The sequence below is a fragment of the Pongo pygmaeus genome, chromosome 1 (assembly GCF_028885625.2).
Source record: "Pongo pygmaeus isolate AG05252 chromosome 1, NHGRI_mPonPyg2-v2.0_pri, whole genome shotgun sequence".
Classification (NCBI taxonomy): Eukaryota; Metazoa; Chordata; class Mammalia; order Primates; family Hominidae; genus Pongo; species Pongo pygmaeus.
In genome coordinates this window covers 220,242,320-220,312,482 of record NC_072373.2, presented here as the reverse complement: position 1 = coordinate 220,312,482, position 70,163 = coordinate 220,242,320, and the positions used below count along the sequence as shown (strand labels likewise).

The following is a 70,163-nucleotide window of genomic DNA, read 5'->3' as shown; positions in this document are numbered from 1 at the left end:
CAGCTTCTATAAGCAAGGGAGCAACTGGGGCAGGGTCTGGCCTTCCAATTTGATGGACCCAGTAACTCATTATTTGCCTAGGAGCCTGTCTCCCCATCTTCACTATGAGCCAGCAAGGGCTGGGACTGCCTGCTTCTTCTCTGTGACCCAGCACAGAGCCTGTCTCATAGTAGGTGCTTATTTAGCATGAGTTGAGTGAATAAACAAATGAATCTTTTGAATTTCTATATTCGGCTGGGCGCGGTGGCTCACACCTGTAATCCCAGCACTTTGGGAGGTTGAGGTGGGAGGATCACGAGGTCAGGAGATCGAGGCCATCCTGGCTAACACGGTGAAACCCCGTCTCTACTAAAAATACAAAAAATTAGCTGGGCATGGTGGCGGGCGCCTGTAGTCCCAGCTACTCAGGAGGCTGAGGCAAGAGAATGGCGTGAACCCAGGAGGCGGAGGTTGCAGTGAGCTGAGATCGCGCCACTGCACTCCCGCCTGGGCAACAGAGCAAGACTCCATCTCAAAAAATTAAAAAATTAAAAAATAAAAATAAATAAATAAATTTCTATATTCCCCTTACATAGCACTTGGCGCGTAATAGGTGATCAATAGGTGTTTGTTGAATGAACAAATGAATGAATGAAGTGGATTTTCTTCTTCTCTGGATCCCTAATGCCCAGCAAAATTCCTGGCACAGAGTAAGTGTTCAGGACTTGTTGAATTGAAATGACAAACTGAAACCCCTGTGAGGTAGCCCTGTCTGGTCCAAAGGGGACTTCTGTGATGGGCTGTCACTTAGATTGGCCACGGAGCCCCAGCCTCAGCATCCCAGCAGGGCTTGGGTTCTGGGTGCTGTGGCCACTCTCTTCCCACCTCCACCCTCCACCACGTCCCAGAGTGGGTGGAGCCTCCTCTCCCTGGCACAGGAAGAGGTGGGTCAGAAGCAGGAGGGAGAGAACGGAGGGGCAGACAGATGGACAGACAGACACCACTGCGATGGGCCTTCCCCGTAGAAGTGGCACGAGGGCTCCAGTTGGCATCTCCGGAGGCCCCTCCCCTGGTCCCTAGGGGTGTCCCAGTGGAAAGGGCTCCCCTGAAGGCCCCTGCCTGAAGGCCCTTTTTGCTTCCCAACCCTCAGTGCACTCAGTAGACTGGGGAGGGGGGCAAGCAGAGGGGAAGACAGAATTCTTCCTGGCAGTTTAAAGAGTTTTGGCATTTTCACGAGGGCACATGTAATATTTAAATTACTTCCCCCCGGCACGCCCGCATGCCTGCCTTGGCTTCCCAGGTGAATTTGTAGGCGCTGAAATGGTCTAATTTCCCACACAAGCCATGTCAAATATAATTTGGGTGCAAAGTTGGTAATTATACGTAACATCAGTCTGATGTTAAAAACACTGAAAAATTTAGCAAGAAGAGACGACTGGAGAGACAGAAGTCTGAGGCCCAGCCAGGAAAAGGCAGGCCTGGGCCCCACCGAAGCCAAAGTCTTTAATTAATAATAGCATGTTTTCAGGGACTCAAAGGACGCAGGTCCCCAACTGTCTGAAACTCCTTTGTCTACCAATTACCAGCTTTTGGGGAGGGGAGAGCCAGGGAGGAAGTGGGCGGGGGGCACCCAAATCTTGGCGGAGAACTGCCGGGGTTTGGGCGGGGGCTGCAGCCCACCTGTGGGCCAACGTCGTGTGGCCAGGCAACCCCACCCTGCTCCTCTGTCGCCAGAGACCAACCCTGATGGGCCCAGGGTCAGGGAGGAGGGGCTCATCCCCCTTGAGTCTGGGTCAATTGTGAGGTGGGGGTGAGCGACACTGGACTAGAGGCCAAGCAGTCCCAGAGGTTCAGAGGGTCTGAAAACTGTGTCCGGGACCCTCTTGATTTAGGTGATGCCTTTTTCATCTCTTTTCAAAGAACTCAATCAATCTTTTTGTGAAGACAGGAACCACATATTTCTTGTGAAGACAAGGACACGCCCTTGTGTCCCTGGCACCTGGCACATAGTAGGTGCTCAACAAACATTTGTTAAATGAATGCACTGTGCAAAACAAAGTCTAATCTGTCCTCCCCTGCCCTGTGTGGATGGAGTGAGACCCTCCCCCACCACCACCGCCTGAGGAACAGCAGAGTAGAGGTCAGAAAGGTTAAGGGGCAGGCACAGAGCCTGGAGTAGAACCATGATTCCATACTTACCAGTTACCAAAACTCTGCCTCAGTTTCCTTGTCTATAAAACGGGCACAGGAATAGTTCTACCTCCTAGGATCACTGTGAATTCTGAGTGGGAGACTTCGCGTGAAGCACTCTGAACATTCCCCGGCAGGTAGCTCGTGTTTTGCTCCAGGAGGTGGATAAGGTGCAGCTTTGCAGAACAGCTCCCCAGATGGGGTTTCCAGAGGCTGTGGGAGGAAGGACAAGGAGAGAACAAGCAGCCGGCAGGGCAGAGGAATCTGGAGTGAAGAAACACGTGTCCAATGGTTGCTTTAGTAAAGCTTCTGCTGTTGGGGGTGTGAAATGAACCTTCTTCCTTGATTCCCAAGAAACCGTCAACAAAGGCTAGTTGCGGTGGCTCACGCCTGTAATCCCAGCACTTTGGGAGATGAAGGCAGGTGAATCGCTTGAGCCTAGGAGTTTGAGACCACCCTGGGCAACATGGCAAAACCCTGTCTCTACAAAAAATACAAAAATTAGCCGGGTGTGGTGGTGCACGCCTGTAGTCCCAGCTACTCTGGAGACTGAGGTGGGAGGATTGCTTGAGCCTGAGATGAGGAAGTTCCAGTAAGCCGTGATCGTGGTGCTGTACTCCAGCCTGGGTGACACAGTGAGACCCTCTCAAGAAGAAAGAGAGGAAATAGAAGAAAGAGAGAAAGAAAAAAAGAAAGGAAGGAAGGAGAAGAAAAAAGAAAAGAAACAGAAAGAAAGAAAGAAAAAAGAAAGGAAGGAAGGAAGAAAGAAAGAAAGAAAGAAAGAAAGAAAGAAAGAAAGAGAAAGAAAGAAAATTGTCAACAAAATCTCCTCTTCTCTCTTGTGCTCACGTTATAGAATCATGTCTATTTGGGATGTGTGGCTTCCAGGCGGGCCAGAGCAGGCACAGATGAGACCGGCGAGGTGGGTACTATCATTTTTTGTGTATTGTTGATGTGAAAGCGAGCCTCAGAGAGGTTCAGTGGTGTACCCACACTTCACACTTTAGCACAGCGGGTTTATCTTCAGACGCCGGGCTCTTAACCCTCTGTGTTCCACTGGCAGATTCTGCCAAACAGTAACAAAAATAGTAGCTGGCATGAAGCACTTATTGAGAGCCAGCTGCCACACTAAGCCCTTCATGTGGTTTAACCCATTTCATCTTCTCAACAGCCCCGGGGCAAGGGGGGTGGTACTATTTCCTATCCCCATTTTACAGATAAGGAAGCTGTGGCCCAGTGGGGTTAAATCACTTTCCCCAGATCACAGGACATGGGAAGTGAAACAAAACCCAGGCTGGACCCCCAGCGCCCTTAACTGTGACGAGATCACCTCCATCCGACCTTGCCCTTACCCTGCACCCCTGCCCCAGCTAAACCTCCACACTAGGGTTCTGAGCCCTGCACACTGGAGGCATCTGAGGACCTTTGGAACCACTGATGCCCCCCTGTGAAGCGCTGTAAGTGCTGCCTGGGTGTTGAGATTTTTTAGCTCCCAGGTGATTCTAGGGTTGGGAGTTTGGAACATTAAACTTACCCTGCTTCAGCTCAATTCTCCAACTGCAGCTCCAACTGCAATGTGCGTATGAATCTCCTGGGAATCTTGTTAATGTTCAGGCTTTGATGCAGTCGGTCTGGGCGGGTCGAGAGCCTGGGATTCTGCATTTCTGACAAGCTTCTAGGTGATGCTGCTGCTGCCGTGGTCCAAGAGCCACACTTTGAGAAGCGAGGCTCCAGATCAAGGGCTCTTGAGTTTGCTTGCACATCAGAATCTCCCATGGAATTTGAAAAACCACAGATGCCCGGGTTCCAGCCCAGAGATTCTGATGTCATTAGAATAGAATGCTGGTGGTTTTCAGGCCCAGCTGCACATTCAATCAGTTGGAGGCTTTGAAAAATTACCAATGCCCAGGCCACATTGCAGACCCTTGAGAATCTCCAGGGTGGCACTGGAGCCCCTGTATGTTTTTTTTGTTGTTGTTTTTGGTTTTGGTTTTTTTTTTTGAGACAGAGTCTCGCTCTGTCGCCCAGGCTGGAGTGCAGTGGCATGATCTCGGCTCACTGTAAGCTCTGCCTCCCGGGTTCATGCCATTCTCCTGCTTCAGCCACCCGAGTAGCTGGGACTACAGGTGCCCGCCACCACACCTGGCTAATTTTTTGTATTTTTAGTAGAGACAGGGTTTCGCCGTGTTAGCCAGGATGGTCTCGATCTCCTGACCTCGTGATCCACCCGCCTCAGCCTCCCAAAGTGCTGGGATTACAGGCGTGAGCCACCGCGCCCGGCTGAGCCCCTGTATTTTTTAAAGTACTCCCGGTGATTCTAATGGGCAACCAGGGTTGAGAACTATAGTTTTGAGGTGCGTCTCACATAGTTCTTGTTATAGCTAAGTCCCGTAAAATCCAAGCCCTGGTATGCTTCTTCAAGGGGTTCAGATTATTGGGTCAGGGGTGAAACCAAGGAACCAGCATTCTTTTTTTTTTTTTTTTTTTTTGAGACGGAGTCTCTGTTGCCCAGACTGGAGTGCAGTGGCACAATCTTGGCTCACTGCAACCTCTGCCTCCCGGGTTTAAGCGCTTCTCCTACCTCAGCCTCCCAAGTAGCTAAGACTACAGGTGCCCACCACTGCCCCCAGCTAATTTTGGTATTTTTAGTAGACGGTGTTTCACCATGTCAACCAGGCTGATCTTGAACTCCTGACCTCAAGTGATCTGCCCACCTCAGCCACCACACCCGGCCTGCCAGCATTCTTCTTTCTTTTTTTTTTTTTTTTTTTTGAGACAGAGTTTCACTCTTGTTGCCCAGGATGGAGTGCAATGGCACGACCTCGGTACATTGCAACCTCCACCTCCCGGGTTCAAGTGATTCTCCTGCCCCAGCCTCCCGAGTAGCCGGGATTATAGGCATGTGCCACCACGCTCAGCTAATTTTGTATTTTCAGTGGAGATGGGGTTTCACCAGTTTGGTTAGGCTGGTCTCGAACTCCTGACCCCAGGTGATCCACCCACCTCGGCCTCCCAAAGTGCCGGGATTACAGGCGTGAGCTGCCGCTCCCAGCCCTGCCAGCATTCTTAACACACTTCCCAGGGGATGATGAGGCAGTGGGCCTCAGGCCATAGGTCAGGAAGAGCTCCTCTGTTTCCTCATCCTCAGCCCCTCTAAACCTGCACCATCCACCCAGCACACACCCCCCACAGCCAGTGGGGCTATTCACACACCTCCCCACAGCCAGTGGGGCTATTATGGGATACCCATGTGGGAGAAGAAGGACATGGAGGAAAGACCAACAAGGACCTGGCCCAGGCCACAGCTACCTGTCGCCATTGGTGGCTGAGCAGGGCTCAGAGGTCATCTTTGCCCTGGGACAGGCAGGGAGGCAGGACCGTGCTTCCAAGAAAGGCAGTTGGGGAACAGCAACTGGGAACCAGACGAGAGGTCTCCTGTCTATCCAGTTCCTCCCACTGGCTCCCTGGGCCACCCACCCAAGCAAGTCAGGACAACACCTCCCCTCCATGACTCTGTTTCCTTATTTTGAGAATAAAGAGAATAATCTCGCCCCACCTCACCTTGTATGCATTATTGTGTTTTTGTTTTTTTTTTTTACTTTTAGATTAAAGTAGTAACTGCTCAAGGCAAAGAATTCAAACAGATCAGAAGCATGTGAAGGGAAGTGTCTTTTAGAGATCCACTGATAATAGTTTCTTGTGTGTGGTTCCAGACAATTTTTTTTTTTGGCGTGTACAAACATGCATCTGTATATACTTTTAAAAAAATAGGATAGTATATATCATTGCAATTTGTTGTTTAATTTAGTAATGTATCATGTGTATCCTTCCACAGAAGTCCGTAATGATCTATCTCATTCTATTTGAAGTCTGCGTAATATTCCACAGTATGGAGAGACCATATTTTATTTAGCCATTCTCCTACGGATAGACATTCTGGTTGGTTTTCATTTTTTTCCTGCAATAGACAACAATTCAATGAACACTCTTATCCTGAATACTTCAGCAAGTATATACAGAGGTAAATTTTTGGAACTGGCTTTGAGACTCACCCCCGACTTTCCATCTTGTTTTATGAGAGATTGACAGGCTGGAGTCTGCAATATATACGGATCTTCAATGAGAAGTGACAAGCTGATGACAATCAGGGCTGCCACGGATTTTGCACCACAGTGAGAAGGATTTCAGGTAGAAACTGATCAACACCACCTGCGTCATTTCTATGATCACCACCAGCACTAACCCCAGCATCGACTTTAACCTCTAACTCACACGACTGTTCCCTCCAACCTCACCACCTGCACTGGTGCCATCCCCATAACCACCAACACCACCATTTCCAGAGCAGTCGGTGTTCTCAGTTGCAAACAACAGAAGCCATCCTGGTTTAAGTGGAAAGGTATTATGAAAGGGTATTAGGGGCCGGGCGCGGTCACTCACGCCTGTAATCCCAGCACTTTGGGAGGCTGAGGTGGGCAGATCACGAGGTCAGGAGATCGAGACCATCCTGACTAACATGGTGAAACCCTGTCTCTACTAAAAATACAAAAAATTAGCCGGGCGTGGTGGCGGGCGCCTGTAGTCCCAGCTACTCGGGAGGCTGAGGCAGGAGAATGGCATGAATCTGGGAGGTGGAGCTTGCAGTGAGCCGAGATCACGCCACTGCACTCCAGCCTGGGCAACAGAGCGAGACTCCATCTCAAAAAAAAAAGGGGGTATTAGGCATATCCCTAATATACCAATATATATACCTAACATACCACTATACTAATATGGTATATTAGGTATATGCCTGGAAAAAAATATAGGAGAAATTCTGTAAGAGCTTGGGTTAGGCAAAGGTTTCTTAGAACACAAAAGCACAGACCATAAAAGAAAAAAAATTGATAAATATAATGTCATCAGGATGGAAAAGTTCTGCTTTTTGAAGACACTGGTAAGAAAAAGAGAAGGCAAGTCACAGATTGGGAGAAAAACATTTACCAAACACATATCTGATAAGAGACTGGTAACCTATATATAAAGAATTCTCAAAACTCAAAAATAAGGAAAGAACCCAATGAAAATATGGTCTAGCCTAATAAAAATATGGGCTAACAATGTAAATAGACATTTCACCAAAGAAAATGTATGATAGAAAATAAGCACATGAAAAGATACTCAGGCCAGGCGCGGTGGCTCACGCCTGTAATCCCAGCACTTTGGGAGGCCAAGGCGGGTGGATCACCTGAGGTCGGGAGTTCGAGACCAGCCTGACCAACATGGAGGAACCTCATCTTTACTAAAACTACAAAAAATTAGTTGGGCATGGTGGCACATGCCTGTAATCCCAGCTACTCAGGGGGCTGAGGCAGGAGAATCACTTGAACCCGGGAGGCGGAGGTTGCAGTGAGCTGAGATCATACCATTACACTCCAGCCTGGGCAACAAGAGCAAAACTCCAGCTCAGAAAAAAAAAAAAAGAAAAAAAAAAAGATGCTCAACATCATTAGTCATTAGGAAAATGAAAATAAAGCCACAGTGAGATACCACTACACACCTATTGGGATGGTTCAAATGAAAACTGCAGGGTCGGGCGCAGTGACTCATGCCTGTAATCCCAGCACCTTGGGAGGCCAAGGCGGGCGGATCACCTGAGGTCAGGAGTTCAACATCAGCCTGGCCAACATGGTGAAACCCCATCTCTACTAAAAATACAAAAATTAGCTGGGCGTAGTGGGGTGGCATGTGCCTGTAATCCCAGCTACTTGGGAGGCTGAGGCAGGAGAATCACTTGAACTCAGGGAGCGGAGGTTGCGGTAAGCTGAAATCGTGCCACTGCACTCCAGCCTGGGTGACAGAATGAGACTCCGTTTTAAAAAAAAAAGTAGATAATAACAAATGCTGGCAAGGACATGAAGCATGCAGTGCCAGCTGGAACTCTCATACATGGCTGGTGGGAGTGCCAAATGGTGCAGCCACTTGGGAAAACTGTTTGGCAGTTTCTTACAAAGTTACATGTACTTTGAATGGAATCATATCATACGTGACTTTTATGTCTGGCTTCTTTCACTTAGCATCATGTGTTCAAGGTTCATCCAAGTTGTAGCATCTATCAATACTTCATTCCTTTTTATGGCTGAATAGTATTCCATTATATGAATATACCACAATTTGTTTATCCATTCATCCACTGATGGACATTTGGGTTGTTTGCAGTCTTCGACTATATGAATAACACTGCTACAAACATTCACCAACAAGTTTCTGTGTAGACATGTCCTCTTTTCTCTTGGGTATATGCCTAGTAATGAAATTGCTAAGTCATATGGTAATTCTATGTTTCACTTTTTGAGTTAAGCAGCCAGTCTCCTGTGGCTGCTACAGTGCCATTTTACATTCCTATGAGCAATGGATGAGGGTTCCTATTTCTCCACATAGTCAACACTAATTTTCCTTTTAAAGAAATTATAGTCATCCTAGTGAATATGAAATGGTATCTCACTATTGCTTTTTGTTTTTGTTTTTGTTTTTGAGACAGTCTCACTCTGTCACCCAGGCTGTAGTGCAGTGGCAAGATCTCAGCTCATGGCAACCTCTGCTTCCTGGGCTCAAGTGATCCTTTCACCTCAGCCTCCTGAGTAGCTAGGACTACAGGTGTGTGCCACTATGCCCAGCTAATTTTTGTATCTTCTTTGGTAGAGACGGTGTTTCACCATGTTGTCCAGGCTGGTCTCACACTTTTGGGCTCAAGCAATTCACCCACTTTGGCCTCCCAAAATTCTAGAATTACAGGAGTGAGCCACACCTGGCTTCACTATTGTTTTGATTTGCATTTACTTAAAGACCAGAGATGTTGAATATTTTTTCATGTGCTTTTGGCCGTTTGTATGTCTTTTTTGGAGAAATATCTATTCAATTATGCCCATTTTAAAATTGCATTGTGTATCATTTTGTTGTTGAGCTGTAAGAGTTATTTAGATATTCTGGATATTAAATCTCAATTCTTTTTTTTTTTTTTTAGAGTCAGGCTTTTGTTCTGTAACTCAGGCTGGAGTGCAGTGGCACAATCATGGCTCACTGCAGCCTTGAACTCCTCGGCCCAAGCGATCCTCCCACCTCAGCCTCATGAGTAGCTAGGACTACAGGCACACACCACCATGCCTAATTTTATTTGTATTTTTTGTAGAGACAGGGTCTTGCTATGTTGCCCAGGCTGGTCTCAAACTCCTGCCCTCAAGCGATCCTTCTGCCCTGGTCTCCCAAAGCACTGGGATTACAGGGATAAGCCACTACCCAGCTTGGACTCTCAATTCTGTTCCAATGGTTTACATGTTTATCTTTATGCCAGTACCACACTGTTTTGATTACTGTTGCTTTGTAGTAAGTTTTGAAATCTGGAAATGTAATCCTTTGTTAGGGCTGAATTGTGTCTCCACCCCCAAAATTCTTATGTTGAAGTTCTAGCTCCCAGTATACCTCAAAATGTGACTGTATTTGGAGATAAAGTCTTTAGAGAGGTAACTGAGCTAAAATAATTACATTATGGTGGGACCTAGGCCAGTTGGAGTGGTGTCCTTACAAGAAGAGGAAATTGAATATAGACACGCACAGATAGAAGACCCTGTGAAGACACAGAGAGAAGAGAGCCATTTGCAAGCCAAGGAGAGAGGGCTCGAAAGAAACCAAAACTGCCTGACACATTGATCTCGGATTTCAACCTGCAAAATTGTGAGAAAATACATTCTATTGTTTAAGCTGCCCAGTCCTGCGTTACTTTGTTATGGCAGCCCAAGCAAACTAGTATATTCCTCCAACTTTGTTTCTTGTTTTGACTATTTGGGGCCTCTTGAAATTCCATATGAATTTAAGGGTCAGCTTCCTTATTTTTGCCCCAAAAAGACCATTGGAATTTTAATAGGGATTGCACTAGAATCTGTAGATTGCTTTGAAGAGAATAGTCATCTTAGCAATACTAAGTTTTCCAATCTGTGAACATGGGATGTCTTTCCATTTAATCAAGTCTTTAGTGTTTTTCAGCAATGTTTTGTAGTTTTCAGTGTACAAGTTTTTCAGCTCCTAGGTTAAATTTTTTTCCTAGGTATTTGGATGCTGTTGTAAATAGAATTGTTTCTTTATTTCCTTTTCAGTTTGCTAATTCCTGGTGTATAGAAACACAACTGATATTTGTGTGATGAGCTTGCCTCCTGCAACTTTGCTGAATTTATAGCCCATAACTTACAAATGATAAATTGTAAATTTCAGGCTGGGTACAGCCACTCATGCCTGTAATCCCAGCACTTTGGGAGGCCAAGGCAGGAGGATCACTTGAAGTCAGGAGCTCAAGAACAGCCTAGCCAATATGTTGAAACCCCGTCTCTACAAAAAATCCAAAAATTGGCCAGGCATAGCGGTGCACACCTATAATCCCAGTTACTTGGGAGGCTGAGGCAGGAAAACTGCTTGAACCTGGGAGGCGAAGGTTGCAGGGAGCGGATATCTTACCACTGCACTCCAGCCTGGGTGACAGAGTGAGACTGTTTCAAAAAAAAAAAAAAAAAGTAAATTTCAAATAGCCAGTTGATTCTCACAGAGTGCTTCAGTTTTGCTAAACTCATGTAACTGGAACCAACCGGTGGCTGCAATTGACAAACAAGTGCAGATCCAATGTGAATGCTGGTTGATATTTTACTTAACATTAAAGAGTAACAATTAAAACCACCGGGGCTGGGAGCGGTGGCTCATGCCTATAATCCCAGCACTTTGGGAGATTGAGGTGGTTGGATTACTTGAGCTCAGGAGTTTGAGACCAGCCTGGGCAACATGGCAAAACCCCATCTCTACAAAAAATAAAAAACTTAGCCAGGTGTGGTGGCATGTGCTTGTTGTCCCAGCTACTTGGCAGGCCAAGGTGGGAGGATCACCTGAGGGTCACCTGTGAGCTGTGATTGTGCCACTGCACTCCAGCCTGGGCAACACAGTGAGACCCTGTCTCAAAAAAAAACCATTAAAACCACCTACCCGGCCAGGTGCAGTGGTTCACGCTTGTAATTCCAGCATTCTGGGAGGCCAAGGAGGGCGGATCACGAGGTCAGGAGTTTGAGACCAGCCTGTCCAACACAGTGAAACCCCATCTCTACTAAAAATACAAAAATTAGCTGGGCGTGGTGGCAGGTGCCTGTAATCCCAGCTACTCAGGAGGCTGAGGCAGGAGAATCGCTTGAACCTGGGAGGCAGAGGTTGCAGTGAGCCAAGATGCCACTGCACTCCAGACAAACAAACAAACAAAAAAAACCACCTACCCTCACATACACCTTGGACACTGAAGACTGAAGCTATCTCTCTTCAAACAAATGACAGTGTACAACAAGACTGTATTATTCCATTGTCTCCATGCTATTCTGGGAGACTCTTGCCCACACAAATGACTTCATTGTGCATTAGAGAAACTTCCCATAAGACCCACCAATTCCTCAATGGGAAGTATTGACAGGCAGCACCCTGAGATTCTCAGACTGCCCTGTGTCACAGACCCTTACCTTGCTGTCTCCACCAATCCTGGACTGTTTTGTTGTGACCCTAACACAATCCTGTTTTTTGTTGTTGTTGTTTTGTTTTTGAGACAGAGTCTCGCTCTGTCCCCCAGGCTAGAGTGCAGCAGTGCCTCAGCCTCCTGAGTAGCTGGGACTACAGCCCAACCCCCAACCATGCCTGGCTAATTTTTGTATTTTTAGTAAAGACAGAGTTTCACCATGTTGGCCAGGCTGGTCTTGAACTCCTGACCTCAAGTGATCCACTGGCCTCAGCCACCCAAAGTGCTGGGATTACAGGTGTGAGCCACCGCGCCCAGCTCCTAACACAATCCTAATCAAACTCCTGCATGGAAAGACCCTCCTTAAACCAAACTTCTAGTTCTTGGTGGATTCCGACTTTGCCTTCCCACTTTGAAATAGCGACAAAGCCCTGTCAATGTGATGTTCTCCTTTCCTATAGTAAGCAATAAACCCAGCTTTGTCTTATCAACAGGTTGCACTGGCGGTATTTGGGGAGACATCATTTGACAAGAGTAAGACAAAAATAAAACAACAAAGATATATGTCAGAACTTCATTAGTTCATCAATGATGTGAGTGACTTCTTTGCTGAATCAGATCATAGTTTTTAAATACTGAAAGAATGTTTCCTTAATTTTTTGTGTTATTCTCAATGTAATAGCTACAGACATACCACACTTATAAATTTAATCTGTATTATCTGCCTTTTCTCCGCTACTTTCTCATGTTTAGACAATCAGCAAAACAATAAAATCAGACCTTGATTTGTAGCATTTGCCAATGTCTCTGATATAAATACTCCAACAATGGCCAATTTTAAGCTGCTCACATGGGGTCACTGAATTCAGATTGAGAAGAGCTGTACATTAGCACATCATTAGATAGTATTTATACCATATAGATACAATGGACATAAATAATCTCAGGTAGGTGCAGTGACTCATGCCTGTAATCTTAACACTTTAGGAGGCTGAGGTGGGAGGATTGCTTGAGGCCGGAAGTTCAAGACCAGTGTGGCCAACACAGTAAGACTCTCATCTCTTAACAATAATAATAATAATAATAATATTAAAATAAATAAATAATCCCAAGGGCATCTAAACAGTAAAATGTAGCAAAATAATTAGGAGGTGGTAAGTTTATTACCTTTGTTTTATTTATTTATTTTATTTATTGAGACAGGGTCTCGCTCTGTCACCCAGGCTGGAGTGCAATGGTGCAATCATGGCTCACTGCAGCCTCAACCTCCCAGGCTCAATTGATCCTCCCACCTCAGCCTCCCAAGTAGCTAAGAGCACAGATAAGTACCACCACGCCTGGCTATCATTTGTATTTTTAGTAGAGATGGTTCTACCATGTTTCCCAGACTGGCCTCGAACTCCTGGGCTCAAGCAATCCACCCACCTTGGCCTCCCAAAGTGCTGAGATTACATGCATGAGCCACCGTGCCTGGCCTTATTACCTTTGTTTTAATAACATTTTTTGTTAGTTTAAATAATTTTTTTTTTTTTTGAGACAGAGTCTTGCTCTGTCACCCAGGCTGGAGTGCAGTGGTGCGATCTTGGCTCACTGCAAGCTCCGCCTCCCGGGTTCACTCCATTCTCCTGCCTCAGCCTCTCCGAGTAGCTGGGATTACAGGCACCCGCCACCACGCCCGGCTCATTTTTTTTTATTTTTATTTTTAGTACAGACGGGGTTTCATCGTGTTAGCCAGGATGGTCTCGACCTCCTGACCTCGTGATCCGCCCGCCTCGGCCTCCCAAAGTGCTGGGATTACAAGTGTGAGCCACCACGCCCAGCCTAGTTTAAATAATTTAATGTTTAATGATAACTATGTTTAAGAAACAGCTTGCAAGTTTCCTCAAAACCTAACAACTGGCTCTCATGATCTGATACTAACCAGCTCTAGCATACCACTGGGCTTGACTACCGAGTGGCACTTAGAGATTTTGGGAGTTCTGTATCTTGATTGTGGTGGTAGCTACATGACCGTGTAAATTTATTAAGGTATATAGAACTATATGCATAAAAGAAGTAAATTCTACTATGTGTAAATATTACTTCAATTCACCTGAAAAATGGGGCACTAGGTAACTCATGAACTCTCTAGAGGTGCCGCAGGATCAGACTTGGAGGCCAGACTAGCACCCAGGGATGCTCTGGAAGAGTGACTTCAGCTGCTGTTGTTGAGCACAGGGATGGTGGTTTAAGCCACCCTAAGTTGTCAGGAATGCCCCTGCCAGGACACCACCACTGCTGCCTCTGAAATCTGGCTGTCCCCCTCCCAAGCTCCATCAGCACAAAGCCTGCCCACAACCTCTTCCAAGTAGAAATCCTGATTGGTGGAGGCCAGGTCACATGGGCACACTAGCTGCAAGGGAGGCTGGCAAAGTGAATTTCTGACTTCTACCTTGGAGGAGCAGGACTCCTACTGTGACAGATGCCTCCACTCTAAAAAGAGGGTTCACAGGGCGTTGGGTGGCCCATGAGCATGAAAACTGTTCCCTACAATGACCACAAATTACAGTCACCAGCACATCACCACTGCACCAGCATTGTCATGGTTATTGTCAGGAAGCCTGGCCCTGGCCCTTCTGTATTCAGGGGCACTGTTAGACACCCATATGGGACCGGTGTGGGGTGGGCCCCTTCCTGGAGGAGCGTACTTTCGGGTCAGAAGGCCCAGTCACCCACCCTATGGGACAGCGTGTGCTCAGCTGCTGTCAGGGAAACTGAGACCAAACATGGGAGAGTGAACCCAAGAGACAGAGAGTGTTCCGGGCATTGGAGAGGAACAGGGAGGCTTTCTAGAGAAGGGAATATTTCAGCTGAGCTTTAAAAGGTGCCAAAAACTGGCCAGGTGCAGTGGCTCATGCCTGTAATCCCAACAGTTTGGAAGGCTGAGGCGGGTGGATCATTTGAGGCCAAGAGTTCCAGACCAGCCTGGCCAACATGGTAAAACCTCATCTCTACTAAACACACAAAAATCAGCCAGGCGTGGTGGGGAGCATCTGTAATCCCAGATACTTGGGAGGCTGAGGCAGGAGAATCGCTTGCACCCAGGAGGCGGAGGTTGCAGTGAGCTGAGATCGTGCCACTGCCCTCCAGCCTGGACGACAGAATGAGACTCTGTCTCAAAAAAAAAAAGAAGGGGGGGCCGGGGCAGGCACGGTGGCTCACACCTGTAATCCTAGCACTTTGGGAGGCCAAGGCGGGTGGATCACCTGAGGTCAGGAATTTGAGACCAGCCTGGCCAACATGATGAAACCCCATCTCTATTAAAAAAAAATACAAAAAATTAGCCAGGCATGGTGGCAGTGCCTATAATCCCAGCTACTCGGGAACCTGAGGCAGGAGAATCACTTGAACCTGGGAGGTGGAGGTTGCAGTGAGCAGAGATCGTGCCACTGCACTCCAGCCTGGGCGATAAGAGCGAAACTCCATCTCAAAAAAAAAAAAAAAAGAAAAAAAAAGGCTGGGCACGCTGGCTCATGCCCGTAACCCTAGCACTTGGGAGGCCAAGCGGGCAGATCACGAGGTCAGGAGATCCAGACCATCCCGGCTAACACGGTGAAACCCCGTCTCTACTAAAAATACAAAAAACTAGCCGGGCGTGGTGGCGGGCGCCTGCAGTCCCAGCTACTCGGGAGGCTGAGGCAGGAGAATGGCGTGAATCTGGGAGGCGAAGCTTGCAGTGAGCCGAGATCGCGCCACTGCACTCCAGCCTGGGCAACAGAGCGAGACTCCAACTTAAAAAAAAAAAATAGCCAACAAAAGGTGGCAAAAACCTAAGACAAGGGCAGCAGCAGCAGAAGGGACCTCAAGAGGAAAGCCTGTGTGTCTTGGGGCAGGAATTGTGCTTGCCACGCTAGGGCACTTTGCTGGTATGGAAATTCAGGCCAGGTTTCTCAACATTCTTGACCGTGACTTCAGAGTAAGAAATATCTTTTGGGCCAGACAGGGTGGCTCATATCTGTAATCCCAACACGTTGGGAGACTGAAGCAGGAGGATCCCTTGAGACCAGGAATTTGAGACTAGCCTGGGCAACATAGTAAGACCCTGTTACCACAAAACATCTTTTTTTTTTGAGACAGAGTCTTGCTCTGTTGCCCAGGCTGGAGTGCAGTGGCACAACCAATCTCAGCTCACTGCAACCTCCACCTCCCGGGTTCAAGGAATTCTCCTGCCTCAGCCTCCCGAGTAGCTGGGACTAGAGGTGCATGCCACCACGCTCAGCTAATTTTTTGTATTTTTAATAGAGACAGGTTTCACCGTGTTTGCTAGGATGGTCTCGAAATCCTGACCTTGTGAACCATCCGCCTCAGCCTCTCAAAGTGCTGGGATTACAGACGTGAGCCACCACGCCCCGCCTACAAAACACTTCTAAAAATTAGCTCGACATGGTAGCACACACCTGTAGTCCCAGCTACTTGGGAGGTTAAGGGCAGGAGGATCGCTTGAGCCCAGAAGTTTGAGACTGCAGTCAGCTGTGATAACGTCACTGCACCTCAGCCTGAGTGACAGAATGAGACTCTCTTTAAAAAAAATGTTTTAATTAAAAGATTTAGAAGGGAATTCTGACATAATGCTACAACAGGCATGAACCTTGAAGACATAATGCTATAAGGGAACTAAGTCAAACACAAAAGGCAAAAGAACGTAGGATTCTACCTACATGAGGTCCTCAGAGTGGTCCGATTCACAGAGACTGATGTGGTTTGGATGTTTGTCCTCTCCAAATCTCATGCTGAAATATAATCCCCAATGTTGGAGGTGGGGCTGGTGGGAGGTGTTTGGGTCATGGTGGGGGATCCCTCACGAATGTCCTGGTGCCATCCTCATGGATTAGCGAGTTTTCTCTCTCAGTTCATGCAAGATCTGGTTGTTTAAAAGACCATGAGGCTGGGCGCGGTGGCTCACGCCAGTAACCCCAACACTTTGGGAGGCCAAGGCGGGCAGATCACCTGAGGACAGGAGTTCGAGACCAGCTTGCCAACATGGCAAAACCCCCTCTCTACTAAAAATACAAAAATTAGCCAGGTGTGGTGGCACACGCTTGTAATCCCAGCTACTCGGGAGGTTGAGGCACGAGAATCACTTGAACCCGGGAGGCAGAGGTTGCAGTGAGGGAGATCGCGCCACTGCACTCCAGCCTGGGAGACAGAGTGAGAATCTGTCTCAACAGCAACAACAACAAAAGACCATGAGGCTGGGCATGGTGGCTCACATCTGTAATCCCAGGACTTTGGGAGGCCGAGGTGGGTGGATCACTTGAGGCCAGGAGTTCAAGACCAGCCTGGCCAACGTGGAGAAACCCTGTCTCTACCAAAAATACAAAAACTAGCTGGGCATGGTTGTGCGTGCCTGTAATCCCAGCTACTTGGGAGGCAGAGGCGGGAGGAGGGCTTCAACCTGGGAGGTGGAAGTTGCAGTGAGCCAAGATCGCGCCACTGCACTCCAGCCTGGGTGACAGATCAAGACTCCATCTCAAAAATAAATAAATAAATAAAAAGAGCACACTACCTCTCCCCACCTCTTGCTCCTGCTCTCGCCAAGTGACACGCCTACTTCCTTCTCGCCTTGCACCATGATTGGAAGTTTCCTCCGGCCTCACCAGGAGCAGATGCTGGAGCCATGCTTGCACAGCCTGTAGAACTGTGAGCCAATTAAACCTCTTTTCTTTATAAGTTACCCAGCCTCGGGTATTTCTTTATAGCAATACACAAGCAGACTAATACAGACACAGAAAGTAAGGTGGTGGTTACCAGAAGCTGCGGGCATGGGGGAATAGGAAGTTAGTGTTTAATGGGTACAGAGTTTCAGTTGGGAAAGATAAAAAAGTTCTAGAAGTGGATGGTGGCAGTGGTTGCCTAACCACGTGAATGTACTTAGTGCCACTGAACCCGTGCACTCGTACACTAAAAAACAGTTAAGATCAGCTGGGTGCAGTGGTTTATGCCTGTAATCCCAGCACCTGGGGAGGCTGAGACAGGAGGATCGCTTCAGGCCAGAAGTTTGAGACCTAGGCAATCTAGTGAGACCCTGTCTCTACCAAAAAAAAAAAAAAAGGTTAAGATTGTAAATTTTATGTTATGTTAATATTTATAATTATATAAATATTATATAATAGTATATTTTTTATATATATATATATTTTTTTTAGATGAAGTCTTGCACTGTCGCCCAGGCTGGAGTGCAGTGGCACGATCTCGGCTCATTGCAACCTCCATCTGTCTCCTGGATTCAAGCAATTCTCCTGCCTCAGCCTCCCAAGTAGCTGGGACTACAGGCGTGTGCCACCACGCCTGGCTAATTTTTGTATTTTTAGCAGAGACAGGGTTTCACCATGTTGGCCAGGATGGTCTCAAACTCCTGACCTCAAGTGATCCACCCACCTCGGCCTCCCAAAGTGCTGGGATTACAGGCGTGAGCCACCACACCCAGCCTATATGTATATTTTTTAACACACACACACACAAACACACACACGATTTAGAAAGCTCTATACCAAGCTTACCCAACCTGCGGCCTGGGATGGCTTTGAATGCAGCCTAACAAAAATTCATAAACTTTCTTAAAACATTATGAGATTTTTTGTGATTTTTTTTTTAGCTCATCAGCTATCATTAGTGTTAGTGTATTTTACACGTGGCTCAAGACAGTTCTTCTTCCACTGTGGTCCAGGGAAGCCAAAAGACTGGATACCTTAGCTTACACAAATCTAACGGAAGTTGCCATGAGGAAGGGAGGGACTGGGGCCAGTCCAGGCAAAGCGGTCTTTCGTGTTTTACTCTCTATGCCTCTGTAGGGTTTGTAATTTTTGCAATGAGTGCTTTTCTTTTAAGTGACTTACTTGATTTTAAAAAACCAATTTACTGTATGTATGTATGTGTGTGTGTGTGTGTGTGTGTGTGTATATATATATGTAAAATGCAGAGTGGTCCCAGGAGTAGAGTGTTAGAAGGTGTCCATGAGAGAGGGGTTGGGATCTGGGGAGGCCTGGGGAGGCAGGCAGGTGTGGCCGCAGGCAGTACCCTATTAGGTCCAGTGCTGAGTGCAGCTGGGGAGGGTGTCTAAGTTGGATAACTGCTCACTGGGAAAGAGAGTTATAATCCACCACAGTAAATACTGGGAGCTCTAACCCAGTGTCAGAACCCAGAGAAGGTCGGGCACAGTGGCTCATGCCTGTAATCCCAACACTTTGGGAGGCCAAGGCGGGCAGATTACTTGAGGTTGGGAGTTAGAGATGGGCCTGGCCAACATGGCAAAACCCCATCTCTACTAAAAATACAAAAATTAGCCAGGCATGGTGGCATGCGCCTGTAATCCCAGCTACTTGAGAGGCTGAGGCAGGAGAATGGCTCGAACCCTGGAGGTGGAGGTTGCAGTGAGCCGAAATGGCACCACTGCACTCCAGAGCCCAGAGAAGGTGCCTGATCCAACCTGAGGACCCAGAGGGCTTCCTGGAAGAAGTGGCTGGCACAGGGGCACTGAGTATGAGTAGTGAGGCTGAGCAGTCACGGGGTCTGTCAGCAGGGGAGGCTACCATGAAGCACCCTCCGGAGCCCAGAGCCTCTGGGCTACCATGAAGCACCCTCTGGACCCCAAGCATCCCCAGGCCTGCAAGCTGAGCGAGGGAGGATTGGACTGGGCTGGGGGCTGTTGTCCCCTGATCCGCACATCCACATAGGTCCTGCCCAGCCCTCTCCCCAGAAACTGGCCTAGGGCACCACAGGAGCAGTTATGCAAATCGCCTCCAGGTGTGGCTCTCATTACCTTTTGGCGGCTGGGGTTGCAGAACACCCTGATGCCACACTGGGCCGGAGATTGGGGGAGCGGGGAGGAACAAACAGCCTGCGCCCTTCTCTTCTCCCAACTACAGCTTCAGTGGAAAAGAAAAACATCTCTCTCTGGAAGAGCCCCCAAAACCTCATCACATCTGGTTCCCATCGGCCCATTTGGTTCTAATCATCCTGCTTCCTGCTACCGTCTCTGGGTGCCCCCAACCCCTGCCAAGTTGTGGGAACAGCCCCCACCCCTTCCCTCAGCCTTCAGCAAATCCTGCTCAGTGGGGTCCCCGACAGCCTCATTCAGACATGGAAGACTGGTGCTCAGTAGCCGCGGGTGGCTGTCATCCTGGACAGCGCAGCTCTAGATTGAAAGGCTGTGTCAGGGGTGGGTCCCAAGTGTCCCCCTGCAGTCCTGGGGATGCTTGGGGTCTATCCAGGCTCCAGAGGGTCCTGGGCTCACCATGAATGTGATGGATCATCTCGCTGCCCCTGGATGTTTCCCCAGACCTTTCCTCTGGCTGTTCCCGCGGCTTGGGGGCCTGTGCTTTCATAGTGCCCACCCACAGCCTGCCAGGTCCCGCCCAGACCTCCAGGAACCCCCCTGTCCCCTAGGCCTGGTTCCCCTCACCTCCTGGGGTGGGCCTTCCCATGCATCAGGCGCTGTGTTGGGCTCCCTGCTCCCCACCCCCACCTCCCACCAACCCTCCCTGGGAGGTCCTTGGTAACCAGGAGTGAACCAGAGGCTGTCTGTCCTGAGAGCACAGAAGCAAGACGAAGTTGTGTTTACCTGGAGGGCGTTTCTCTTCAAAGCCACTTCCAAAGGCCCCAGGGCCTCAGGGACATAGCTGGGATAGAGTAGGGTAAGGGTGGGTGTGTCGTGGAGCAAAGAGATGATGGTGGCAGGCGAGGCCGGGAGACGAAGCCCAGAGAGCAGGGACTCCAGGCGCTGCCCAAGCGGACCCAGAGAAACCATTTGGAGGGAAAGTCACAGAGTCCCTCCACTCTCCCCTCCAGGTGGTGGCAGCTTGGGACCGGCTGGGAGTGCGGCTCTCTCTCCAGGGCAGGACACTGCCTTCAGCCCTCCCAGGTGCTGCTGTCAGGACCAGGTGACACGTGATGGACAGCATTTGTCCCGAATTATAACTAATCATTACCAGGTTGCACGCACTGTGCGCAAAGCTCTGCCCCGCCTGAGTCGAGTGTGTTAACTCCCTTCATCCTCACAGAAACCCAAGAGGGAGCTGCTTCCATGGTAATGATAATTACTATCATCCCCATTTCACAGATGAGAAAACTGAGGCATAAATAGGTTAAGTAACTCTCCCAAGGTCATACAACCAGGAAGCAGCGAAGCCAGGATGTGGACCCAGGAGCCACTTACCACTCCCTGCCCTATTGTGAAGAGGCCTTGGGGTCCCCCAGAATGCAGGGGTCTCTGATTCCACCACTACCTCTCCTTCCTAGACTGGACTAGACTCTGGACTGGGAGCTCCTTGAGGGCAGCAACAGGGACAGGTTTCACCTGTGTCTCCCCAGCAGCCAGGACTAGGTTTTCATTCATTCATCCGTGCATTCATTCATTTATGCATTAATTCATTCATTCATGATTTTTATGAGCAGCACCTGGGAGCCATGTGCCAAAATCCCTCTGAGCCTCAAGGACCCTCATCTGCAAAATGGGAATATTGCTAGTCGCAGTAGCTCATGCCTGTAATCCCAGCACTTTGGGAAGCTAAGGTGGGTGGATCACCTGAGGTCAGGAGTTTGAGACCAGCCTGGCCAACGTGGTAAAACACCATCTCTACTAAACATACAAATATTAGCTGGGCGTGGGATGCGTGCCTGCAATCTCAGCTTCCAGGGAGGCTGGAGCAGGAGAATTATTTGAACCCGGGAGGCAGAGACTGCAGTGAGCCGAGATCACGCCACTGCACTCCAGCCTGGGCAACAGAGCGAGACTCCGTCTTGAAAAAATCAAAAAGAACAACATGGTAATATTGTCTAGAACAAAGCAATCCAACAGAAATAAAACAAACCACCAGGCATGGTGGCTCACGCCTGTAATCCCAGCACTTTGGGAGGCTGAGGCAGGCGGGTCATCTGAGATCAGGAGTTCGAGACCAGCCTGACCAACATGGAGAAACCCCATCTCTACTAAAAAATACAAAATTAGCTGGTTGTGGTGGTGCATGCCTCTAATCCCAGCCACTCAGGAGGCTGAGGCAGGAGAATCGCTTGAACCGGGAGGCAGAGGTTGCAGTGAGCCGAGACCATGCCATTGCACTCCAGCCTGGGAGACAGAGCAAGACTCCGTCTCAAAAAAAAAAAAAAAAAAAAAAAAAGAGTAAAAAGTACCAAGTGAAATTAATTTTAACAACATGTTTTTTTAAAGCCAGTAGCTCCAAAATATTATCTTGTCAGCCCATAGTCAGAGGTAAAATGATGCATGAGATATTTCACATTCCTTTGATTGCACCAAAGCTGAGCGGTCCTGTGCATCTTTTACTTGTAGGGCATTCAGACATGGGAGACCGGTTCTCAGGAGCCACAGGTGGCCATAGTCCTGGACAGTACAGTTCTAGATTGGAAGGTTATGTCTGGGTTGGATAAACCCCCAGCTTCCAGAGCGTGCACAGGTGAGAGGGTCCCAGCCCCCTTTCTCTCGGCCTGGCAGAGCCTCTCCTTTCCTTCCTTGCCAGCCCTGCCCAGCCTCTCGCACACAGCCAGGAGTCGGGCCCCTCTGGGGTGCTCCTGGAACCAGGACTGAGGCCTGCTGGTTTCCGGGGAAGGAGGAGGAGAAGAGAAAGAGCAGGCTGGGCGGTGAGGAGGGAGCTGCTGCCTGGCACGGGGACAGGGTTTGTTTGCACCTCTTTGAAGCCGGGAGATGAAAGCAGGACCCACATGGGCTGCCTTTGATTTTCTCCTCCCTGGGCCCCAAGCAGCTGCAGCCGGGCCGGGCCCAGCCCTACACTGCCCCAGGGGAAGCAGAAGAGGCCCTAGGCTGAGGGTGTTGCTCCCCTGGGTGGCTTGGGATAAGTGGACAAGGCATCCTCAGCCCTGGGGGATGGCCCTCCCACAGACCCACCCGAAAGGGACAGCCACAGCCTCCCTCAGGAAGAGCCAGCAGGTGCGCTGTGCAGAACCTGCGGCCCCAAACCTCTCCTCTGCCAACACCTGGATGCCTGCCCTAGTGGCCAGCCCTGAAGGACAAACACAGTAGGAGCACGGAGGCTGAGAATCGGGTGGATCTCTCACCCTCTCCAAGCCTCTTTCTTAAGAATTCGTTGAGGGCCTACTGTGAGCCGGCACTATTCTAGATGCCCTCCCACTGTGTGTCACAGAGCAGATGGAATGAAATGACTGTGTAAAATGCTCAGCACTGCAGCCAGGCGCGGTGCCTCACACCTGTAATCTCAGCACTTTGGGAGGCTGAGGTGGGTGGATCACTCGAGGTCAGGAGATAGAGACTAGCCTGGCCAGCATGGTGAAACCCCGTCTCTACTAAAGATACAAAAATTAGCCGGGTGTGGTAGCGTGCGCCTGTAGTCCCAGCTACTCGGGAGGCTGAGCAAGAGAATCGCTTGAACCAGGGAGGTGGAGGTTGCAGTGAGCCGAGATCGCACCACTGCACTCCAGCCTGGGTGACAGAGTGAGACCCTGCCTCAAAAAAATAAAATAAAAATAAAATACTTAGCACCGGGTCCGGCACGTAGCAAGCGCTCAGTGCATTTAACCAGCCTCCCCATCATCATTGTCATCACTACTGCATTCTTCAAGGTCTCTTAACTGCCCCCAGGCTCTGAAAGGAGAGAATCAGCAGCTAGAACAGTGCCCACCCCTAGGTCCTGTCCCTCTGTGTTCTGGCCTGACATCAGCCTCCTCCACTCTCCCAGATCCTTTGGGGGCAACCCTTGGCACGGGGGGAAGCCAGAACACTTCACTCTGTGGCCAGAGAACGGCAGCTCAGATCCGAGGCGTCATGCTCCAGAGACCCCCTGGCCATTATGGAGGCAAAGCCCCTCAAGCAGCTGGGGGCTCCGGGCAGCAGCAAAGCTCTGGGGCCAGCAGGGGTCAGGGCCTCTGCTTTACCGGGGGGGGGGTGGCCTCTGCAATACTGGACCCCCCATCATTTCAGGCAGCATGGATCGGGTGTCCTAGGCCCTCCCCACTATCCAAACAGCCTCTGGAGCCCCCGAGTCACCCCGCCTCTGTGGACAGGGAGAGCCACCTTTGTCTTCCTCCTTCTCCCGGCAGGGCCCGGACTGCACTTCTGGTCACAGCATCCTCCCAGGCAGCGCAGGGACAGAGGGTGGGAGGGCCCGTGAACCCCTCTGGGCATGCACCTTTACTCCTGATCCTCCCTCCCTGGACGTCCTGCTGCTTCCTGTGGGTAGGGGAGGAGAGATGGTGAAACCAGGCTGGTGACAAGGAGCACAGTGGATAAGAACCAAGCCCCGAAGGCTTGCGAATGACCGCTGGGTTTGCAGGCCTGGCTGATGCGGGCTCTTTCCAGGTGTGTCTCTGACCCTGGCATTGCTGTTTCCAGGCCGGCGTGGTCATCCCCATTTCACAGATGAGGAGACCAAGGCTCAAAGCCGTGGAGACGCTTGCCCACGATCACACTCTTAGGAGTTAGTGCAGCCAGGATCTGATCTCAGGTCTGACTGATTCCAAAGTCTGTGTTCTTTCCACCCACCCGCACTGCCAGGGAATTCAGCCCCTCTCCTTGGTGTGCTCACAGAGCCCCAGGCGGCTCCTCTAAAGCCTGAAACTGCGCGGCCAAGAAGCCAGCCCTGGAAATGACTCGTGGCAGATCCAATGCTGGCCTTGGAGGCACACCAGTCAGGTAGGACTCTCACCAACCCCATGGCCTTGGACGGGCCACCTCACTTCCTGACCTTCATCTTCTCTGCCAGGGAAGGGGGATGGAGGCAGGATTTCCAGAAGCATGCGAGGCTGGTGTGATGATCTTCACCTTTTTAAATGCCTTAATAGTTTTAGATTTGTTTTATTGTGTATTAGAGCAGATAGATGTAACTAGCACATCAAATTCACAATTTCAGGGACATTTTTGCTTAGGTACTGTCTACGTAAGTGAAAGAAGGGCAGCGATTTAAGGGAAAATACTAAGTGAATGAAAACCCAGGTGGTTGGAGGATACGGCTCAGGGTGTGGAGGAAGATCAGCATGCTGGTGTCTCGGCAGCAGAAACCAGAAAGAAGACCTGCACTGACCAGATCAGAGCTCAGGTGGGAAGGGGCTGGAAAGGAGTGCCCTGGCCCCCCCTGGCCCCATGCACAGGAGAGAGAGACTCGGGGAGGCAGGAAGGCAGAGCCCAGGAGAGGAGAGGGAGAGAGCCGAGTAGATGCATCTACCCAAGGACCCCGCGCGGAGCCTGGAAGCCACATTGCTGCCTCCCGCCCTGGGCCACCCTGTCCGCAGCTGGCTGATGTAAAACACACATGTTTTGACTGAAGCCGCTCTCCCCCCACCTCCTGAAAAACGCCAACATTAAAGGGAGCATAGCTTTGTAAAACTGAAACTGTAAAACGCTTCTGAAACCCAGCCTGGGGGATTAAAGAAACCACATAAAAAGGGACTCGGGACGACCTGGACGCTGACTTCCTGTTCAGAAGTTCGTTCAACATGTGCCTGCCACCCGGGCCCGTGGCGTGTATGGAGGAGGGGGGAGGGAGGAGGAGGGGGAGGGAGGCCAGGGCCAGTGGAGGCCGGCGGGTGCCTCAGGGGGCCTCCAGAAACCCAGAGCGTGGCTAAGGTCTGAGACCTGCAACCCCAGGCCACCGCCTCCCCAGGCCTCTGACCTCCAGGGGCTCTGGGGAAAAGGGTTGATGTTGATCTTGGCCTTGGGACCCTGCCCTGTAGTAACAGACGGGTCAGGAGAAAAAGACCGTAGGCATCCAACGCCCTACCTCCCTGCCTCTGCCAGTCTCCCCTGCTGTTCCCAGCATGGTCCTCCCTGGCCCTGAACATTCAGGGATGTAGAATGTGCTTGGATCCCAGCTCAGCCTCCTATCCAGTGGTGGTTAAGAACCTTCCCCAGCCAGGCACAGGAGCAACTGTGGGTTCAAATCCCAGCTCTGCCATTTCTTAGCTCTGGGTCCACCCAGGAATCCTAAAATACTCAACCCATACAGCTGTTCAGGGGAATGTGCTCAGCAGGGTGCCTGGCACATTATAAGGGCTCCAGGAATGGCAGCCACCACCAGCAACTACCCACCTTCTCCCCATGGGGAGGTCAGAGCAAGCAGTGTGTGTGCAAGGATGCTAGGGCCGGATGGTGCAGCCAGCGCCCTGTGCTGCGACTAGAGGGACGAGGCAGTTCCTCCTCTGCCTCTCTCAAGACTGGGTCCGACTTTCCCCCCGGTCCCCTTCTTACTAAGTGGCCTTGGCCAAGTCACCTGCCCTCTCTGGGCTCAGGGCCTGCCTCCTGGGGAAAAGAGGAGAAGAGGAACTGGGTCGAAGGTCCCCTCCAGTTCAGATGTTCTAGTTTGGGGCCAGAGGTTGAAAAGGAAGGAGGAAGCCTGTCTGTCCCCTATGGCTGCAAGACCCCAGCAGGTGTAATAAGTGATTTCTGGCACTACTGCTGAAGACGGGGCCCACTGTCCAGGGCTGTGGCCAGGGGAAGCCCTCTCTATGGACACTCACACCCCCCGATCTTGCACAGGTCACACAAACACGGACACCCATCCATCCCCCACATACACCACAGGCCACTGGGTGGCCACCACCCCCCGGCTTCATCACGGCTCTCCCTCTGCTACATAAACTCCCCATGCCCTCCAGTGTCCCCCGCAATCACTTACCTAATATTAGGATATTAAAAAATATGGCAAGATTTTAAGAGACTTATTAAAATGCAATTAGCAGCGTGTACGACTTAAGCAGAGAGATTATTTTTAAAAATGACTTGATTGTGCGGAATACCACGCACCTTCCCGAGGCCGTAAACCTGCCAATCACACACGTTCTCAAACGAGGAGGTTTCCTTGCTTTCTCTTTGTCCTTCAGGCATTTACCCTGTTCCCCCTTCCCCCAGTGACCACTAAGGCTATCGTCCCCAGCCCACAAAAGCCACCCACCCACCCACGAACACAGAGACCCCTCCAGAGGCCCCTCAGAAGGAAGCCAAGGGTTAATGAAATCCAAAGCAAACCCTGCAGAAGCCCCCTCCCGCTTACTTCCACCCCCACGGTCATCTGGATCCCGGCAGAGGCTGCCACCAGGGTAAGGATGACAAACTCTCCTTGCCATGAAGGGACAAGGGGTTGCAAGGGCTGAAGGGAGGAGGAAGAGGTCCCAGGGAGGGGGCTACTGCTGACCGCCTCCGAGGGCTGAGCCTCAGGGACCCGAGCTTAGCAGCCCCCGGCAGCGCCCACCGGACAGGCTGGAACGGTGGGTTATGCTGCCCCCTGCTGCTCGCTCTCTGAACTGCAGCTCTGCTCCCGGGACCCGGTATCGGAGCGAAGGCATTGGCATGGTCCCAGGGCCAGCCCTTCTCCAGCTGCCTGGCCCACGAGGCCCCCCGGGGTCTTCCACAGCGTTAACCTGAAGAGAAACATGCATCTGGAAATGGGGGGATCTTCTCTCTGGCCGCCACCTCCCACGCAGCCCCACCCTTGGCTGGAGGAGTTTATCAAATAACTTGCTACTGCCTGGCATGGGGCTCCCCCTGGCACTTTTATTCCAACCATAAAAAGGCTATTTCATTGAGAAATAAAGTCCCGTCCCCCTGACGTGTAACTCCTTTCAGAGCTCTTACTCAGCTGCCAGGCAAAATTTATGTTTCCTGGATGTTCGTGCCTAAGATTGCAACTGGGAAGCAGGGAGAGGGCTGGAAGGGGGGATGCCTCTCTGGCGGGGGAACATGCATTTGCTCTCTTGGTCTAAGAAGCCCCGGAAACCCAAAGTGTCCGAGAGAGAGCCCTCCCCTTGGAATGAGGAGGCCGGGGTTTGGGCCCTCGTGCCACCATCTGCTAGTTGTGACTTTGGGCGGGCCCTGAGCCTCAGTTTCTTCCTCTGTAAAATGGGAAGAACAATTCTTTTCTCCCTGGAAGGGATGGTGCTGGGCGCAATGAACAGATGGAGGTGGCAAGTACTTGGAGGTGTATGAGAGTCAAGTGTTGTATTGTTATGGAGGCTGTGACATTCTCTGATTTAGGGGATAGCCCTCGCAGATTATCTCATGCAGCACTTCTCAACTTACACAGTCCGGCGTCAGAACCACCTGGATGGCTTCAGTCCTGCAGCCTGCTGAGCCCCACCCCCCGAATTTCCGGATCTGTAGGTCTGGAGTGGGGCCCGATAATTTGCATTTCTCTAACAAGCACGAGGTGGGGGTGGGGGGGTGGGAAGGGCTGCTGTTCCGGGACGCTACTTTGAGAACCACTGTTCTGAGGGCTTTTCCATCTGGGATGTGGAACGGCTCAGCCTGGTTGTTGGGAAAGGAACCAGGAACAGGTGGGAGGTAATCTGTGGAGCAGGTTACAGGTGGGCTCTGGCTGCCTGCATGGGAGTGAATTTCTGTCCATGTCATCCCATCTTGTCCTCCCACCTGGCTTGGCTTAATGTCTCTGGCAGCCCCCAGCCCCAGACACCAGAACTGTGAGCAGCAGAGGTGTTGGGCGGTGGGCTGGGGCTGGGCTGGGCTAGTGATAATGGACCCTCAGAAGAGAGAGGTTCTCCCCTGGCTGCATGAGAGACTCTGAACGTCCCATCTGCATGGGATGGCCCAGGTGTCCTCCTGGATCAGAGGTTGCCGGGCCATTCACTCCGGTTTCCAAACAGCCCAACAGCAAAACTGGGCTCAGAAAGTGAACTGACTAGCCCAAGGCCACATGGCTGTGGGGACAGATCTGGTCTCCAGACCTCCAGAATAAAGCACTTCCCAACCACACTGCCTCTCTGGTTACACAGTAATTGGGAGGATTACTAAATTGAAAACTACAGTTCCAGCTTAAGTAATATTCAAACACCCAACCAAAGAGCTGGGCACAATGGTTCATGCCTTCGGGCACATTAGGAGGCTGAGGTGGTAGGAGCCCAGGAGCTGGAGACCAGCTTGGGCAGCAGAGCGAGACCTTGTGTCTACAAAAAAAAACTTTTTAAACTAGCCAGGTGTGGTGGGGCGTGCCTGTACTCCCAGCTACTAGGGAGGCTGAGGTGGGAAAATCACCTGACCCCAGGAGGTCGAGGCTGCTGTGAGCTGTGATTGCACCACTGCACTCCAACCTGGGCAACAGAGCAGGATCTTACCTCAAAAACAAAAACAGAAACAAATACTCAACAGAGACTTGCAGCGAAGACTGAAAGAGTATGTTGTGATATAAAGTCCGCTGAGGGAAGCACTGAAAATCTGGCGGCCGGGCACAGTGGCTCACGCCTGTAATCCCAACACTTTGGGAGGCTGAGGTGGGCAGATCACCTGAGATCAGGAGTTCAAGACCAGCCTGGCCAATGTGGCGAAAACCCATCTCTACTAAAAATACAAAAATTAGCCAGGTGTGGTGATGTGCTACTCAGGAGGCTGAGACAGGAGAATTGCTTGAACCCAGGGGGTAGAGGTTGCAGTGAGCCAAGATTGTGCCATGGCACTCCAGCCTGGACTGCAGAGTGAGACGCCTTCTAAACAAACAAACAAACAAACAAAACAAAAACAAAAACAAAAAACCACTAGTAAGTCAGGACCTTCAACCAGGGAAAAACAATGAGCCTGGATGCTGAAGGGCGTGAAAGGCTTTGTGCTCAAGAAGGAAAGCCCAAAAGAGAAACTGGACCAGCTCCAGCTGCTCTGTGTAGCAGGAGAAAAGTATAATAAATGCAACACAGCCTTTGGGCTTCATGCGGAGTTGTGGGGGCATAAAAGATGAGAATCCAAGCCTCTGAGGGCGGGGAACCACTGAGTGATACCTAAGCACCTGGAACAGCCCAGGCTGTCCAAGATCTCCCGGCAGCTGCTGACCCCGAGGGAAAGAGCTGCTCCCTGCCAGACTTTCACTGATCACAGACGTGTCAGCCATAAACAAATGACTGCAAGACCTGGGAGGTCTCAACAGGAAAACCAGCAGAGGCAACACCCGTGCGTGTCCTGGGATCAGGCATGGGTACCAGCCAGGTCTGCCCTGGTCACAGAAATGGGGTTGTCCCATCTGGAGGGAGAATGGGAGCCTTCCCGAGAACCCCAAGCACTTTCTAATTAAGCACGACTGCCCTGCTTTTGAGCGGGTACAGATCGAAGCTGGCGGAAGGAAGAGAAGTAAAGTGGTTTGTTCCAGCTGCACGGAGCACTGAGCTGGGAAGAGTGCCCAGAACAGTTAATGCCCAGACCCTCTCAGCCTTGCAAATCGCCGCCCGCCTGGGGGGTGAAGAGCCATTTATGCCAGGTAAAGGCTGGTGATTTCATTAACTCCCTTCCCTCTGTCTCGTCTCCAAGGGCGCAGGGTGGTTGTTAAACACGGGAGGACTTGGTAAAGGGTCAGCTCTGGTTTACAGGACTTTCTCGTGCATGTGTGCCCCTGGTCTACCCTGTCCCAAAGCTGGGGGGCTCTACAGGGATGGAGAAAGGGCAGGGGTGGATGGAAGTGGATGGAGGTGGAAGGGAGGAGGCAAAGAGAGACAGAGACTGATTCCTGGGAGAAACACCATGGCCAGTGTTGAGATAAAAGATGCAAGATGGGCAGATCACATGGTCAGGAGTTTGAGACTAGCCTGGCCAACATAGTGAAACCCTGTCTCTACTAAAAATACAAAAATTAGCCAGGCGTGGTGGTGCACGCCTGTAATCCCAGCTACCCAGGAGGCTGAGGCAGGAGAATCGATTGAACCTGGGAGGCGGAGGTTGCGGTGAGCTAAGATCAAGCTACTGCACTCCAGCCTGGGCGGCAGAGTGAGACTCTGTCTCAAAAACAAATAAATAAATAATCATAAAAAGATGTGTCATGTATCCAACGTCACCAGGGAGCCACCTTCCCTGCGTCATCTGGACGCAGGTGTGGGAGTGGCAGAAGCCCTCAAAGAGGAGACCCTTTGAGTCACCTTTCCTTTCAGTGGGGCTGCTGCTCTGTCCCTCTGACGTCCACTCTCCAGCCAGCCTTTTCAAGCACCTACTCAAGGCTACTGCTTTGCTCAAAGGTCCCTGTTGGATGGCCCATCAAGGCTAAAATAAAATCTGGGCTCCTGACGGGGCCTGCAAGCCCTGGAGGCCCATCCCCCCCTCACTCTCCTGCTCACACCACCAGCTTCCACGGCCTTCTCTCCATCCTTCCAGCCCTCCTCAGGGCCCTTGCTTTTCTGTCCCTCTGCCTGGATGCCACCCCCAGCTCTTTCTGCGGTTGCCTCCTTACCTCCTCAGAGGGGTTGCCCGACCTTCCCACCCAAAGCAGCTTGTAACCGGAGTTGCCTGTTTGTTCCTCTTCAGAGCAGGAAGCATTGTCTGAAATTGTCTCATGTGTTCATTGTCGGTGTCCAATCCCCCTCTCACGTGCACTCTAGAACTTTCCCTCCCACACCAGGGATTTCGTTCGATTCACTGAAGCCTCCCCGGGGCTGGAACAGTGCCTGGCACCACCTAGGAGGCGCTCCATAAACCTTTGTTGAGGGGTGGAGTCCCAGACACACACTGTGGGAAGGCAATTGGGAGGCTAGGGACCCTCCCGTATGAGCCTACGGCATCAGTGCTGGGCTCTAACCACTGACCCAACCAGCCTTTGAAGATCATCCGGCCTCTAGCCATGGGCTCCTGTGGGCCTCCTCCAGCTCAGGCTACCCAGCCCAGTGTCCAGGGTGGCAGCCAGAGACTCAGGCCTCCTCCTGCTGGCTTTCCCTCTAGGTGTCAGGCTTCCCCAGGCGTGGGGGCCGCCGTCCCAGGGCAGCGGCTGCCCGCAGGGGAACCGCCTGGTAGGGCTGGTGGGGGCTGTCCTTGGAGTCACGGCTCCAATTCGAGAAGGGAAATCATCTGAGCTTTTAAAAAATTAAATGGAGTCAGTAATTTGATTTCAGAGAGAAGCTGAAAACCTCGTAATGGCAGGAGCAGCTCAATCTCGTGGTGAAAAGGAAAAGCCTTAAATGGGGCTATTAAGCTTTTGCCCAGGACGGATCTGCCCGGAGAGGGAGGAGGAGGGAGTGCAGAGGGGGGAGAAGTCTTCTTCGAGGTGGGGACCGTTTATCAGCCAAGACAACCCTGATTATTTATTTATTTATTTCTTGTTCCGGGCGGGCGTTGCCGACGGTCTCCTCTTCTTGGCTGCATTTCAAATCCCACTTCCAGTGATGGGTCTGCCTGGAGGTGGGCGTCTGGGGGTCCACCTTTCCAGGGAAGCACTGAGTGAGTGCTCTTCCGGCCCAGAACACTGTACCCAGCCACAGCTGGGCATCTAAGAAAGGGAGCCTGGTGGCAGCTGGGTCACTGAGGGTCACTGGGGCTGCCCAAGCCAGCGGGGTACCAGCTGCTGCCATGGAACCCAGAGGAAGGGAGTTATGAGTAATGAAAATGAAGCAGTGGCATCCCATTCTCCTCCCCTGGAGTCCTTTAGAGACCTGATGTCATGGCACCCCAAGGCCTGGGGAGGGGGTAAACACCAAGGGTTCATATCACCATCATCAGCAACCCCCAGAGATGTCTGAACCACGGCTCAGGCCCTCCATGCTTTCCTGGGCCTGCAAGCATCCCCTCTGCCTGGACCAGGAGGTGGGTGGTGGAATGATCGTTGTAACAACGGCTCTCGAGTTCTGAGTGCACTGGGTGTCGTTCGGCTCCACGCCAAGTGCTCTACATTCCTTTCCCACCCAACCCTCAACAGCCCCATTGGGAGTAACAATTATCATCCCCATTTGACCCATCAGGAAACTGAGGCTCAGAGAGGTGAGTGCCTTGCCAAGGTCACACAGCCAAAGAGCAGAGGAACTGGGACTTGAACCCTAGCTCCTGGCAGGCCTGGCTGCAAAGCCTGCACCTTACCCTGACGCTTCACCACCTCCGACAGCAGACCAAGCCCAGAAACACAGCCAGCAGGGCCAGGGAGACACCAGGAGACGCTGCCCTGCACTCAGCGCCTCTTCCCTCAGGGAGGGCCATGCAGGCAGATGGCCTGCCGCTGCACCACTCCCTCTGGGTTCCATGGCAGCAGCTGGAACCCCGCTGGCTTGGATGGTCCCAGTGACTCTCAGTGACCCAGGGCCCCTGGACTCCCTGGCTTAGATGCCCAGTTGTGGCTGAGCACAGTGACGATCTGGGCCAGAAGAGCACCGGGGCTTCCCTGGAAAGACGGCCCCCAGCCCCCATCTCCAGGCCGACCCATCACTGCCTCCCACCCTTTGCACTCTACCTCCCCAGGGTGCACCCAGGACTCACCCTGAAGTCTCCATGGAGGCTCAGCGTGGGGGCCTCTCAGAAAGCCCCTCCACACTGTCCTGAAGCTCAGGAGGCCTGTGGCTTTCAGCACTGAGGGCCAAGGTGGGCTCTGTCAACTCCTGCTGGAGTGAGGCCCCCCGGCCAGCCTGGAAGGGGTGTTCAAGCTCCACCAGGCTGGGTATCGACACTCCTGTGGGAGCCCACAGGCTCAGGGTTTGCGTGGATGGAGGGCTGGATGTGTGTGCAACCCCCGACTCCTCCTGGCCCACAGGCCAGCCAGGGGCTGACTCCAGGTATCGGGCCTGGTCTGGCCATCCTACAGATGAGGCTTCGGGTGTCAGAAGAGCTGCTGGGTGAACAGGTTCTGGTGGCAGAGGTTCCATAGGAAGAACTGCCAGGGGCACTGCCGGCCTCACCCTGGGCATCCCGGTAAGTTCGGGTCCTGAGGCCCTGGCACAGGCACTGGGGTCTGGCTGCCTCACACTTGGGGTGGAGAATGTGGCATCCCTCCCCAGCAGGATGGAGAGTCCCAGCCTCTCCATGTCCTGGCTTGGTTCTGAGGATGAAACGTCCACGCGCCCCCTGGCCCCCTCCCTGGGGAGACCAGGCCCTGTCTGGCGTGGCCTCTCCACCTCCATTCCAGAGGATGTTTCCTGGGGCTTTCTAGGAGAATGGTGAGAAACCAGCTCCTCTGCAGCCAGTCTGACCCGCCAGGGCCTTGTCAATGGCTGGAACTCCTCACTGGCTTGGCCGGGCTCCCCCCTGATGGGCTCGGGTGCAGCCACATCCCCCCCTGACAGCCCTCTCAGCAGGAGGGGACTTCCTGGAGACTTGGCAGGGTCCTGCTCAGGCCTCACAGTTCCTAGACCTTCAGTCAGGGTGACAGATGGTCCTGAGACCAGGAGCGATTCAGATCGTTCAGGCCTCGGAGCTGGCGGTGAAGGAGAGGAGGCATCTGAGGACACGGGCAGGGTCAGAGCCGGGTGCGCTGGCAAGACTGGATGTGGCCGCCAGGGACTAGCCTGGACACCCTCTACAGGCTCCGAGGGGAGCGTGGCTGGAGGTGTGGGGTGTCCAGGGAACCCTGCTTCCCCTGGGGGAGCCTGGGGACCTCGCTGAGCTTGCACCACTCTGGGGAAAATGGAGGCAGATGTCTGGCCTCTTCTCACCGGTTTGGCTGTTTGCAGGAATGGTCCAAGCCCCTTCTTCATCAAGAGAGAAGTGGAGAGAGAAAAAGTATCAGAAACAAGAACACATGGGCTCCGGCTGCCCTGAGAATCTCAGCCCAAAGATGGGTTCGAGGGACCCGGTGCGGTGGTTCATGACTGTAATCCCAACACAATAGGAGGCCAAGGCGGGTGGATCACTTGAGGCCAGGAGTTCCAGACCGGCCTGGCCAACATGGTGAAACTCCATCTCTACTAAAAATACAAAATTAGCTGGGCATGGTGGCGTGCGCCTGTAATCCCGGCTACTCGGGAAGCTGAGGCAGGAGGATCGCCTGAATCTGGGAGGTGGAGGCTGCAGTAAGCCAAGATCGTGCCACTGGACTCCAGCCTGGATGACAAAGCAAGACCCCATCTCAAAAAAAAAAAAGAGCTGGAGGAAACTGTGACCTCTGGGTCTCCAGTCCTCTGGTGTGCCTCAGTTTCCCTCCCTCCATTTGTGTGCATAGCTGCTGACCCCCCCGCTGCCTCCCTTGGCTGTGTCTCAAGGCCCTGGGAGGCTGCTGTGATCCAGGCTGACAGATGAAGGGGGCTGCCCTCAGGTGGGAGCTCTTGGGGATCAGAGTGGGGCTCTGTTTGGAAGAATGGTGGTGAAAGAGAAGGGCCTCAGGCCCAGCTGGGTCTACCGATACCTCATGGGGACCGGACTCTTTGGAGGAAACCATGGGCAGAGGATACAGCCATAGACGTGCCTTGGCCAGCACATCGGAAGGCCGGTGCAGGAGGTCCCGAGAAAGCCATTCCTGGGCAGCTGGTCCTGCAGCCCACACCTGGGAGGAAGCAGCAGATGGCACTCCCGCTGGAGGGGTCTCTGGTCCTGGGGATGGCGGGGAGGAAGTGGTCCTCAGTGCAGCAGTTGAGGCAGGCGACTCTGTTCCTGAACCTTCCAGAGAGAAGACAGAGGTCAGCCTTCCTCCTAAGGAAGCAAAATCCTCCCAACGCCCTGCTGAAGGGACCATGAGTGACCCCTTTTCCACAGGTGGGGAACGGAAGCTTGGGGAGGTCAGATGCAAGCCCTGGGTTGGGAAATGTCCATTGGCTGAATTTCACAGTCCTCCCACCTGGAGTCCTTTTTGAGACTATGTGGACATCGAGATTCTCTCTTTTTTTTTTTTTTTTTGAGATGGAGTCTCACTCTGGCCAGGCTGGAGTGTAGTGGTACAGTCTCAGCTCACTGCAACCTCCGCCTCCTGGGTTCAAGCGATTCTCTTGCCTCGGCCTCCTAAGTAGCTGGGATTACAGGTGTGCACAACCATGCCCAACTAATTTTTTTGTATTTTTAGTAGAGATGGGTTTCGCCATGTTAGCCAGGCTGGTCTCAAACTCCCGACCTCAAATGATCTGCCCGCCTTAGCCTGTTAAAGTGCTGGGATTACAGGAGTGAGCCACCATGCCTGGCCCATTTTTTAAAATTAAGTCACAGAAATTCAGATTTCTGCAAGGGGCACCTGGCCCTGACTCCCTGTCCCAGCTTCAATGCCATCAGATGGTTTTGTCTTTGAGCCATTTCCTATTTTGAGGTCAAATACCTTGGCTCAGCCTCAGGAACCACAGAGAACCGGAGAGTGCTCCCTGACCGACCACCTTTCGGGTTAGACTCAGCCCACGCAGCGTAGGTATTCCAGGCCGATCACGCTTTGCCAAGTGCGGGAGAGGAGGTACAGTGCAGGGTGTTTAGCAGGCCCCCTGGCCTCCACCCACCAGATGCTGGTAGGATCCCCCGAGTCATGACAACCAAAAAGGTCTCCAGATGTTGCTAAGTGTCTCCTGAGAGGCAAAAATCAACCGCAGTTGAGAACTGCTGAGTTCGAGCTTGCAAATTCTGGCTAGGGGTCAAATACAGCCCTTGGACATGTTTGACTCAGCCTTGCAGGGTGTTTGAACTATTTTTTAAATTAACCAACAACATTTTAAAAGCAGGAGTTTTTATATCACCAGGTTCTCGTGGAAAACCAGATTTGGCTACACGGGCCTGCCTCCCTGCAAGACGGGATGAGCTCCAGCTAAGCGAGGTTGCTCCACTTAGAGGGACCTGGTGGCTGCGGGTTCCCAGGAGTCTCCACCACTCCCTGTCACCTCTGACACTGAGCTTTGCTGCCTTATCCTCCCATGCCCAGGCCCTGGGTGTTCTTATCCTCCCCACTGTCCCGCTGCTGACATTCCCTGCCCCACCCTGAGAGGCATTTCCATCAGTGAACCCGACTTTAAAATGTGAAAACAGGCCGGGCACAGTGGTTCACACCTGTAATCCCAGCACTTTGGGAGGCCAAGGCAGGAAGATCACTTGAGCCCAGGAGTTTAACAACAGCCTGGGCAACATGCATGATCTCATCTCTATAAAAAATATTTAAGGCCAGGCGTGGTGGCTCATGCCTGTAATCCCAGCAGTACGGGAGGCTGAGGCGGCCGGATCACCTGAGGTCAGGAGTTTAAGACCAGCCTGATCAACATGGTGAAACCTCATCTCTACTAAAAATACAGATTAGCCAGGCGTGGTGGCGGGCACTTGTAATCCCAGCTACGCGGGAGGCTGAATCAGGAGAGGCGGAGGTTGCAGTGAGCCAAGTTTGCATCATTGCACTCCAGCCTGGGCAACAAGAGTGAGACTCTGTCTCGGGGGAAAAAAAAAAAATTTAAAAACTAGCTTGGTATGGTGTCTTGTACCTATAATCCCAGCTACTCAGGAGGCTGAGACAGGAGGATCCCTTGAGCCCAGGAGCTCAATGTTATAATGAGCTATGATTGCAACATTGTACTCCAGCCTAGGCAATAGAACAAGAACCTGTCTCTTATTAAAAAATATATATATATAGTATATATATATATGCACACACACACATACGCACACATGAAAACAACTATATCTAAACCATCTCTTAGATTTCTCCAGACCAGACGCTTCAATAATTAGGATTTGTCCTATAGGTTCTAATTACTTTTGCGGTCAGGGAAGAGGAAGATTTTTTAAAAATCTCTAACCACGGGGAGTTCAGGCAATTCTAGCATATATTAATATTCCAACACATTAGTCACATATTTACAAAAGAAAAATGTTATCTGTATGAAACATTTTTTTTAATTCCTGGTGAAAATTCAAGCCAACAAGCATTTATGAAGTGCTTACCAAGGGCAAGGTGACAAGATAAGGCCCGTCAAGAATAAGAAGCCGAATAGGACACAGCTCCTGATCTGAATGAATTCATACTAGAGGGAGAGACAGGAGCATGCACCATAACTATAATAAGAATAGAAAGACCTCGAAGCTGCAGGGAAGCTGCTGGGGAGGTGGAGGGGAGGTATGCTGGGAACGAGGGAGGGGAGAGATTCATTCTGGTTGCTGATGTTAAATTAACAAAATGAGAAAGAGAACATTCTTTCCCCGTGTAAATCTTTCCAGAGAGGCCAAAAAACTCTTCCTAAAATGTTTCTGTTGCTGTTGCTGATCTATTTTTATACTGTACTCTGTATCTTCCTGTCAAGGACCTGCCATCTCATCAAAACCCAGGGTAAAGATCATCTACTCTCTGACATCTCTCCTGAGTCCACCTGCCCTCATAATTCTCTGGGCATTTTTTTTGTGTTGTTTTTTGTTTTTGTTTCTGTTTTGAGACGAGTCTTGCTCTGTTGCCCAGGCTGGAATGCAGTGGCACAATCTCAGCTCACTGCAACCTCCACCTCCCAGGTGCAAGCGATTCTCCTGCCTCAGCCTCCTAAGTAGCTGAGATTACAGATTAGAGATGTCCTCTTTTAGGAGAGACAGGGTTTTGCCATGTTGGCCAGGCTGATCTCAAACTCCTGGCCTCAAGTGATCCTCCCACCTTGGCCTCCCAAAGTGCTGGGATTATAGGCGTGAGCCACCGCGTCTGGCCTTTCTGTGGGCATTTCTTATCTCCCCTTCCAGATTGGACGCTGCTTGAGAGCAAGAACCAAATCCAGCAGCCTCTATTCCCACCTAAGCCTTGAATGGGGTCTCATAAACCGCAACTGCTTATTGAATATCTGTTGGATAAAGTTCTAGCCCTCCCTTTCCAAGATTAATGTCATCACTGCAGGAAACTGTTAAAATAAAAACAGCCGAAATGTGTAAAAATTTTCAAGAAACATTTCCATTTTTAGCAGACTGTCAGAACTCACCCCCATCCCGCCTTTTTCTTTGTTTCTAATTCTGAATTTGGGGCTAGCTGTGGTAGGCAGTCCCCCTTTTAATCTTTAAATATAGTTCTGAATATAATTACATTTTTGTGCAGCACCGAAACATCATATCCTCATGACAGGGCAAACTTGCGCTATTAACATCTGAGTTAAATCTCCTTCGTGTCTGTCTTCAATTGAGGACAGTTAGGAAGTATAAGATGAAAGTGATCGACATCGTTTGTGAATTACGTGCATTTCCTTGTACTGTATTTCAACGGATTTTGCTCCTGGTGGTTTTGCATGTGTGAATACCAGGTTGTCCATTAGTGGAGCTTTCGCCAAAAACCCCATCCCAGCATCCTAGCATGAAGGCATACACCATGTTTAGAAGAAGGTTCCTCTTGAGCTGAGAAACAAGTTGCATCGTGTCGTGCTCTTTGCCAAGGACACTCATCTGTCTACCAAGTGACCCGAGAAACTGGAGCCCACACAGAGAGAGTGGATAAATGGAAACAGCTCCTCTTACACCAGGCACTCACTCTTCTAAGCCATTCATTCCCCTTATCTCATTCAGTCCTCAAAATAAGTACTGGTATGCCTATTTTCCAGATGGGGAAACTGAGGCTCAACATGGTTAAGTAACTCACTGAGGTTGTGTGGTTTGTTAGGAAATGGTTGCACCCCCATCCGCCTCCCCTGTCCCCTCCCTGGCAGACTCCAGGGCCAGGAACCACATCACCACTCAGTTCTCATGATACTGTTGTTCTTCTGCCAGTTCCAGCCAGTATGTCTGACACCTCACTTACCTTGTAGGTGTGGGGACCTGTCAGGTCCAGGGAGTGAAACTCTGTCACAGAAGAAAGAAGCCCAGGGCCAAGGAAAGAGGGTTTGTGCAGTGTGTGCCTGTTACCAGCAGTCACTCCCTCATGGTGCCTCACTCACCCACACATTGGAAGAAGCTCTCCACTGTCCAGAGGACTGGGGCAGCCATCTCGGCAAATTCCAGGCTCAGGTCTACCCTATAGAAAGCTTGTGTTCCCAGGGTTCCTCTGACTTCTTGGCATCGCTGTGGGGCCAAAAGAAATTAGTTGCACGTTGGCTGGGCGCAGTGGCTCACGCCTGTAATCCCAGCACTTTGGGAGGCTGAGGCTGGTGGATCACGAGGTCAGGAGATCGAGACCATCTGGCTAACACAGTGAAACCCTGTCTTTACTAAAAATACAAAAAATTAGCTGGGCGTGGTGGCATGCACCTGTAGTCCCAGCTACTCTGGAGGCTGAGGCAGGAGAATCGCTTGAACCCAGGAGGAGGAGGTTTCAGTGAGCCGAGATCGCGCCACTGCACTCCAGCCTGGGCGACAGAGCGAGACTCTGTCTCAAAAAAAAAAAAAGAAAAAAGAAAAGAAAAAAAATTAGTTGCACATGGGCAACTAATTAGATGCACAGGGGCATCCCATGCCCTGTGGCTGTCCCCGGATGGGGCTACCTTGGTAAAAGTACAGGCCTGAGGGGCATACATGGTGAAGTCCATTTCCAGCCAGCACCACAGATTTGCCCTCCATGTTTCTTTCTTTTTTACTTTTATTTTTTGAGACAGGGTCTCACTCCCATTGCCTAGGCAGGAGTGCAGTGGCACAATCACAGCTCATTACAGCCTCAACTCCCTAAGCTCAAGCAATTCTCCCACCTCATTTTTTAATTTTTTTGTAGCAATGAGGTCTCACTATGTTTCCCAGGCTGGTCTTGAACTCCTAGGCTCGAGTGACCCTCCGGCCTCGGCTTCCCAAAGTGTTGGGATTGCAGGCATGAGCCACTGTGACTGGCCTGCCTTCCATGTTTCTGACCGCATATGACATCGGTGACCAAAGGAGAAGGGCCTCAGGAAGAGAAGGGGCAAGACAGAGATGCCACTGGATACTCACCTGGACCTGGAGCACCCCGGCCGCCGGAATGCTGACCACCACAAAGTCCTTGTTCTCAGTCACCATAAAGATGTTGGACTGGTGGACTCGGAGGAATCTGAGGCTCAGGGTTTCCTCAATGTAGGAACCTCTTTTGACTAGACCCAGTCTCTGCTTGGGGATGTGAACTAAGACCTCCGACTCTGGCTGGAATGACACTGGAATGGGAAGGACACAGGACACAGAAAAAGACGCACTTTGCAGGCTCGTGGACAAATTAAGTGGTGGTGGGCCTTCGCCAGGGGCCACACCTGTGGCCAGCACAGCACACTTCCCCAGTCAGTGACAGCAAGTTACTCGGTGTCCTGGTATCACTGCCTGGGCTGAAACTTAGCTGCATGGATGAAGAAGAAAAGAAAAAAAGACCATCCCCAAACACCTGACAGACCTTGCCACTTGCAAATGCCCATCAGGAAGCAGATGCCAGGAGGGAAGCTGCAGAAATGTCTCTACTGAGACCGTCTTCGGCTGCGGTAGCCTAGCCCAGTGCCCCTTCCATTTCCAAAGCAACTCTTAAGTAATATAACTCCCAGGCCAGGCACGGTGGTTCACGACTGTAATCCCAGCACTTTGGGAGGCTGAGGTGGGTGGATTACCTCAGGTCAGGATTTCAAGACCAGCCTGGCCTACATGGTGAAACCCCATCTCTACTAAAAACACAAAAAATTAGCCAGGTGTGGTGGTGGGCGCCTGTAATCCCAGCTACTTGGGAGGCTGAGGCAGGAGAATCGCTTGAACCCGGGAGGAGGAGGTTGCAATGAGCCGAGATCGCACCACTGCACTCCCACCTGGGCAACAAGAGCGAAACTTCATCTCAAAAAAAAAAGAAAGAAATACAGCTCCTATCAGTTGTTTACACTTTAGCAAGAATTTCACTGTGTCAGGCTCTCAGGGGGACATTTTAAGCCACCTCTGCAGCTGCTAATGGAAGCATCTGCCTTTATATAAAGGGATTTGAAACACTGTGAACAGGGAAAGAGATGGTTGGAGGCTCATCATGGTCATTGCCAATGCCTGAAAATCCCCAGAGCCCTGATGCCGAAACTCAGTCCATGATAAAATTCTATACAAATGGAAAGTCTAAACCACCTCCAATCTACCCACACAGGATGAAGCCTTTGATCCACCTAACTTTGCACACCGAGTTCTTTGAATTTAAATTCCCTGGAGGTAGGAAGTGGTCTTCCAGATTCTGGACCTCTTTATATGACATAAGACCCAGGGCAACAGTGTCACTCCAGGCTGAACAAAACAGTTATCACGTACATGGTCTAGATCAGGGGTCCCCACTGCCCTCAGATCACAGAGCCCTGGGGGTCTGACCAGGCTGCAGGCTCTCTCCTGTCTCTGTTCTCAGAGTCTCTGGAGCCAGCTTAGGAGCTCCCAAGAATTTGCAGACCTCAAGTTTGCAGGTCTGTAGTAGATGATTTTACTTTTTTTTTTTTTTTTTTTTGGAGACGGAGTCTCGCTCTGTCCCCCAGGCTGGAGTGCAGTGGCGCGATCTCGGCTCACTGCAAGTTCCGCCTCCCGGGTTCACGCCATTCTCCTGCCTCAGCCTCCCGAGTAGCTGGGACTACAGGCGCCCACCACCACGCCCGGCTAATTTTTTGTATTTTTTTTAGTAGAGACGGGGTTTCACTGTGTTAGCCAGGATGGTCTCGATCTCCTGACCTTGTGATCCACCCGCCGCGGCCTCCCAAAGTGCTGGGATTACAGGCGTGAGCCACTGTGCCTGGCCGATGATTTTACTTTTTATTCACCCCACATCCCACCCCTACTCCACACACACATACTCCAACACCTTCCAGCAAAAGCAAACTTTTCTTTGTCCCAAGCATTTCTGAAATGCATAGCCAAGGTTGGGACTGAGGAGAGGAGAGGTGGGATGAGACAGAGGGGAATAAGGTGCCCAGAGGAGGGAGAAAACAGAGACCAGAATGTGATGAAGTTGGAAAGGTGGACATTAGGGGCACTGCTGGGTCTTACCCGGTGGGCAAGCAGCTTCTAAAGAATAGGCATGGTGACCGCTCACCAGCCATAGTGGCAGGAGCTCAGCAGAGGTGTTCAGCACCTGGGGAGGGAGGGGGTCCCCCTGAGGTCTCCAAAACTGCTCCTTCCAGATGCAAACTCCCTCCACAGGGGCCCCCTCTCTCACCTTCGAACTAGTCTCTGAACTAAAGCCCCAAGTGTTACAAAGCCCAGGTCAGGGATTATTGCGCCGATGCAACTAGGAAATATTATTTAGCTGAGATATTTTTAGCAGGAAGCAAGCTCAGAGCAAATGTCATGTGAGCCGTCTTCTCTTACATGGCAACTTTGGGCTATTTAAAGAGATGGTAATTACGCTTCTGCCACCATGATCAGGACGAGCTGAATGCATGATTGCAGGAGCCCCTCATCTGCAGAGCAGAGCACTTTACGCTAATGGGGCCCAATTTTCGAAGGCGCCTGCCTAAATCTGTCCAGTCTCGCAGGTGGACATTTGACTTGTCACTGGAGGGGTGGCAACCTGCTCTTCTGGGTGCTATGCCCCAGAGGCCCCTCACCTCCTGGCAGGGCCTGCTGCCCACCACTGACCTCCCACCTCTGAAGAAGGCCTTGTCTCGGGCTTTGGATGGTGACAGTGGTGGTGTTGATGTCCACATACAGTCCCATCAGGCTGGCGTCTTCAAGAGAAGCCACCAGCTCCCCTCGAAGGGACAGCAGCCATGGAGTCTGGAGAAACAGGACACGTTCACAAACCATGTGGCCAGGGAGGCATGGTCACTAGGAGTTATGGAGAAGGGACACTTGAGGGGTCACCTAGGAAGGTAACAGGGTCACGGGGAGGATAATCTAGGCCAGGAGGCAGGACGGCAGGCCACTCTGGGAGGAGAGTCAACCAGACGCTAGCACGCTTGTACTTTAGGGTAGGAGGTCCCTTGCAGGGGTGCTTGGCACACAGTAGGTGCACAACGCAACTGAAAGAACGAACACACAGTTACCCCTAACAGCAATGCCAACCAGTCGGCCCCTATGCCGCCCTGACTGAGCACAACTGGAGTCCTGTCCTTGGCTCTGTTTGCCACCCTTTAGTGGGACATGGGAATCAGGGCCTTGAATAAAGGTGAGGGCCAGATGTGGGCAGAGGGACAGGGAAGGGTCCCCAGCTCCCATCTCAGGAGGACTGGCAGGGGGACATCAGGAAGACTTCGGGAGGTCAAGCTCACTGACCCCAAATATTCAAAGGGATGTGAAATGGAGAAGAGGGACTGGCTCCTTCCGGGAGGCTGTGGGAAACACTCAAAGGACCAGCAGAAGAAAAATTTGGGAAACACCTGTGCAACGTGGAACAAGCTCCTTACAAAGGAACAAGCTCCCTGTCACTGGAGACTTGGCAGAGAGAATTTTAGCACAGGAAGGACCTTAAAGCCTTCCAACCCAGCCTCCCACCCAAAGCTGGGGTCTCCTCTTCAAGGTTCTTCTCAGATGGCCTCAGGCCTCTGCCTGGAGGGCATCAGCAGGAGCTTCAAACTTCAGCTGGCAAGACCTGGTCCCTGAAGAGTCCGTACCATCCACGACACTCTCCAGAGGACAAGCAAACTCAAAAGCTGCCTCAGAGCATCCTGAGCACCCACCAGGACTGGCAGAAACTTCCAGAGAGTTGCTCCTGCTACTCCAACGGGGCCCACTTACCTGTCTATTGTCACTCCACAGGGGCAGGGGCCGGGAGACCTGCAGAGACAAAGAGGAAGCAATGTCTCCTGCAAGCGGTGAGCAAAGGTGAGCAAACATCCCTGCCTGTGCCCATCAGCGCCAGCAATTACCCCAGCAGGAGACCGGTGAGAGAGCTGTGCCGCTGGGTTGTTTGCTCATTAAGACAAGAAAATCATTTATGTTCTGGGACTCAAGTGTCAACAGACGCAGGGAAATGTCACCGCCTCAGCTGCCATCCTGGGCCCGGCCAAAGGGGCAGCTGGGGTCCTGGGCACAGCTGGTGAGGCCAAGAGTGGGTGTGCATGGGACCAACCCTGCTCACAGCCCACTTCCACTGGGGCTATTTCCTAGGCCTCTTGTCTTTTTTTCTCCCTAAGTCCCAATTTCCTCGCCCTTTTTCTTTCCACTTTGGATCCAACTAGCAGAAGTAGAGAGTGAGGGCTTCTACGGGCCCAGAGAGTACACCTGTGCCCCCCAATGGCACCATTCTTAGGGGCACCAACCATCCCGGTTCCCCAGAAGTGGGGAGGGTCCCCTGATGTGGGGTTTTCAGTGCTAAAACTGAGACAGGCCCAGGCAAACCGAGACAGTGGTTTCTCGTACCACGCCTGAGTCTCACAGCCATCCATCCCGTAGGGTGGCACCATTCTCCCGTTTCACAGACCAGGGCCCAAGGTGATGACATGGGCAAGGGACCTTCCCCAAAACCCCTCTGCAGCCAGTGCCGCCCCACCCAGGTGCTCTCTCAAGTCTCTCTACTTTCTCCAAATGCCCCTTTGCCTTTGCGTCAGACTTGGCCAGGGAGGTTGTGGCACTGGACAGAGTCACAGACCAGCAGAGGGTCCCTCGGAGACCATCAGACCCCCTCTCCTACCCGATACAGAATGGGGAGACTGGGGCCAGAGTGGACTGACTCATCTTGACAGCTCCCCAACTCAAGTCTACCCACCTCTTCTCCCTAGGGGCAGAGAAGGGCTTCCAGAAGCAGAAAGAAGTGGGTGGGGCCAGGAAGAGGCCCCCCACCACCATGCAGCCTCCCCAGTTGCCCAGCTTGGTTGTTCCTTGGCCCCAGAGAGCCCATGTTGGCAGCAGGCTCAGGCGGCCCACAGGGAGCCCCTCGGGTCAGCCCTGTGATGACCTTGCTTTTAGGGGGTGCTGCCTTCCCTTGGGGAGCAAAGTGGAAGAAATGGAGAAGACGTCCACAAGGTCTGGCAGGAGAATGAAGAGGATGCGGCAATTCCTCGACACCACCAAAGCTGCACCATGGTGCCCCAGCCCATCCCCGCTGCTGAACCAGAAAGAAGACAGAGAGGCCCCCAGAGGCCAGCCTGTAAGAAGGAGGGAAGCAATTCTGCTAAAAGAAGGAAGGGAAGGCCAGGTGCAGTGGCTCATGCCTGGAATCCCAGCACTTTGGGAGGCTGAGGCAGGTGGATCACCTGAGCTCAGGAGTTCGAGACCAGCCTGGGCAACATGGTGAAACCCCATCTTTACTAAAAATACAAAAAAAAAAAAAAAAAATTAGCCAGGAGTGGTGGCAAGCGCCTGTAGTCCCAGCTACTCAGGAGGCTGAGGCACGAGGTTCGCTTCAACCTGGGAGGCGGAAGTTGCAGGGAGCTGAGATTGTCCCACTCACTCCAGCCTGGGCGACTCTGGCCAGAATGAGACTCTGTCTCCAAGAAAAAAAAGGAAGGAAGGGAAGACGTGACGAGTGCGCAGCCAAAACGCACCGTGCCCTTTAAGTTGCCAGGAGGAGGCTATATTTAGGGCCCATGGACATTCCGCAGGAGCTCGGGCAGCCTTCACTGGGAGTAATCGCTAATCACTGCATTGAGTTTACGGGTGCCCCTGGGCACACTTAACCCAGGGCAATGAATAGTTATTGCGCGGCCTCCTGCTCGGGGCCTGTGGGCACACTTAAGCGAGCTCGCAGATCGCTGCGAGCAGGGCACGGCTCGGGTACACCCTTGGGCACCCTGCACCATCAGCGGGGAGAGGCAGAGTATTAAATATCTATGTGCCCTGTGCCCACAGCTGCATTTAGCCAAGGGCAAGGCCGGTGAAACGGCTTTAATTAAAACTTAATGCAAGTTCAAGGTGCAGCCACGGAAGTGACGGCTGCAGAAGTCACCAGGAATGAATCAGTCAATTCGATGAGGTTCTCAGATGGGGAAAGGGGCTGGAGGGGAGGCGGGGGCAGCAGAGACCCGCCTCTGCTCCTTGTGTGCTGCCCACCTCTGTGCAACTCTGTTTAGGGATGCAGAGCACCCCCCCCACCCCACCTGCTCCCACACCTCGGTCAGTGAAGGATGCCAGGGACTGGGGCATTAGGGCATCTGGGCTTCAAGGGCAGGACGATGGAGACCAAGCGGGTGCCCGGGTGAGGAGTCGTTTCTGCTTTTCTCAGCAATTCGGCCCAGGCCCAGGTGTGAGGACAGCAACACCGTCCCCCTGGCGGCGGCTTCCAGAATCACAGGCCCAGTGCAAAGGGAGCGGTAACCAGCCCCGGGATGTCAAACAGGTGGCCTGGCAGCCCTGCTTGGAAATCCCGGGGCGGGGCCAGCCCCGCAATTCTTAGGTGCACCAACACTGGCTTTGGCGTGGCCACTCTGAGCCCTTAATAAAGGCAGGTAGGCAGAGGAAGCCCCTCCCGCTCAGCCCCTGCTCCTTAAAGTTAAGAAGCAAAGGAACTTTAGAGAGCCCAACATGGCAGTGAGCCGAGCTCAGAGCGGAGATGAGCCCAGGTCTTCTGCTGGGCTGGTGCCAGGGCCCTTCCCATCCCAGCACACTCATTTTTGAAGTTCAGATCAGATGAGAAGAAAGCGATAAGCTCTTCCTGGGGCAAGTCATGCCTTGGTCATATCTGTTCCCTTAGCAGCAGCACAGGGTTGGACATACAATAGATGCTCAATAAATGCTTGTTGGGGCCAGGCACGGCAGCTCACACCTGTAATCCTAGCATTTTGGGAGGCCAAGGCAGGTGGATCGGTTGAGGTCAGGAGTTTGAGACCAGCCTGGCCAACATGGTGAAACCCCATCTCTACTAAAAACACACAAAAAAAAAAAAAAAAACTGGCTTTAATTAAACTGGTGGTGGCGCATGCCTGTGATCCCATGAGAATCGCTTGAACCCAGGAGGCAGAGGTTACAGTGAGCCGAGATCACACCACTGTACGCCAGCCTAGGCAATAGAGCGAGACTCTGTCTCAAAATAAATAAATAAATAAATGCTTGTTGGATAAATGGTGTTTGTTATCAGCAGCCTTTTCACTCCAACCTCCTCCTCTCAGTTCTGCCTTCCTCTCCTTTCTCTTCCTCCTTCCTTCCTCCTCCTCCTCACAGACAGAAGATGCCCACCCAAATCCCTCAGGCCAAATCCAGCACTTTGAGCCAACAGTGCCTACAAAATTAAAGTGACTTGACCGGGCGTGGTGGCTCATGCCTGTAATCTCAGCACTTTGGGAGGCCGAGGTGGGCAGATCACTTGAGGTCAGGAGTTCTAGACCAGCCTGGCCAACATGGTGAAACCCCATCTCTACCAAAAATATAAAAAATTAGCCGAGTATGGTGATGCATGCCTGTAATCCCAGCTACTCGTGAGGCTGAGGCAGGAGAATCACTTGAACCCAGGAGGCGAAAGTTGCAGTGAGCTGAGATCACGCCACTGCACTCCAGCCTGGGTGACAGAACGAGACTCTGTCCCCCAAAAAAATAAATAAAGTGAACTTTTTTTAACTGGAGGATTTCACATACAATTATAGATTTCCAGTTTATCTTGAAATGTTGGAAAATCTGGCAAAATGGGACTGGAGTGGAGTCCAGCCTCAGTTCCCTCTGTAGGGGGCCAGGACTGCAGGTTGTGCCTGTTCCAGCATCCCCAGACCCCACCAATGTGGCATGGCTCAAAGCCCAGCTCTGTTGCTACCAGCTGGCAAGTCTCCTAGTCTCTCTCTGCTTAGTTCTCTCACCCGCAGAATGGGGATCAATATAGAACCAACTACATAGAATCGCTATGAAGGTGAGATGAGTTAATATTTGCAAAGTGAGTATAACGATGCCCAGCACAGAATGAGCCATATATAAGTGTTTGCTGGGCCAGGTGTAGTGGCCCACACCTATAATCCCAGGGCTTTGCGAGGCCAAGGTGAGAGGATCGCTTGAAGCCAGGAGTTTGAGACCAGCCTGGGCAACACAGTGAGACTCCGTCTCTACAAAAAATTTAAACATTAGCTGGGCATGGTGTCATACACCTATAGTCCCACCTACTTGGGAGGCTGAAGTGGGAGGATCCCTTAAGCTCAGGAGGTCAAGGCTGCAGTGAGACTGCGTGACAGAGCAAGATCCTGTCTCTTTTAAAAAACAGGCTGGGTGCAGTGGCTCCCACCTGTAATCCCAGCACTTTGGGAGGCTGGGGCAGGTGGATCATTTGAGGTCAGGAGTTCAAGACCAGCCTGGCCAACATGGTGAAACTCCATCTCTACTAAAAATACAAAAATTAGCAGGGCATGGTGGCACACACCTGTAATCCTAGCTACTTGGGAGGCTGAGGCAGGAGAATCGCTTGAACCCAGGAGGCAGAGGTTGCAGAGAGCTGGAATCGCACCACTGCACTCCAGCCTGGGCAACAGAGCAAGACTCCATCTCAAAAAAAAAAAAAAACAGCTGACTAAATGAAGGAATGAGTAAAATTCTTTACTGCCTCCTCCTCAGTCCAGCACGCTCATTTCTGTGGTGGGTTTGGTTCCTACAGATGTTTGGGTTTCTAGCCCTCCCCACTCCCATCCAAATCTTGTTTAGCTTACAGAGGTGCCCCACTGATGAGAGCTAGAGAGAAACTTGAATTCAAGGAGCGCACACGGCCGTGAAAGAGCTCACAGTTGGATCTGGGCTGGGGCTCAACCTTTCTTCCCTGATATTTAAAATGTAGACATTGCACCTGATCGCACCTGGGGTCTATAAGTCTTTGACATTACCCAGGTCAAAAAAAAAAGCATCCAAACTAGCAAATTTTTTCAATCCAGAGAGAAAGGACACAAAGATGCAATTTTGCAGCTTTGGCGATAACCCAAGTGGCCCCCTGAGCCAGCCAAGATGGGAAATCCAGAACCCGAGGTCAGAGAGATTTAATCTCCCCCTCCCCACCCGTCTCACTCCTTCTTGCTCAGAAACCAACCCCGCAGACTTGGACCTAGCCCGTACCCAGGGATGTCTAGGAGAACAATGCCATACTGCATCTGCAGCTACCACCTGTCTCCCTGGGCCACGTCCTGCGGTGCAGGAGCCAGGGCCAGCTGCCTTGGCCTTCAGAGAGAAGTCCAGCCTGGGAGGTCCCTCTGCCACCTCCCAGACCCTCCGAACCCATTACCTGGATGAACATGGGCCCACAGTGGACGCTTTCGTGACCCAGCCTTGACCTTAGCATCGGACACTTCATTAGGTAGCGATCACTCCGCTCCAACCCCGTCACCCCTTTCTGAAATATTCTGATTTCCAGCCTGTAATTTGCTTTCTGGAAGTAGGGCAAAATTCATGTGTGCAAATGAGAGAGGAAAATACAGTTAGTAGGCTGCAATTATAGGTCAGTCCCTGTTCTCGGCAAATAGGACACCATGAACCTCCTAGAAGGTGGGCTTGTGGAAGAGGGATGGGAAACGAGATGAAGGTCGACACCAACACAGAGCCTGGGTCCGGCTCTGGAAGCTCAGCCCCCACCAAGGAAGCCCTCCAGGCCGGGGAGCATTTAGGGATTTGGGGAAGGTCAAACCTAGTCAGACAGAATAAGAGCTTGCATCCTAATGTCCCTTGAGTGTTGACAAACATTTGTTCACACTTTATCTCCTTTGATGCTCACCAGTGTCTCATAAGGCTGGGCTATTTTTTGTTGTTGAGACAGAGTCTCATTCAGTCACCCAGGCTGGAGTGCAATGGCCTGATCTTGGCTCACTGCAACCTCCACCTTCCGGGTTCAAGCAATTCTTGTGCCTCAGCCTCCCAAGTAGCTGGAATTACAGGCATAAGCCACCACGCCCGTCTAATTTTTGTACTTTTAGTAGAGATGGGGTTTCACCATGTTGGCCAGGCTGGTGTTGAACTTCTGGCCTCAAGTGATCCGCTCACCTTGGCCTCCCAAAGTGCTGGGATTACAGGCGTGAGCCACCAAGCCCAGCCAAGGCTGGGCTTATGAGACATAAAATTCCCATTTTACAGATGAGGCAGCTGAGGCTTAGAGAAGGTAAATGACTAAGCCAAAGGCATGTGGCCATTTCTGAGACTAGACGTGAGAGCTGGTCTAGCTCATTCCGGTACAAGGCGGACTTCAAAGATGTCAAACCAATGGGTCCCTCTGCCCCTCCCAGGCTGCCCTCATTCAGCCACACAAGAAGAACTCAAGTCTAAGCTTTGCGGTGGGGCCTGAGAAGGGTGACGGGGCTGTCAGAGAAGGGCGACCACAGAGAGGAAGAGAAAGAGGAGGAGCAGGGTAGTTTCCAAAATTCCTTCCCCCGATCCAGACCACAGCCCCACTCAGGAAAAACTCTGGACTGGGTCAAGGAAGGGAGCACAAAGAAATGGAAAGGGGAAGTGGAGGTGAGGAAAAGACAAGAAAAAAAAAAACTCTGAGCCAAACTGTGCGGCTGGTTGTCCCCTTGCAAGACCCCCGGAGTGAAATTTAAGTAACAAGAATGCTGGCACAGTGGCTCATTCCTATCATCTCAACACATTGGGACACCAAGGTGCGAGGATGGCTTGAGCCTGGGAATTCCAGACCAGCCTGGGCAACATGGTGAAACCCCATCTTCTACAAAAAGTACAAAAATTATCTGGGCGTAGTGGTGCATGCCTGTAGTCCCAGCTACTCTGGGGGCCGAGGTGGGTGGATCACTTGAGGTCAGAAGCTCAAGAGCAGCCTGGCCAACATGGTGAAACCCCGCCTTTACCAAGTAGTCTCAGCTACTTTTCCCAAGTAGTCCCAGCTACTTGGGAGGCTGAGGCAGGGGAATCGCTTGAACCTGAGAGGCGGAAGTTGCAGTGAGCTGAGATTGTGTCACTGCACTCCAGCCTGGGCGACAGAGCGAGGCTCCATCTCAAAAAAAAAAAAAAAAGGAAAAAGAATACAAAAATATCTTGCTTCTGTAAATTTTAGAGTCACATGGTCTCGTGAGCCCATAATGGGCCTGTGCAAGTGAGGGCTGTCAGTCAGCCTTTGCAACTCCTCAGCACCATTTATTCACTTCATTCAGAACTTACTGAGTACCTACTGTGTGCCAGGCCCTGAGGCAAGCCTGTGGGTGTGACTGCCTCACCCAAGAGACTCCAGGTCCAGCAGGAGATGGTGTGTGAGTGGGCACATTGTGAGTCAGTGTTGGCAATGATAGAAGCAGGTCTACTGCACAGAGAAGGGGGGATTCTCAGGAGGACTGCCTGGAGAAGGCAGCAACTGAGCTGGGCGGCCTTTTAATATCTATGCCCATAAACTCCACGAGGGCAGAGACTTCTGGTCTCCCTCAGCTCAGTTTCTGCAGAGGAATAATGGTGCAGTGTCTCCTTACTTGATATCTGAGCTCAGGCTTAGCTCCTTAAATCTCCCTTAAAAAAAAAAAAAAAAAGTTCCCCAAACCCACCTCTTTCTGCACAAAGCAGGCCGAGTATTGAACTTGAAAAAGGAAGTCACCATCTGAAGCCGGATGCAAGAAGTAGCCACATTTAGCAAGAGAAGAATCCAGGTGGTCAGGGGACCTCCAGGTGCCTGGAATGAGAAAGGGACAGAAACGCGGGTTGAGCCTGTGGAGGTGGCTTCTCTGGCAGGGTCAGAAATACCAGACTCGCAGACAGAAACTGCTCCGCCTGGAAGCTCCTTACCTGGAGGGGATAAAAATAGCAGTAATTTTTAAAAGTCTGGAAAGGCATATACCAACAGGAAAGCCCGATGGTTCTTCATTCAAGGTGTATCCAGAATCCGACCCCATCTCCCCACGCGAATCCTCAGCTTGTGTCACTGCGGCTGCCTCCTCCCATGTCCCCCGGCTTCCTCCTTTGCCCCTGTTGTGTATATTTCATGCAGCAGCCCGCAGGATCCTGTTCAAAACATAGGCAGATTGTGTCTCTCCTCTGCTCAAACCTCTTTATTGCCGGCCAGGCACAGTGGCCCACACCTGTAATCCCAGCACTTTGGGAGGCCGAGGTGGGTGGATCACTTGAGCTCAGGAGTTCGAGACCAACCCAGCCAACATGGTGAAACCCCATCTCTACTAAAAATACAAAAATTAGCCAGGTGTGGTGGCGCCTGCCTGTAATTCCAGCTACTTGGGAGGTTGAGGCATGAGAATCACTTGAACCCGGAAGGTGGAGGTTGCAGTGAGCCAAGATTGTACCACTGCACTCCAGTCTGGGTGACGGAGTGAAACACTCTCCAAAAAAAAAGAAAAAAAACTCCATTGCTTAAAAAAATAAAGCCCTTGAAAGCCTCACGTGACCTGCCCTCACCTCTCTGACCCCCTTTCCCACTTCTCTTCCCCTCCCACCCTCTGCTCCAAACACACCAGACCCACTGCTATTTCTCAATCATCCCAGGCCCACTCCTGCCTCAGGGCCCTTGCACTGGCTGTGCCCTCTGCCTGGAACTTTCTTCTCCTAGATATGGAGTCAGCATGGCTGACTCCCCTGCCTCCTTTCAGTCCTTGTGCAAATGTTGCCTTCTCCATGAAGCCCACCCTGACTACCCTCTTTACACTCCCCAATCCTGCCCTCCTTCACCCTTTTCTGCACAATCATTGTGTTCTAACCAACTATCTTACTGGCTTATTTGTTATATTGATTGTTTGTTACCCTCTAGTCAAATGTCAGCTCCATGGGGCCAGGGGTATTTGTCTGTTTTGTCCATTGCTGCATCTTTAGTGCCTCAAGCTGTTTCTGGTACACAGAAGGTTCTCAGTAAATAGTTGTTGAATGAGGCTGGGCACGGTGGCTCACACCTGTAATCGCTGCACTTCGGGAGGCCGAGGCGAGTGGATCACTTGAGGCCAGGAGTTCGAGACCAGCCTGGCCAACACGGTGAAATCCTGTCTCTACTAAAAATACAAAAAAATTAGCTGGGAGTGGTGGCAGGCACCTGTAGTCTCAGCTACTCAGGAGGCTGAGGCAGGAGAATCACTTGAACCCAGGAGGCGGCGGTTGCAGTGAGCCGAGGTCCCGCCACTGCACTCCAGCCTGGGCAACAAAGTGAGACTCCGTCTCAAAAAAATAAATAAATAAAAATAAAAATACAAAAATTCACTGGGCGCGGTGGGGGGCATCTGTAGTCCCAGCTACTCTGGAGGCTGAAGCAGAAGAATCGCTTAAACCCCAGGGGCAGACGTTGCAGTGAGCCGACATTGCACCACTGCACTCCAGCCTGGGCAACAAAGTGAGACTCCGTCTCAATACATAAATAAATAAGTAGTTGTTGAATGAGTGAAAAATAAAGGGGGCTATCTCTGGGTAGAGGGATTACAAGCAGTTTTGATTATCTCCTTTGGATTGCCTCTAGTTTCTGTTATTATCTTGTATTGCTTTTGTCATGATTATTTTTAAAGCATTTTTAAAGCTCACAGTTTCACTTTCAAATGCTTGACTCGACTGTGCATTTGATGGGAGATGAATACGCTATTCCAGAAAACAGCTCTGGCAGCCTTTCTACGTGGGATTCTCTGGTGACATGCTTTCCTTTCAAAAGCACGCAGCTTCCACAGCTATCTTTAGCAAGAGATCAAGGCCGTGCCTCTGGCGGAGGAAGGCTGTGAAAGGTAGCTCGCTGGGGAAATAAAGTGTCTGAGCTGGATGTGCAAATTGACCTGGATCGTTTTAGTTTTGCATTCACGTTTGCACTTTGTAAATATTTGCCTGGCACCCTGCTGCTCACACCTGCTTGCTGTCCCCTCAAGTTTATGGAAGGCAGCAGGCACCGTCATTTCTCCATCCCCACCTGGCGCTGCCGCGTGAAATGAAAACTCTCCCTCAAAAGCCACAGGTGTCTCTGACAGCGCCTAAAACTAATGGCCTGTGGCTGGCCGCTGTGACTAATTCTCTGATTATTGGCTTTATGATTTTACGCTTAAAACTTCTTTATAATAACACACAGAAATGTTTAATGGGCTCTATCCAGAGCCATAAAAATTACTTATTGAACAAGCGTTTTAAAACTATTAATCTATTGTTTTCCATTAATAATGGCTCTCCAAAGAACAGGCGACAGCTTAATGTATCCACAGCTTTTCTCCTGGAAAAGTGGCCTTTTAATACACAAATGTCTCTCCCAAGGCGTCCCGGGCTGGCTGGCCAATGGGTGGTTGGCCCTCCCAGGGCAGATTTAGGCCCTACCGGTCCCAGAAGGTGCTTTATGAATTTCCAGAATGAGCAGGGTCCCTAGGAGGTTTTCCTAGACTTTGGGTGAGATTGGAAAGCCTCCCTCCTCAATATCTCTTTTTCTGTGCAAAAGAGAGGAGGAAACTGGGGGCTTGCTTTGCAGCCACCGAGATGGAGAGCATGGAGGGAAGCAAGCTGTTTGCTCCTCTCGCTACTCGTGTTCCCTCCAGAAGGTTCCAGAAGGTTCCAGGTACCCTGATACCATCCAATGCTTTCCTACTTCTTCTGTTGGAAAGCTCATGGCAGAAAGGTTTCTGGAAGTGACACTATGCCCTTGTTTTCTGCTGTTTTAGGTGCGCTCTTCCCCCACCAAGCATGTGACGGCCTCCCGTTTCTCCCAAGTGTGTGAGAATCACCCCTTTAGTCTCACTTCCACTTTTGCAGAGTGATTTCGATTTTGGAGCATATCAGTACCAGATGGGCGCTTCTTCCAGGGCTTTGGGCCACTTGTTCATTCAACAAATATTTATTGGGAATCTTCTAAGAACCAGGCAGTGTTCTCGGTCCTGAAGATGCAGCTGTAAACAAAAAGCACGTGGGCCGCGCCCTCACAGCGCTGCCTTCTGTTGGGAAGAGAGGCGCAGATGACAAGCTTGGGAACAATGGCAGGAGATCATTTTACTAGTGAGGAGTGCGGGGATTGTGACTGGGGTGGACGTGGATGACTTTAGAGAGCCTGGAAGGGCTGTGGGGGGAGGTGGCCTTTGAGCAGAGATTTGAGTGATGCCCAGGAAGCTGCAAGAGGCATGGGAGAGGAGCATTGCAGGCAGGGGAAGGCAACACAAAAGCCCCAGCAAAGACCCCGCCCAGCCACCGACCGCCTCTTACCTGGCAAGTGCAAGGTCCTGGCCAGCCACCGCCTCAGCCCCTCCACGTGGCTCCTCGGGATCCACAGGGTCATGTAGTCTGAGAAGCACTCGACTGTGTCTGTCCAACAAGAAGATGCTTCTGAGAAGGAAGGAAGGAGGAGGGGGGGAGGGGGGGAAGGGAAGGAGGGAGGGAGGAAGGAAGGAAGGAAGGAAGGAAGGAAGGAAAAGAAGGAGCTCCTCTCAGCCTGGCTTCAATGGAATAGTCAGGAAAGGGCATGTAGGGGTCGTATTGTCCTAACAGAGTGACCCTTTACTCCATACAGAGGTCACAGTTCACAGAATGTCCAAGGAGGAAGAACCTGTTGGGGAGGTCCTCAAATTCCAGCCTGCAGGCTGGGCACGGTGGCTCATGCCTGTAATCCCAACACTTTGGGAGACTGAGGCCGGTGGATCACTTGAGGCCAGGAGTTCGAGACCAGCCTGGCCAACACAGTGAAACTCCGTCTCTACTAAAAAATACAAAAATTAGCCAGGTGTGGTGGCGCATGCCTGTAATTGCAGCTACTCAGGAGGCTGAGGCAGGAGAATCGCTTGAACCTGGGAGACAGAGGTTGCAGTGAGCCGAGATCACGCCACTGCACTCCAGCCTGGGCGACAGAGTGAAACTCTGACTCAAGAAAAAAGAATTCCAGCGTGCCTACAAGTAACTTGGGCACTTGTTAAAATATAGATTCAGTAGGTCTAAGGCGGGGCCTGAGATTCAGCAGTTCTACCAAGTTCCCAAGTAGTGGCTGCTGGTTCAGGGACAACACTTTGAGTAGCAAAGTCTTGGAGGTCATTAAATCTAAACTTTATGTTTTATAGGGGAAGACAGGGAGCAAGGTGACTTCATGGTACATATGTGAGTACTTGCCAGGCATGGTGGCTTACACCTGTAATCCCAGCACTCTGGGAGGCTGAGGAGAGCAGATTGCTTAAGCTCAGAAGTTCGAGACCAGTCTGGGCAAAAGCAAGACCCCCATCTCTAAGAAAAAAAAAATTTGTTTAAATTAGCAGAGCATAATTAAGTGAGCAGAGCGTGCCTGTAGTCCCAGCTACTCGGGAGGCTGAGGTGGGAAGACTGTGAGCCCAAGAGGCAGAGGCTGCAGTGAGTCCAGCCTGGGTGACAGAGTGAGACCCTGTCTCAAAAAAAAAAAAAAGAAAAAAAAAAGAGCATAGGCACTGGTGTCAGTAGGCATCTGGGTTTGAATCCCACCTCTGTTGTGTGTGTGTGTGTGTGTGTGTGTGTGTACCTGTTGCTTAGTTTCAGTTTATTTCTGTGTGTATCATTAGTATGATAATGATGGTGATGATAGTAATAATAGTGATGGTAGTAGTGGGATGATATTGATGGTGATGGTGGTGATGATGGTGTTGATGGTGGTGATGATGGTGGTGATGGTGGTGACGGTGGTGGTGATGGTGGTGATGATGGTGTTAACGGTGGTGATGATGGTGGTGATGGTGATGGTGGTGGTGATGGTGGTGATGATGGTGTTAATGGTGGTGATGATGGTGGTGATGGTGGTGATGGTGGTGGTGATGGTGGTGATGGTGGTGTTAATGGTGGTGATGATGGTGGTGATGGTGGTGGTGATGGTGGTGATGATGGTGGTGATGGTGGTGATGGTGGTGGTGATGGTGGTGACGATGGTGTTAATGGTGGTGATGATGGTGGTGATGGTGGTGATGATGGTGGTGATGGTGGTGGTGATGGTGGTGATGATGGTGTTAATGGTGGTGATGGTGGTGATGGTGGTGACGATGGTGTTAATGGTGGTGATGATGGTGGTGATGGTGGTGATGGTGGTGATGGTGGTGACGATGGTGTTAATGGTGATGATGGTGGTGATGGTGGTGATGATGGTGTTGATGGTGGTGATGATGGTGTTAATGGTGGTGATGATGGTGGTGATGGTGATGGTGGTGGTGATGGTGGTGATGATGGTGTTAATGGTGGTGATGATGGTGGTGATGGTGGTGTTAATGGTGGTGATGGTGGTGGTGATGGTGGTGTTAATGGTGGTGATGATGGTGGTGATGGTGGTGATGGTGGTGGTGATGGTGGTGGTGATGGTGGTGATGGTGGTGGTGATGGTGGTGATGGTGGTGACGATGGTGTTAATGGTGGTGATGATGGTGGTGATGGTGGTGATGATGGTGGTGATGGTGGTGGTGATGGTGGTGATGATGGTGTTAATGGTGGTGATGGTGGTGATGGTGGTGACGATGGTGTTAATGGTGGTGATGATGGTGGTGATGGTGGTGATGGTGGTGATGGTGGTGACGATGGTGTTAATGGTGGTGATGATGGTGGTGATGGTGGTGACGATGGTGTTAATGGTGGTGATGATGGTGGTGATGGTGGTGACGGTGGTGGTGATGGTGGTGACGGTGGTGTTGATGGTGGTGACGGTGGTGGTGATGGTGGTGACGGTGGTGGTGACGGTGGTGATGGTGGTGGTGACGGTGGTGGTGGTGGTGGTGACGGTGGTGGTGATGGTGGTGACGATGGTGGTGATGGTGGTGACGGTGGTGGTGATGGTGGTGATGGTGGTGACGATGGTGTTAATGGTGGTGATGATGGTGGTGATGGTGGTGATGGTGGTGATGGTGGTGACGATGGTGTTAATGGTGGTGATGATGGTGGTGATGGTGGTGACGATGGTGTTAATGGTGGTGATGATGGTGGTGATGGTGATCATGACGGTGATGGTGATAATCATGGTAGTGACGGTCATAGTGATGATGGTGCTGGTGATGGTGGTGATGGTGTTATTTGTGGTGGTGATGATGGTGATAATAGTGATATGATGATGATGGTGATTATGGTGTCGATGGTGGTGGTAATGATGGTGGTAGTGATGATGGTGGTGTTGGTGCTGGTGACAGTGATGATGGCAATAATAGTGATGGTGATTATGGTGGTGATGTGGTGGTAATGGTGGTGATGGTGGTGATGATGGCAATAATGGGACTTCATAGGGTAGATGTGAGACTTTAATGAGTTAACGCATATAAAAGTCTTTACAGGGTGATCACTGCAGGGCACTTGCCTAAAGGTAACAGCTCTTATAATAATAATAATTACTGTCATCCAGAGATGAAAGGACTTATCCAGGAACAGAGTAGCAGGACCGGTGGCCCAAACTCCCCACCATCATTTTCCAGCCCATCACAGAGCCAGACAGAGTATTACAGAAATCAAGTAAATGTTAGAATACACATGATGCTGAATCAATAACGAACCCAATGTTGTGTTCTTCTGCGGGTATGAGACGTATGTCTGACTCCTACAGGCCTCAGGGCTTCATTGTGGACACAGCCTCCCACTGTCTAGGAGAGCTGGTGGAGAAACTGGGAGGTCCCCCTGAATCTGCTTGACATGGATATGGGATACTCACGTGCACTTTAAAAAATGTGGGCTGGGGCCAAGCAAGGTGGCTCACGCCTGTAACCCCAGCACTTTGGGAGGCCGAGGCAGGTGGATCACGAGGTCAGGAGTTCAAGACCAGCCTGGCCAACATGGCGAAACCCATCTCTACTAAACATACAAAAATTAGCAGGGCGTGGTGGCGTGTACCTGTAGTCCCAGCTACCCAGGAGGCTGAGGCAGGAGAATCACTGGAACCCAGGAGGTAGAGGCTGCAGTGAGCCGAGATGGCGCCACTACACTCCAGCCTAAGTGACAGAGCAAGACTCCATCTCAAAAAAAAAAAAAAAAGAAAGAAAAGAAAAGAAAAGAAAAGGTAGAGTAGGGGCAAACTGGCTCAGCCATGGAATTCTGCAGCTTTGCTGACCACTCCAGGCAGAGAGCACAGCCTGCACCCAGACCAGAGAGGAGAGGCAGTGTGCAATGTCCTGGTCACCCCTGACCCCAGCCTCTGCCCATCCCGCCCCAGTCCATTCTTGACACGGCAGCCACAAGGGATCTTAAAATGGAAATGAGATCATGTCAGTCCCTTCTCAGAACCTTCAGTGGCTCCCCACTACCCTTGGAATAAAATCCAAACACTTCCACAATCCATGTGTCCCTGAGCCAAGCTGGTCTTTTCTCTACCTCAGGGCTTCTGCACATACTGTTCCCTCTGCCTGAAACACCATTCCCGACTTTTCATGTGGCTGGCTCTTCTTCATCTGCAGGTCTCAGCTTAAATGTCACCTCCTCTGGGAGGTCCTCCCTGACCACCCCACCCATTCTCTACCCTGGTCCTGTGTCTTTTTCCTTCCTGACTTGAGTCACTGTTGGGAATGTGTTATCTAGTTGTTCGTGAGATTTCTGTATACTTCTCCTACTCAAGTGAGGATAGGTGGAGATAAGGTTGTCTCGCACTGAGGCAAAGAGAAGCTCAGGTAGGGGAGGGGCCATGTCTCTCTTGTTGACCACTCTATCCCCAGGGTCCTCCCATGGACCAGTGCCTGTTGGCCAGCAACTGCTCGGTATCTGTCCAGCAAAGGGCTGTGGCTGGAGCCTGGCCTGCCCTGAAGCTGGAGAATAAGAGAAGCTGTGACCCAGAGATTTGTCTTTTTCCTTCTCCCCTATGACACATAAACTACAAGCTCCAGGAAAAGGCATGAGTTATGTCTAACTTGTTCACCACGGCACCCCCAACACCTTGCCCTGTGTGTGGCATCCACAGAGGCGTGCTAAATATGGGTTAGGCACATGTTTTCATCCCAAGTACTCCAGTACAGAACACTGGAGTTTTCTGTAATCACACAAGAACAACAGCATTGTGAGATTGTTCAGCCACAGGAAGTGGAATCTTGTTGGATGCAACCTATTTCCCCCAATAGAGCCCTGCCCAGAGTTGATAGAGAGCTTAAGTTAAATATACTCCAAGTTGGGCACAGTGCTGCACATCTGTAGACTCAGCTGCTCTGGAAGATGAGGCAGCAGGATCGCCTCTACCCAGTAAGTTGAGGTTTTAGTGTGCGATGATCATGCCTGTGAATGCTACTGCACTCCAGCCTGGGCAACCTAGCAAGACCCTGTCTCTGAAATACACACACACACACACACACACACACACACACACACACACACAAACACACACACACACACACACACAAACTAGAATTATTCTAAAACTGAAGAAAGGGGAATATGGAATAATATTATCTCCTGAGCTAATTTCTCTCTCAACAGAGACATTTAAGCGACCAGGAAGCACACAAGGCACCTGGGCCCTGGAGTTGGATGATCAGGGCTTAGACCCTGGATCAACCTATGTGACCTGGGGCGAGTCATTTAATCTCTCCAAGACCCCATTTCCTTTTCTGCAAAATGGGCACATGTGCAGTAAATAATTAACCTGGGCCCAAAGAATTGGCCCTTTGCCCCTCCTGGGTGAAAGCACCTGGGAAGTAAATTCTAAGCCCTTGGAATGTTTTGCCTGTTAAGAATGTCTTTGTGGCTGGGTGTGGTGGCTCATGCCTGTAATCCCAGCACTTTGGGAGGCTGAGGCAGGAGGATCACTCCAGTCTAGGAGTTCAAGACCAGCCTGGGCAACATAGCAAGACCTCCATCTCTAAAATAAATAAGTAAAAATTTTAAATTTAAAAAAAAAGAGTGTCTTTGTTTACCTGGGGCATTGGGCCATGCCATATAGCCTTTGCTAAAAATGTGATTAATGCTGGTGGCCTTGGACCATGTGGTGTCAGCTCAGCCTCTGGAGGGGCTGAAGACTAAAGTCAGGCCAGGTGCAGTGGCTCACACCTGTAATCCCAACACTCTGGGAGGCCAAAGTGGGCAGATCACTTGAGGTCAGGAGTTCGAGACCAGCCTGGCCAACATGGTGAAACCCTGTCTCTACTAAAAATACAAAAATTAGCTGAGCGTGGTTGCGGGTGCCTGTAATCCCAGCTACTCGGGAAGCTGAGGCAGGAGAATCACTTGAACCTGGGAGGTGGAGGCTGCAGTGGGCCGAGATCACACCACTGCACTCCAGCCTGGATGGCAGAGCGAGACTGTGTCTCAAAAAATTAAAAATAAAATAAAAATTAGAAAAAGACTAAAGTCAGCCACGTAGGCAGTCAGCCATGGCTACGCAACTGACCTCCAGTAAACCCTCTGGATTTACTGAAGAGCTCAGGAGCTCTTCTCAGGTCAGCATACTCTGTATGTACTGTCACTCATCGCTGCTGAGAGAAGCTGGCCCTGTCTGTACAACCCCATGAGGAAAGGGCACCTAGAAGTGGTGGCAGTGGCTGCTGCCATCACACTGGCTGCAGCAGGGAGGTGTGGCTGGGGTTGAACACTCCATGGAGCCGGTGGGAGCCCCGCCCCTTCTGAGTTGGGACGGGAGCTCCTTGGGTGCCCCGGCAGCCTCCCAAACCACAGATGCAGACCCAGACCTCCTGCTCTGTGGAGCAGGCAGGAGCCCCACCCTCCTGGATGGGGCTACAGCTGCCCAAACTGCAGCTGTGGAACAGAGCCTCCCTGTGCTCTTGGGGGAGGGCTAGGAGCAGGCAGGATCTGCCTTCCTGGGTGCAGCGGCGGCTGCCTTCCTGGGTGCAGTGGCGGCTGCCTTCCCAGGCGCAGGAGCTGGGTGTCTCTGCAGCCTGCACCCTCAGGGACCCCAAGGAAGGACCCTCCTCCCCACCAAGTCTCTGCAAGCTCAGGGGTGTCCTCTCCTGCTGCCTGGCCTCTCTCCATTCTAGGGGCCTGCTCAGATCTCTTAGGGGGTTTGGGGCCGAGCCTGTGGGCCATGAATGGCAGTGGGAGGCCAATTGATTCCTGGGTGGAAGGGGGCAGGTCCCCAGTAAGACCCCACCTGCAGGCCAGGGAGGGCCTGAAGGCTGTGGGCCTGGCTGCCAGTCCCCTGGACTGGAGTAGGACTCGTGGTGCCTCTTTCTGGCTGGCCCACAGCTGCCCATGGACCAATCAGCACACACTTCCTCCCCTCTGAGGTCCATAAAAGCCCAGGGCTCAGCCAGAGCCAGGCAGAGGACGGCCAGAGGAAGACAAGGGCAGAGAGGCGATGGGATGAGTTGAGTACCCTCTCTGCTGAGAGCAGCAGAGGGTGGGATGACCAGTGGGCAGAGAGAAGCTAACCGCCCTGCTGAGAGCTGCAGAGACCTGCAGAGACGTCCGAAAGACTTGCCTGTGGAGAGGAGCCACCCTCTCCAGGGCCTCCTCTCTGCTGAGAGCTGAACACTCCGTGGGAAGACCTGCCTACAGAGAGGAGCTACCCACTCCTCTGAGCTGTTCTAACACTAAATAAACTCTTCCCCTTCTTCACTCTTCACTTGTCTGTGTACCTCATTCTTCCTGGACACAGGACAAGAACTCCAAGAACTCAGGCCAAAGGTGCCAGCAGCTACAGAGGTTTCCGGCCAGAAAAATGACACCCCAGAGATTCCGTAACAGAAGCTTGCCCCTGGGTCTCTCCTGTACTGCGCCCTGTACACCTCTTCCCTTGGCTGATTTTAACCCATGGCATTTAATCATGAGTGTCACAGCTTTTCTGAGCTCTATGGGTCCTTCTGGTAAAGTATCAAACCTGAAGGTGGTATTGGGCTCCCTTGAACTTGAACTTGCTGTCAATAGTGAAGATAGTGTTGGAGACTCCTGAACCTTGTAGCACAAAAATAGGCCCCCCACTTCATTGACATCAAGAAGGGGAAATGAGGGCTGGGCATGGTGGCTTACGCCTGTAATCCCAGCACTTTGGGAAGCCAGGGCGGGCAGATCACTGGAGGTCAAGAGTTCAAGATCAGCCTGGCCAACATGATGAAACCCCGCCTCTACTAAAAATATAAAAATTGGGCAGGGCACAGTGGCTCAAGCCTGTAATCCCAGCACTTTGGGAGGCCGAGGCGGGTGGATCACAAGGTCAGGAGTTCGAGACCAGCCTGGCTAACGTGGCGAAACCCCGTCTCTACTAAAAATGCAAAAATTAGCCAGGCGTGGTGGCTCATGCCTATAATCCCAGCTACTCGGGAGTTTGAGGCAGAAGAATCGCTTCAACCCGGGAGGCGGAGGTTGTGGTGAGCTGAAGTTGCGCCACTGCACTCCAGCCTGGGTGACAAGAGTGAAACTCTGTCTCAAAAAAAAAAATAAATAAATAAAAATTAGCCAGGTGTGGTGGTGCAAGCCTGTAGTCCCAGCCACTCAGGAGGCTGAGGTGGAAGAATTGCTTGAACCTGGGAGGCGGAAGTTGCAGTGAGCTGAGATCGTGCCACTGCACTACAGCCTGGGCAACAGAGAGAGACTCTGTCTCAGGAAAAAAAAAAAAAAAGAGAGATGAAACGACATGATGCATGTGAAACCCTCAGCACAGGGCCAAGCCCAGAGTAAGTGCTCAACAAAGACATGTTACTCCCACAGTGTCATCTGTTTGCTGGGTGGCTAAGTGCAGGGGCTCTGGAGGGTGAAATCCTGGCTCTGCTACTCATTGCTACGGGACCTTAGACAAGTCACTCACTCCTCTGGACTTCACGTCATCATCTAAAAGTCTTGTTAGAATGAGTTAATTAATAGACACAAGTCCCCCAAGACAGGCCCAGCACACGACACATGTTCCCTGTGCTGGTTTTTAATTATTGAAACAAACACCGAGCTCTGAGTCAGAGGATGCCAGGCCCAGCCCTAAGTCTGGCCCCAGCCAGCCACGTGAGCTCCAGCACTATGCCTGCAGGAACGCCACTTCCTTGTTGGGAGAATGAGAGCCTGAATTCCATGCTTTGGTGAAGGCTTTGGAAGGCTTTTTCGCTTCCAAAGTTGCCCAGTGTCACCCAGCAGGTTGGTTCTTAGTCTGCTCGTTGGGGAAATACCCAAAGCCTGATGCCAACCATAAAAGTGTGATTGATTCACCTGTTAAAACTTCTGCTGCAGAGCTTGGCTTGTCCGTGTCTGACCTGAAGGAGAGGCTCCATGGGAACACCGTGGGCTGAACACAGGCAAGACAGACGGCCCTGCAGGAGAGGAGGGAAGCGGGTGGGGACGTGCACCGCCACCCAGCCGCTGTCTCATCTACTTTCATTCACTCATTATATATCTTTCTTTTTTTTTTTTTTTTTTTTTGAGATGGAGTCTCGCTCTGTCACCCTGGCTGGAGTGCAGTGGCGCGATCTCGGCTCACTGCAACCTCACCTCCCCGGTTTAAGCAGTTCTCTGCCTCGGCCTCCCAAGTAGCTGGGATTACAGGCACATGCCACCACGCCCGGCTAATTTTTGTATTTTTAGTAGAGATGGGGTTTCACCATCTTGGCCAGGCTGGTCTTAAACTCCTGACCTCGTGATCCACCCACGTCGGCCTCCCAAAGTGCTGGGATTACAAGCGTGAGCCACTGCATCCCACCCACTCGTTATATTTCTTTTGAGTGCCTACTATGCACAATGGCCAAGAGACAAAAAAAAAAACCAAGTAAAGAAACAGAATAACAAAATAATCTCAGATAATAATCAGGCTCAGAAGAAAATGAAACAGAGTGGTGAGATACAGAGAGCCTGAGAGGACCTCTGATGGGGAGGTCAGTGTGAAAAGATCATTCTCAAAAAAGGCAACATATATTTTAGGCCGGGTGCGATGGCTCACAGCTGTAATCCCAACACTTTGGGATGCTGAGGCAGCGGGGGATGGCTTGAGCCCAGGAGTTCGAGATCAGCCTGGGCAACATGGTGAAACCCTGTCTCTATCAAAACTATAAAACATTAGCTGGGCATGGTGGCGCATGCCTGTAGTCTCAGCTACTCAGCAGGCTGAGGTGGGAGGATCACCTGAACCTGGGAAGTCGAGGCTATAGTGAGCAGTGATTGCACCACTGTACTCCAGCCTAGGTGACTAGAGTGAAACCCTGTCTCAAAAAGATTTTTTTTTTTTTAAGAGGAAGTCTCACTCTTGTCCTCCAGGCTGGAGTGCAATGGCGCGAACTTGACTCACTGCAACCTCTGCCTCCCAGGTTCAAACGATTCTCCTGCCTCAGCCTCCCAAGTAGCTGAGATTACAGGTGCCTGCCGCCACGCCCAGCTAATTTTTGTATTTTTCGTAGAGACGGAGTTTCACCATGTTAGCCAGGTTTGTCTCAAACTCCTGAACTCAGGTGACCCGCCCGCCTCGGCCTCCCAAAGTGCTGGGATTACAGGTGTGAGCCACCATGCCCGGCCTCAAAAAGATTTTAAATGATGAATCTCATGCCTATAATCCCAGCACTTTGGGAGGCCGAGGCGGGCGGATCACCTGAGATCAGGAGTTCAAGACCAGCCTGGCCAACATGGTGAAACCCCGTCTCTACTAAAATACAAAAATTACCCGGGCGTGGTGGCGTGCGCCTGTAATCCCAGCTACTGGGGAGGCTGAGACAGGAGAATTGCTTGAGCCCAGTAGGCGAAGATTGCAGTGAGCTGAGATCATGCCACTGCACTCCAGCCTGCGTGACGGAGTAAGACTCTGTCTCCAATCAATCAATCAATCAATCAATAAAATTATGAATCTGTATTAAAGATTTTATTAACTCATTATTAGTGAGGGAACCAGGCAGAGGTTACAACCAGTTCAAAGGAGAAGAAAGAACAGATACATTTCTAGATCAGGATGCAAATATACACCAAACTGGCTTCTTCCACAGTGGGGAAGGGAAGCCAATGTAACCTCCTCTGATGAAATTTATTTGCATGTCCATAGGCGGAATTGGTTGCATTGCCGTAGGTTCTCTATGACTTAGAGCACCATAAAATAGCACAAAGGTGATGAAAGGCTGGAGTTAGACAGCAGGAAGCCTCTTCTCCAAACAATGCTTAGTTTTCCATTGAAGACATCAGTAACCTTTAAAAATAATATTTTTGTTTATTCCAAATTTCTCTTTTTGCCGGGTGCTGTGGCTCACGCCTGTAATCCCAGCACTCTGGGAGGCTGAGACTGACGGATCATCTGAGGTCAGGAGTTTAAGACCAACCTGGTCAACATGGCGAAACCTCGTCTGTACTAAAAATACAAAAATTAGCCGGGCGTGATGGCACATGCGTGTAATCCCAGCTACTCAGGAGGCTGAGGCAGGAGAATCGCTTGAACCCGAGAGGCGGAGGTTGCAGTGAGCTGAGATCGTGACATTGCACCACTCCAGCCTGGGTGACAAGAACAAAACTCCACAGTAAAAAAAAAAAAAAAAAGTCAGCCACCATGTCCGGCTAATTTTTTAGTATTTTTTTGTAGAGATAGGGTTTCACCATGTTGCCCAGGCTGGTCTGAAACTCCTAAGCTCAAGCAACCCACTCACCTCGGTCTCCCAAAGTGCTGGGATTACAGGCGTGAGCCACTGCACCAAGCCCCCAAATTTCTTTATGTCAGGTAAAACATCACTGAGAGGTGACATTTGAACCAAGATGGTATGTATGTCATGGAGTCCCGCTGGGCATGGTGGCTTACGCCTATAATCCCAACACTTTGGGAGATTGAGGCAGCAGGATCACTTGAGCCCAGGAGTTTGAGACCAGCCTGGGCAACAGAGCAAGACTTGATGTCTGCAAAAAAATTTTTAAATTAACCTGGCGTGGTGGCATGTGCTTGTGGTCCCAGCTACTCAGGAGGCTGAGGTGGGAGGATTGCTTGAGCCTGGGAGGTCTAGGCTGCAATGAGCAATGATTATGCCACTGCACTCCAGCCTGGGTGACAAAGCGAGACCCTGTCTCAAAAAAAAAAAAAGAGTCCCATGCAAAGACCTGGGGAAGGGCATTTCCCAGCAGAGGAAATAGTCAGTGCACAGGTGCAAACAGTCGGAAATGAGTTTGGTGTGTTTGTGTTTAAGGACTCAAAAGAAGGTCAGTGGAACTAGAGCCAGTGACAGAGGGGCCGCTGGTAGGCAAAAAGGAGAGGGGCAGGCAGGAGCCACGGCCAGGGGCACTGGCTGGGGTTTTACCGTAAAAAATGGTGGGAAGCCCTGGAGAACTCTAAGCAGGGAAGGAAGAGGATCTCACTTTTTTTTTCTTTTTTGAGACTGAGTCTCTCACTCTGTCACCCAGGCTGGAGTGCAGTGGCATAGTCTCAGCTCACTGAAATCTCTGCTTCTCAGGTTTAAGTGATTCTCATGCCTCAGCCTCCTGAGTAGCCAGGATTACAGGCATGTGCCACCACGCCTGGCTAATTTTTGTATTTTTAGTAGAGTCGGGGGTTTCACCATGTTGGCCATGGCTGGTCTTGAACTCCTGGCTTCAAGTTATTCGCCCACCTCAGCCTCTCAAAATGCTGGGATTACAGGTGTGGGACACCGCAACCAGGGCAAGGATCTCACATTTCAAAAGACTCTTCGGGCAGCTGAGACTCTTACTATTTAAAATGACTGCAGGCAAGAACCTAAACTTCCTACAAAGCTTTCCTTAGAGGCGTTCAGGAAATAATCCCGAAGCCAGAAGCTGGAAAGAAAGAATGACAGGGAGAGATTGGCAGAATGTGGAGCATTGAGAAAGCTCCTGCCTCCTGGTGGGAGTGAGGTTGGTTCAACCACTCTTGGGAACTGGTAGAATCTGCTAAAACTGAACATTCCTCCACGCTTCAACCCAGCGCTTCCGCTCCAACTGCAAGGCGAGCACAAGTGCATCAGAGGACACGTGCAAGACTGTTTACAGCAGTGCTATTATTTCCTGTAACCTGGAAACCACCCCAGTGCTCAGCAGTGGTAGTATGGACCCATTGTGGTCTACTCCTACAATGGAATACTGAACTGCAATGAAAAGAAAGAAACTACTATTGGACGGGTGCAGTGGCTCACGCCTGTAATCCCAGCACTTTGGGAAGCTGAGGCGGGCGGATCACTTGAGGTCAGGGGTTTGAGAGCAGCCTGGCCAACATGGCGAAACCCTATCTCTACTAAAAATACAAAATTAGCCAGGTGTGGTGGCGCATGCCTGTAATCCCAGTTACTCAGGAGGCTGAGGCAGGAAAATCGCTTGAACCCGGGAGGTGGAGGTTGTGGTGAGCCGAGATTTCGCCATTGCACTCCAGCCTGGGCAACAACAGCAAAACTCCATCCCAAAAAAAAGAAAAGAAAGAAAGAAAGTAAGAAAGAAAGAAAGAAAGAAAGGAAGGAAGAAAGAAAGGAAGAAAGGAAGAAAGAAAGGAAGGAAGAAAGGAAGAAAGGAAGAAAGGAAGAAAGAAAGAAAAAGAAAGAAAGAGAAAGAAAGAAAGAGAAAGAAAGAAAGAAAGAAAGAAAGAAAGGAAGGAAGGAAGGAAGGAAGGAAGGAAGGAAGGAAGGAAGGAAGAAAGAAAGTTAAAAGTTTAAAAAGCAATGTGAAAAGGCAGGAATGGGTGCTGCATTTCCTTCTAGGGCTGCCCTCATTGAGCCATTCGATTCCTGGGTGGGCAGAGGGCCAGGGCCTCAGGCCCAGCCCAGGGAAGCCAAATGCCAGGGCCCACAGTCTCCCCAGAGTGGGTTGGCAAAGAATGACAGGACTGGTTCCCCAGCCTGGAATCTAAGCTGAGCCTGCAGCCTTCGAGCTGGGAGGAACTTGTGGCTGCCTGGCTGCCCCGCTGCCCCGCTTCATTCACTGAATTCAGAAGAGCCCGTGGCGAGCCTCTCCCACGGACCGCCGGGTACCCGCCCTGGGCTCTGCTGCCTGGATGCTGAGCCTGATGCGGGATTCCTCTCCCAGCAGCGGGGAAGCGCTATTATTAGTTGATTAATTTGCAAAACAAACCTGGCTGGGGCAATTGGTCTTGAAGGAAGGTTCTCCCAGGTGAGTAAATCTGAGACAGGACCAGAAGAATAAACTTGGAGAAGAGCAAAGTGGCTGACTCTGGTGTTGAGCCCTGGCCTCGCTGAGGACCCCGACTCTGGACTCTGCTGTTACACAGGGAATGCTGTCTGGAATCGGCCCGGTGACAGGTGGGGGATAGACAGCTCTCCCCTCCATCTGATGCCTGCTCCTGTTCTCCTCCTTGAGCATCAATCGGGAGAAAGACGTGGGTTTGGGATTTTCCCCCTCACTTCTCAGTCCAGCTGGGGCAGACCCGGAACTGCCCCATCCCAGTCTGGGGGGAGACATGATGCTCCATCCCCCAAAGCTGAGCCCCCTCATGGGGCATCCAAGAGAAGGCAATGGGTCCCCAGAACAGGGCCCAGACCTCCCCCTTGCTCGCCCGGCCCCACAAAGCCCCACTCAGCTTCTCCACTGCCTTCATTGTCTACAGACTTCAACCTCACAAAACGCCCAGCAAAAGCCCTGCAGTCCACGGCCCAAAGGCCACAAGCCAGCTATTGTGACATTCAAGCTATTGTGACATTCAAGCTGGCCTGGGAGGCTTCACTTCCCACTCTCAGGAGCTTTTTAAAGTATTTCTTAAAAATGCATCTCAGATGGGGAAAGGAGGTAGCAATTCTATTGCCAAGGAAAATGAGATTTTGGCCAAGCGCAGTGACTCATGCCTGTAATCCCAACACTTTGGGAGGCCGAGACAGGAGGATGGCTTGAACCCAGGAGTTCAAGACCAGCCTGGGCAACACAGTAAGACCCTGTCTCTAAAAAAAATGTAAAAATTACCCAAGTGTGGTGGCACATGCCTATGGTCCCAGCTACTCAGGAGGCTAAAGTGGAATGATCACTTGAGCTCAGGAGTTAAGAGATAACGGTGAACTATGATCACGCCACTGCACTCCAGCCTGGGCAACAGAGCAAGACTCTATCTCAGGAAGAAAGAGAGACAGAGAGGGAGAGAGAGAGGAAGAGAAAAGAAAGGAAAGGGAAGGAAGGAAGGAAAAAGGAAGGAAGGAAGGGAGGGAAGGAAGGAAAATGAAATTTTCTCCTAATCCTTACAGTCGAATAGCTAGCGACCACAACTCCTATCATTTGAAAACTCCTTGAAATCAAGCATCTCTTGGTCAACTTGACCCCTAATTTGTTTTGTTTTAAGGACCGTCTAGGACAAGGAAGTCGTGTTCTGTTTTCTCCCAACCTTCTGGAAATCCTTCCCAAGATGGGAGGACTGGAATTCCAGAACAAGGGATGACAGGAGCATGAGAAAGGTGGGAGAGACTGTGGCCGGACCTCACCTGAGAAAGTCAGCCCTTCCCAAGGCATCCATGCACCTGGGCCCCTCACCCACTTGGCCCC

General features: G+C 51.2%; 1 protein-coding gene across 10 annotated transcripts; it reads right to left on the bottom strand.

The window, feature by feature from the left end:
* Window positions 1–31,674: 31,674 nt before the first annotated feature.
* C1H1orf127 (chromosome 1 C1orf127 homolog) lies at window positions 31,675–68,896 on the bottom strand. 10 transcript variants are annotated; one of them, XR_008492464.1, is made up of 13 exons: window positions 63,936–64,033; window positions 55,098–55,196; window positions 51,491–51,615; window positions 49,237–49,380; window positions 43,854–43,892; window positions 42,756–42,893; window positions 42,165–42,249; window positions 40,140–40,336; window positions 39,161–39,284; window positions 34,777–34,967; window positions 34,028–34,063; window positions 32,859–33,789; window positions 31,675–31,953 (listed from the first exon to the last, which is right to left on the bottom strand). XR_008492464.1 is itself a non-coding variant. In XM_054439782.1 (13 exons), the coding sequence occupies exons 3-12, from the start codon at window positions 55,168–55,170 to the stop codon at window positions 32,879–32,881; spliced, it is 2,361 nt and encodes a 786-aa protein (XP_054295757.1). In that variant the 5' UTR covers window positions 55,171–55,196; window positions 63,936–64,036; window positions 68,751–68,896; the 3' UTR covers window positions 31,711–31,813; window positions 32,859–32,878. The 10 variants fall into 10 exon arrangements, 7 of the variants coding, with proteins under 7 accessions (XP_054295745.1, XP_054295757.1, XP_054295767.1 ...); XM_054439782.1 differs by adding an exon at window positions 68,751–68,896 and having other exon boundaries at window positions 31,711–31,813; window positions 32,859–34,063; window positions 34,717–34,967; window positions 63,936–64,036; XM_054439792.1 differs by adding an exon at window positions 68,751–68,896 and having other exon boundaries at window positions 31,711–31,813; window positions 32,859–34,063; window positions 63,936–64,036.
* Between the last annotated feature and the right edge of the window lie 1,267 nt (window positions 68,897–70,163).

What these genes read in the sequence shown, in the direction of transcription:
- C1H1orf127 (XM_054439782.1), bottom strand. Translation starts at nt 55,170, where the DNA reads ATGACCCTGTGGATCCCGAGGAGCCACGTGGAGGGGCTGAGGCGGTGG. An exon ending in TGTGGAGTGACAATAGACAG is followed by an intron (nt 42,894 to 43,853) that starts GTAAGTGGGCCC and finishes CTGTTTCTCCAG; the next exon opens with ACTCCATGGCTGCTGTCCCT. An exon ending in CCGGGGTGCTCCAGGTCCAG is followed by an intron (nt 39,285 to 40,139) that starts GTGAGTATCCAG and finishes TTGGCCCCACAG; the next exon opens with CGATGCCAAGAAGTCAGAGG.